Source organism: Ursus arctos, unplaced genomic scaffold (genome assembly GCF_023065955.2).
Source record: "Ursus arctos isolate Adak ecotype North America unplaced genomic scaffold, UrsArc2.0 scaffold_23, whole genome shotgun sequence".
In the NCBI taxonomy this organism is placed as follows: domain Eukaryota; kingdom Metazoa; phylum Chordata; class Mammalia; order Carnivora; family Ursidae; genus Ursus; species Ursus arctos.
This window is the reverse complement of record NW_026622908.1, coordinates 48447453-48502576: the sequence shown is the minus strand read 5'-3', so window position 1 is coordinate 48502576 and position 55124 is coordinate 48447453. Positions and strand designations below refer to the sequence as shown.

Below are 55124 nucleotides of genomic sequence, written 5' to 3'. Positions count from 1 at the left end.
AAATCACAAAAGTTACACAGGAGTGCATTTGAGGAGACTGTGACCAGGAGCTAAAATGACCAAGAAACAAAAGGGAGGGGCACGAGGTCAGTGTGCCCTGGAAATAGGGTGACCAGTGCTGCGCTCTGATGCCTAAGAGCAGAGCTGGGCTATTTGGGAGAAGGGGCAAGAAGCAAGGAGATCCCTGGGTGTGGAACAGCGGACAGGCCCAGCTGTGCTCTAGGGTGCAGGGAGACCTGTCTGGGGACTCTCCCCCACCTCCCTCTGCTCCTGGGGAGAAGAACCCCTGCACTGTCATGGCAGGGGTCAACTGGGAACCCTGACAACTCGCAGGAGAGTGTTTTCCTTTTGCCCCCACAAGCCACAGGCCGATGCGAACATGCACCCTACTAGGAGTAGCACGGTAGCATGTTGGATTCACTTCTTCAAACTACTCCCGTCCTCTCTCCCTGAGATTCTGCCCATGGCATCGGAAGGCCAGACCTCCTGGCCAGGGCTGGCAGCTGGGAAGGGCTGCACCATCACGGGCAGGTAGTCAGACGGCTCTGGGGAGTGTCATCTGAGCAGGCAGGCGGTAGGGAGCGTTGTAGCTGCGTCCCCTCTCTGTGTGCATGCATCATGGGTCTTGTCATGGAGAGGAGGGGGTGAGCCAGTTGCCCTCCCCTGCAGGCAGTAGGCCAAGTGTAACCCTTGGTGGGGGCAGGGCTATTGGGCACAAGGTAGAGAGAGAGAGAGGCAAGAGCCCTTCACAGATCTGTGATAGGAGGAGGGCCAAGAGCCAGGCCTTGGGAGGGGCTCCTCATGTCTGTCCCCTGAAGCTGTGGGTCCAGGCCACCTTTCATAAAAGAACTTCGCCCATCACACTCCATCCTCCACCAAACCCTGCCCACAGGAGGCCCCAGGGCAAGGGTGGGAAGCTGCCCTTCCCCACCAGCAGAGACCAGCAGGAACCTGGGGGCCAGACCAGAGTGGGAAGCTGCCCTTCCCTCCCCTCAGGTGGTGCTGTGGCCAAAGGTTTGGAGCCCCAGGCTGGTAGAAGATGCCCCACGAGCTGCCAGCAAGGCAATGATTAATTCAGCCTTGCGAGGATTTTAGGGTTCTGACCAGCCCAGGCTCTGCGAGGGAAGCAGACATGGGCCAGACAGACACCCATGGACTCCTGCTCTCCAAAGGTAGTCAGGGTCAGTGCATGAACAGCTGATAAAACTTTATGGGCCCTGTTCTCCCAAGGAGGGAGGTAGCATCGCTGTTCTCAAGGACCTGCTAACAGCCGTTCCCTAAGCAAACAGAGGCCATGGTTTCTGACCTCTCTGGGGAGAATACTTGAGCTAATAATTAATCAGATTATACACACATTGGCTTTCGTTGTCTTACTAAAATTGGGTAAAATCCACAGAACATAAAATGTACGGTCTTCACCATCTCTAAGCCCACAGCTCAGGGGCACTAAGTACATTCACGCTGTTGTGCAGCTGTCCTCACCATCTGTCTCCAGAACTTTCCATCTTCCCAAACTGAGACTCTGTCCCCCTGAGACACCAACCTCCACCCCCTCCCCTGACGCCTGCCATCCACTCTGTCCCTGTGAATCTGGAGACTCTAGGGACCTCATGTGGGTGGAATCCTACGTTATTTGTCTCTCTGTGTCTGGCCTATTTCACTCAGCATCATGTCCCAGGTCCATCCACGCTGTACCATGAATTTCCTTCCTTGTTAAGGCTGAGTAAAATTTCTGTGTCTTACTTTAAAGACAGCATAACCCTTTCTGTCCGTGGCTGTGTTGCCAGACTTCTTGATAAATCAGGTGCCCATCAGGGGAGTTTCTGAGCAGCAGGCTTCCCTGGGAAGGAGCCTCCTCTCTGGGTCCATGGGGGAAAGGAAAGGGGCATCTCCAGAGGAACTGTAGGCACAAAGGCACGGAGGGCTTAGTCTGGCTTCTGTGGGAGATGGAGCAGCAAAGGGCCTTGTTGGGGGAGGAGGCATCAGAAATGGGGCTGAGTGCCGGAGTTGCCTCAGTCCCCAGTCCGCGAGCCTCAGTTAGGACTGCCTTGGGCCACATGGAACAGGGCAGGAGTCTTCACCTAACAAGGGCTCTGGAGTTGGGCTCGGAGCTGGCCCCGGGGTCATGGTGTCATCCTGGTGTCAGGCTCCTTGTCTCCTGCTCCTCTGGCCTCGGTGAGTAGTCTCCACCCTCACATGCTCATTGTTCCTGGACCCCCTGGCCCTATGTCCACATCGGTGTAGGACAAAGGGCGAGGGAGGGCAAGAGCAAAAGGCTATGCTCACTCCATCTGTCCTCTTCAGCAGGGACGCTGTGGTTTCTCCTGAGCTCACCCGGCAGGCTTCCTCTTCTCGGTCATTGGCCAAGACTGTGCCCCATGGTCACCTCCTGGGAAATCAAGCCTTATAGGAAGGCACGTAACTAACCCTCACAAAGTGGGGCTTGTTGGTAAGGAAGAAGGGAAGAGTGGGTCTTGGGTCAGCAGCTGGCAGGGCCTGCCACATCTGGCTCCTTTTGGGACCCCTGGAAGCCCTGGGGGGGGGATTGTGTTGGAAGGAGAGCTGAGAGGGGTGGTTGAAGGTGTGGTGATGTGGGGGCTTTGGGGCTTCCTCTCAAGAGAAACATCATCCAAGGAGAGAGTGGCCAGCTAGCAGGGGAGTGGTGTGGATGCCAGCGTGCTGGCACAGTGAGGAAGTGGACTTAGAAGGAGCGTGCTCTGGGGGGCTGCAGACCGGGAGAGTGGGGGAGGCAAGGAAAGAGGGCAAGAGGGGAATTTTCAGCTACTGCCATGAGCATGGAGCTTCAGGCAGAGGGAGGGCTACCGAAGAGTTTCTTCAAGGAAAATGTTGCTCTGTGATGGGATAAACCCTTGGGTTGTTCCTCTGGAGAAGCTGAAGCACAGGGTAACATTGTGTTTCGAGACTTCCAGGGCTGAACGGATGGTTTCTGGGGTGTGTGTGAGGCCTGAGTCATGAGGCTGTTCAGATTAATGTGGATCCTATTAGGGGATTCTTGGAAAATTGGACCTAACTTAGATAATCCGCTGCACCTTGACCTGCAGTCATCCTGCACCTGGCCAGGGAACACCAGCACTGGGCCCACCAGCCGCTGGATCTGCATGCAAACCTCTCGGCACGAGTCACGGTGGTCCCTGGAACACACTCAAGGTCGAGGGGACTAGTGGGTCGGAATCATCATTTTTTTGGGAGAACAAACTTAGGACGGGAATGTCTTTTGTCATGGGACTTTTGCCTGGCACAACTGCCCAAACTCCCCTATGCTGAATGGGGCCCCAACGAGTAAGTGAACCACGGGAGTGAGCAAAAGTGACATGCCCAAATCCTGGTCTTGCCCTTGGCAGGATGGGGGGCATGCCCACTACCTCATTTTTCCCACTTCCCATGGCTCTTGTTGACATGGTCACTTCAGGGTGACTGTGGGAGGGGGCAGCCCCGGAAACCCTGGCAGTCCGCCATTCAGTGCTCAGGCCCCATTCTTTCTGTCTTGTTTAGGGCGCTGTCAGGGTCCATCACCCTGAGCCAAGGGGATGCGATGCACAGACAGAGCCGAGCTTACCCGCACTGGCTGTGCTCACCAAACTAAGGCTGCTTAGAAGACCCCTCATGAGGTCAAAAACTGAAAATAATGTTTTTAAAATATCTTTAGTGAGGAACACCTGGGTGCCGCAGTCGTTAAGCATCTGCCTTTGTTTGGTTCAGGTCACGATCCCAGGGTCCTGGGATCGAGCCCTGTGTGGAGCTCCCTGCTCAGCGGGGATCTGCTTCTCCCTCTGCCCCTCCGTCTGCTCACACGATCTCTCTCAATCAATCTCTCTCAAATAAATAAATAAATAAAATATTTAAAGGCAAAACCCAAAAAAATCTTTAGTAAGGTATAATTTATATACCACAAAATTCACCCACTTAAAGGATATAATCCAATGGTCCTGAGAACTCTTATTCATCGAGTTGTACAACCATCACCACAGTCAGTTCTAGAACATTCCGTCACTCCAGAAAGAAGCCCCTTACCCATTCATAGTCGCTCCCATTCTCCCCCAGGCCCTGGCCACCTCTAATCTCGTTTCATCTCTATGGACATTTCATATGAGTAGAATCATACAACACTTGTCATTCTGAGTCTGGCTTCTTTCACTGAGCACAGTGTTTTCAAGGTTCATCCACGTGTCAGAATTTCATCCCTTCGTGGCTGCCTCCCTCTACCGCATGGATGGACCACATTTTGTGTATCCATTCTTCAGTCGACATTGGTGTTCCTTGCACTTCTTGGCTATTATAAATCATGCCACTATGCACATTTGTGTAGAAGTTTTTGTGTGGTGGTTGTTTTCAATTCCCTTGGGAAGATACCTCAGGGGTATTGTACTAGGTTACACGGTAACACCACCATTTTGAGGAGCTGACGAGCTGATGTCCAAAATGGCTGCCCCACTGTACATTCCCACCAGCAACGTGTGAGAGTTCTAATTTTTCCACATCCTCACCAACACTTGTTATTGTCCATCCTTTTAATTAAACCATCCTACCAGATGTGAAGTGGTATCACATCATGGTTTTTTAAAATAGACTTTATTTTTTAGAGCACTTGTAGGTTTATAGAAAAACTTCACAGGAAGTATAGAGAATATATATATATATTCTCTCTCTCTCTCTCCATATATCTATATCTATATATAGCCCCTTGTTATTAACACCATGTATTCGTGGTACATTTGTTACAATTGATGAGCCAATATTGATACATTATTATTAACTGAAGTCCATAGTTTACAGTAGGGTTCTTTCTTGCTGTACATTCCATGGGTTTGGACAAAAGCATGACGTCATGTGTCTACCATGATAGTGTCATGCAGAGTAGCTTCACTGTCATAAAAATCCCCTAAGCTCCACTATTCATCCCTGCCTCCCCCCCAGCCCCTGGGAACCATTGATGCTTTTACTGTCTCCATAGTTTTCCCTTTTCCAGAATGTCACAGATTTGGAATCATATAATGCATAGACTTTTCGGACTGACTTCTTTCACCAGCAATATGCACTTAAGATTCCTCTGTGTCTTTTCATGGCTTGATAGCTCGTTTCTTTTTACCACTGATTAATACTCCATTGTGTGGCTGTCCCAAAGTTTGCTTATCCATTAACATATGGAAGAACATCCACTTCTGAGTTTGGCAATCATGAATAAAGCTGCTATAAACATCTGGGTGCAGTGTTTTGTGTGCATACAATCTTTCAACTCATTTAGGTAAATATCCCTGGTGAAGCGTCCAGATCTTTGACCACTTTTTAAGCAGGTTGTCTTCTTATTTGGGAGTCTTGGCAGTTCTTGTATGTTTGGGATAACATTCCTTTATCAGATATGTCTTTTGCAAATATTTTCTCCCAGTCTGTGGCTTGTCTTTTCATTCTCTTAACAATGTCTTTTGCAGAACAGAAGTTTTTAACCTTAATGAAGTCAAATGTATCAATTTTCTTTTTCATGGATCATGCCTTTGGTGTTGTATCTAAAACGCCATTGCCAAAGCCAATATCACCTAGATTTCCTCCTGTGTTCTCCTCTAAAAATGTTATTGTTTTCCATTTAACATTTAGGTCTATGTTCCATTTTTGAGTTAATTTTTGGGAAAGGTTAAAGTCTGTGTCTAGATTTTTTTCTTTCATGTAGATACCCAGTTGTTCCTGTACCATTTGTTGAAAAAAAAAAACTATCCTTTCTAGGAAAAATACATGAAGGGGATTAAGAGGTATAAACTTCCAGTTAGAAAATAAACTACACCCAAGGATGTAAAGTACAGCAAAAGGAAAATGGTCAATAATATTGCAATAACTTCTGTGATGACAGATGGTAACTAGACATACTGTAGTGAGCATTTCATAATGTATGTAAATGTTGAATCACTATGTTGTATATCTGAAATTAATATAATATTGCATGTCAATTATACATCAATAAAATAAGGTAAATATAAACCTTTTAACCAGAAAAAAAAAAGACTATCCTTTCTCCATTGAATTGCCTTTCCTCCTTTGTCAATGATAAGTTGACCATTTGTGTAGGTCTATATGTGGGCTCTCTGTTCTATTCCATTGATCTATTTCTCTAGCCTTTTGCCAATAACATGCTGTCCTGATTATTGTAGCTTTATAGTACGTCTCGAAGCATTTGTTCTGATGCAGTATTGTGTTGGTTATTCTGGGTCTTTTGCTTCTCTGTGTAAACTTTAGAATAAATTTGGCAATGTCACAAAATAACTTGTTGGGATTTTGATTGGGATTATATTGAGTCTATAGATCAATCTGGAGAGAATTGACAGCTTGATAATATTGAATCTTCCCATCCATAAACATGGAATACTATTCCATCGATTCGTATTTTTTATATCGTTCATCAGAGCTTTGTAGTTTTCCTCATACAGATCTTATACATATTTTGTTAAGTCATACCTAAGTATTTTACCTTTTTTGGTGCTAATGTGAATGACGATCTGTTTTAATTTCAAAGTCCAGTTGTTCATTGCTACTGCATAGGAAAGCAAGCAACTTTTGTATATTGACCTTGTAACCTGCCACCTCACAATATTGCTTATTAGTTTCAGGAGTTTTTAATTCTTTGGAATTTTCTACATAGACAATCATGTCATGTGTGGGGGAAAAAGAGTAAATTTCTTCCTTCCCAATCTGTATACCCTTATTACATTTTCTGGTCTTGTTGCATAGGCGCAGACTTCCTTTGTTGGTTAGGAGTGCTGAGAGGGAGTTTCCTTGTCTCGCTCCCAATCCTAGAAGGAAAGCTTCTAGTTTCCCCCCATTAAGTATGATGTTAGTGGTAGGGTTTTTAGCCGATCTTGTTTATTAAGTGAGGAAGTTCCCCTCTATTCCTAGTTTGCTGAGAGTTTTTCTCATGAATGGGTGTTGGGTTTTGTCAAATTTTTTCCTACGTCTACTGATATGATGATGTGATTTTTCTTCCTTAGCCTGTTGATGTGATAGACTACATTAATTGAACTTTGAATATTAAACAAACATTGCATACCTGGGATAAATCTCACTTGGTTGCGGTGTATAATTTATTTTACACATGTTGGATTCAATTTGCTAATATTTAGTTGAATATTTTTACATCTATGTCCATGAGAGATATTGTTCAATTTTGTCTATGTCTGGTCTTGGTATTAAGATAATGCTGGCTTCATAGAGTTAGGAAGTGTTCCCTCTGCTTCTATTTTCTGGAAGAGATAGTAGAGCTGTTATTTCTTCTTTATGTTTTTTTTAAGATTTTATTTTATTTATTTGACAGAGACAGACAGCGAGAGAGGGAACACAAGCAGGGTCAGAGGGAGAGAGAGAAGCTGGCTCCCTGCTGAGCAGGGAGCCTGACATGGGGCTCGATCCCAGAACCCTGGGATCATGACCTGAGCTGAAGGCAGACAATTAATGACTGAGCCACCCAGGCGCCCCGTTATTTCTTCTTTAGAATTCACCAGTGAACACATCTGGGCCCGGTACTTTCTGTTTTGGAACATTATTAATTTGTGATTCAATTTTTTTAGTAAATACAGACATATTCATATTATGTACTCCTTGTGCAAGTTTTGATATATTGTGTCTTTCAAGAAATTGATCTACTTTATCTAAAATGTCAAATTTGTGAACATAGAGTTGTTCATACTATTCCTTTATTACCCTTTTAATGTCCATGGCATCTGAAGTGATGGCCCCTTTTTCATTCTGATATTAATAATTTGTACCTTTGTACCTTGTCTCTTTTTTTAAAAGATTTATTTATTCATTTGAGAGAGAGAGAGAAAGAGCACGAGTGGGAAGGGCAGAGGGAGAGGGAATCCCAAGCAGACGCCGCACTGAGCACAGAGCCCGGTGTGGGGCTCGATCTCACAACTCTGAGATCACGACCTGAACCGAAACCAAAAGTTGGACGTTTAAATGACTGCACCACCCAGGCGCCCCTTATCTCTTTTTTTTTTTTCCTGGTTAGTCTTGCTAGAGGCTTATGAATTTTATTGAACTTTTCAAAGAACTAGATTTTCATTCTTTGATATTTTTTTCTACTAACTTCCTGCTTTCAGTTTCATTGATTTCTGACCTAATTTTTATTATTTCTTTTTTCTGCTTACTTTGGATCTAACTTGCCTTCCCCCTCCCCGCCCAGTTTCTCAGGGTAGCAGCTTATATTATTGATTTTAGAGCACTTTTCTTTTCTAATATATGCATGCAATACTATAATTTTCCTCTAAGCAGTGATTTAGATTAATCTTGCGAATTTTGATAAGTTGTTTTTTCATTTTCATTTAGATAACATTATTTTAAATTTTCTCGAGACTTCTTCATTGACCATTGTGTTATTTGGAAGTGTGTTGTTTAATCTCTAAATATTTGGGGATTTTCTAGATATCTTTCTGTTATTGAATGCTAGTGTAATTCCATTGTGATCTGAACAGACATTGTATGACTTTTATTCTTTTAAATCTGTTAGGATGTGTTTTATGGCCCAGAATGTGGTCTATCTTGGTGAATGTTTCATATGAGCTTGGGAAGAATGTGTGTTCTGCTGTCATCAGTTGACGTAGTCAATGGATGTCCATTATATCCTGTTGGTGGTGTTGAGTTCAACTATGTCCTTACTGATTTCCTGCCTGTGGGATCTGTCCATCTCTGAGAGAGGGGTATTGACGTTTCCAAACATAAAAGTGGATTCGTCTATTTCTCCTTAAAATTCTTTTTTTTTAAGATTTTATTTATTTATTTGACAGAGACAGACAGCCAGCGAGAGAGGGAACACAAGCAGGGGGAGTGGGAGAGGAAGAAGCAGGCTCATAGCGGAGGAGCCTGATGTGGGGCTCGATCCCAGAACGCCGGATCACGCCCTGAGCCGAAGGCAGACGCCCAACGACTGCGCCACCCAGGCGCCTCCATCCCTTTACTTTTAACCGATCTGTGTCTTTATATTTGATGTGGGTTTCTTGTGAACAACATACAGTTGGGACATGTTTTTTATCCACTCTGATAGTCTCTCTCTTTTAATTGGTATTTAGGTCACCCACAGTTAAAGCGATTATTGATATAGTTGAATTAGTATTTGTCATATTTGTAACCATTTGCTATTTGGTCCCTTTGTCTCACTTTCTTGTTCTTTTTTCCTTCCACTCTTTTTCTGCCTTTTCTCTGGTTTTGAGTATTTTACATTATTCTGGTTTTGCTCTTCCCTTAGCATATCAATTATACTTTTTTTGAGAGAGAGAGAGAGATAGAGCATAAGTGGGGTGGGAGGCACAGAGGAAGAGAGATGATCTTAAGCAGGCTCCAGGCCCAGTGTGGAGCCCAACACAGGGCTCGATCTCACAACCCTGAAAGTATGACCTGAGCAGAACTCAAGAGTCAGACACTTAACTAACCAAATCACCCAGGTGTCCAATTTATACTTCTTTTCTAAATGCTTTGGTGGTTGCCCTAGAAGTTGTGATGTGCCTACAATTACTTCAGGTCTGCTTTCGTATCATGCTGCACCGCTCCACAGGCAGTGCCAGTATTACAACAGGCCATTCCCAATTCTTCCCTCCCGCTCCTTAGGACATTACTGTCACACGTTTCCCTTACTCACAAGCTATATTCAACCAATACATTGCTATTATTATCTTGAACAAACTGATAGATCAGTTAAGTATAAGAAAAAGAAAATATTTTATTTTACCTTCATTTATGCCTTCAATAATCCTCTTCATTTATGTTGATCTGAATCTTGACCTATATTCTTTTTCTTCTCTCTGAGGAACTCCTATTAACATGTCTTGCAGGGCTGATCTTCCTGGTGACAAATTTCCACAATTTTTGTTTGTATGAGAAAGTTCTTATTTCTCCTTCACTTTAGTATAATGCCATTGGATACAGAATCCTAGGTAGGTGGATTTTTTTTTCTTCCAACAATTTAAATATCTCATTCCACTCTCTTCTTGCTTGCATGATTTCTAAGAAAGATCTGATGTAATTTGTATCTTTGTTCTTTGGTGGGCTTTCTTTCCCTCTGGTTTCTTTCAAAATTCTTCTTTGAGTGAGACAGGAAGGCTAGAGAGGACTGGGACTGAATATTTTCCTTCCCTCAGTGGGTTAGGATGTATTAAAATCCATATTGGAGACCCAGAGGGTAGACCATGTGAAAACACTGGAAGGAAACAACTGTCTTCAAGTCTGAGAGAAATGCGTTTGAAGAAACCAGCCCTGCTGACTCCTTGACCTGAGCTTGTAGCCTCTAGACCTTCTGAAGGCTACGAGACAAGACATCTACCTCTAAAATTCCCAGTGCACAAGAGTATAAAAGGGACAGAATCACTGCAATGAAAACGCTCATCACCTAGGCTGCCTGGCCAGCTCCTACTGGATGGGCACAGCAAGGACTCCCAGGTACACTAACTGGCTCTGGGATGTCAAGCCAACCTTGCACTACGGCGATAAATTCCACTTAGCCACGGTCTGTAATTCTTTTTATATGTTAATGATTCTGTTTTCTAGGAGTTTGTTGAAGATTTTCTGTGTCTATATTTATCAGGGATATTGGTCTTTAGTTTTCTTGTGATGTGTTTGCCTGGTTTAGTATCAGGGTAATATGGCCTCACAGAATGAGTTGGGAAAGTATTCTTCTCATTTCTATTTTTTGTAAGAGTTTGTGAAGGAGTCTTTGTAATGCTTTAAATGTTTGATAGAATCAACAGTGATGCCACTGGGTGTGGACTTTTCTTTGTGGGAATTTTTCTTTATTATCAATTCAATCTCTTCGCTTGTAAATTTATTCGGATTCTTTCTTTTGAGTCCATTTCAGTAGTTTGTGTCTTTGTAGGAATCTGTCCATTTTATTTTTTTTTTAAGATTTTATTTATTTATTCGACAGAGATAGAGACAGCCAGCGAGAGAGGGAACACAAGCAGGGGTAGTGGGAGAGGAAGAAGCAGGCTCCTAGCGGAAGAGCCTGATGTGGGGCTCGATCCCAGAATGCTGGGATCACGCCCTGAGCCGAAGGCAGACGCTTAACCGCTGTGCCACCCAGGAGCCCCTGGAATCTGTCCATTTTAGCCAAGTTATCTAATATTAGCACACAGAGGAGGGGGTCAGTTATAGGTCCATTTTTTCCTCATCTTTCCCACTCCTCCAGAAAAGGTTCTTTCTCTGAGGTCAAGACGTGAAGCGGAATGCTCAGAACAGGGAAGGAAGTATTCTGGCGAGGGAATGAGCACTCGAGAATGAGGCTTTTCGAAGGCAGGAGAACTAAGGGGAAGGGAACCCCCAAAGGAGGACTGGGTGATGCTGAAGGCACCAGAGAGACCTCATCAGCAGCTGCCATGAGGACAAATTGTGAGAGAGCATGAAATGCTCAAAGGTTTTCCTCAGCTTTCCCAGGTAGCAAAATCCCTGTGGGAGGGAACTTTGAGGGATTTCACGGTGCAGTCTAAATTACTTGGTAAAGATTTCAAGATTGTGCCTTTGGAAGAGGTCCTGCTCAGCAGCTAAACCTGGGGGTGACACAAATCCAGAATGAAAAGGCACAGTTTGCCACACCACTCCCCCATTTCCTTTCCTCGCCTGCTTACCCCTTTCTAAGAACGAAAGCCCTTGGCTTTCTCCACTCCCCAACCGCACCCCTCCACCTGCTCCCAACCTCCGCTCCTCATCCCCACGCTTCCACAGCTCGGCTCACAGCAGGGCTCCCTGATACTGGCTCCCATTATCAAAGCCTTTTCCAGGGTTGTTATCAGCAGCTGCTGAGAGTTTGTGGGGCACAGAGTCCACTTAAGGAGGGTCCATCTTAGGAGATGGGGATGACCTTGACATCCCAAAATCACAGGCCTCAGGGCCCTTCCTGTGCTGATTATGGCAGAACACACCAGAGCAGATGCACACCCTTCCTCCAACCCTGTGCTATCTCTGACTTGCCCCTCTCAGTTCCTCTGACAAAAGGAAAAGAGCATGCATCTCAAGGAAAAGCTCATGGTCAGAGTGTTAAGTACTGGAGAGAGGTAAGTGGAATCAGAACCGAAGTGGGTTTGGAAATCAGGATGTTCTCGGTGACCCAGAAAACAGAGCTGCCCAGAACTGGAGCGGTGGTGACCACCGACACCTAGAATGGGCAAGATAGAGGTATGACAGCCTCACTCGTCTCCACCCTCGCTGTTGGAGTGCCATTACCATGCCACTCTGCAGACGAGGAAACAGAGACACAGAGAGGTTAAGCAACTTGTTCAGAGTGACCCCGCTCTTGGGTGGTGGAGGCAGGATCAGATCCCGACGTTCTGGCTAGGAGACTGTGCTCTTGATGACGGCACCTTCTGCCTGATCATGGAAGGGAGACAGTGCCGCTGCAGAGAACTTGCTTTCAAGAAATCATCCTATGGAGAGGAAAAGTGAACGTGCATTTAGCAGAAACACAGCACCGGCCAATGTGGGACCCCTGTCTCTGTCTGGAGGAGTGAGGGCATGTGGAGCCTCTCAGGGTTGAAATGGGGTTCAGTGAGGGGTCCGTGAGGGGTGCACTGTGGCCCAGGGCCCTGCAACGCCCCCTGAGCTGAGAAGGGCCCACGTTCGGTCCACGGTCGAGCCCTGACACACTCACGTTTGTTGTCCATCTGTTGTTGCTTTGCTTCTGCAGAATCCCAGCCACGCCAGAGGAGCTAAGTCAGGAGCCAGCAGGTCAAGGGAGCTGGGACCTCATACGGAGCTCACGACAGTAGCACCCCCACCCCCAACCTCTCCTGGCAGCTGACGCCCAGCTCTGCTAAGTGTTTGTCCCCAGGACCCTGACTCCAAGGAGACCCAGTCCACTCCTCTGCTTTGTGGGCTGTTACCCTCACCATGGCCTGGAGTAAGGGTCTTGTCCACACTCTGGGCCCTGCCCCGGGTGAAGCTGCTTCAACACACAGGGCAGGTGCACTGCCCCTACCTTTCAGTGCTCTGTGGGGACAGTGAGATGTGTTCATGTTCACAAGAGTCCTTTCAAAGCACAAAGCATCCCCTGCCCCTGTGTGCTGGCAGCAGCCCCTCCAGGCTCTCTGCTCCCAACCCTGCCCTGTGTCCAGGGGCTGCCCAGTGTGGAGGGGACTCAAGTTAGAGGGGTGGGGCTCTGTCAGGAATTTGGGGAGTAGGAGAGAGGGAGGGTGCTGCCCTGGGGTAGATGTGAGTGTGGCTCAACAGAGCCACACCTCTGAAAGCCTGAGCCCTCCTCAGGCAGACATGTGGTCTACTTGCCTTAAACAGGGAAAAAAAAAAAAAATCAGGGAGAAATGGTCATCTCTGTGAGTCCCCTCCTCCTGGTGGAGGGGGCAGCCAGAATAGAGGCTCCCAGGACTCTGGGTTCTCTCCCCAAAGGGCAGCTCTCGAAGCTCCTGGTGGAAGCAGGACTGAACACAAGGATGGCTTATGGCCAGAAAGGCAGTGACAATTCCAGAACACCTGTTCTTGCAGACGGTTCCCGGAAATGCTTAGAGAGATACGGTGTTCCTTTTCTGCGGCTGCCGTAAAAGCTGCTGCAGACCTGTCATGAAAGAGCACACATGGACCCCTTCCCGTTCTGGAGGTCGGAGGTCCAAAATCAGCTTCACCGGGCTGAGTTCCATGGGTTGGCTGGGCCACACTCCCTCCAGAGGCTCTAGAGGACATGTCCTCACCTTGCCTTTTCAAGTTGCCTTTCCAGCTTCTAGTGCTGTGTTCCTTGTGCTCCTTGGCTCGTGGCCCTTCTTCCCACTTCAGGGCCAGCAGCCTAGCATCTTTACAGCCCGTCCGGATAATCCAGGACCATCTTCGCATCTCTAGAACCTGATTCCATCACATCTGCAAAGCCCCTTTTGGTGTACGAGGGGGCCTTCAAAGGTTCCAGAGATTAGGACCTGATATCTTTGGGGTCTATTATTGAGCTGACCACAGATACACTCACACAAACACAGCGTTAACATGGCCACGGAGACAGACAGACACACACACACACGGGCAGACACTGTCAGTAGAACCCACATTCATTTCGTCACACATGGTCCCACATCAGTCACACACACTCCTCACCTCCAAACCTCTTCCCATCAGCCTACTCAAGCCAGGTCTGGGAAGTCGCAGAGCTCTTCCCTGGCCGATGTGACAGCCTTGTTGCCCTGAGAATATCTTACAAGTCCCAGTGTCCCCTCTGCCTCAGAATCTAACGTCTGTCGAGGCCTTGAAGCTGAAGGTCTAACTCTGAGCCAGCCACTTCCTCCACACAGCCCCCCCTGCTCTGCAGTCACCTGCTCACAGCTCTGCCTCGCTGCCACACCCTGTGAGTTTTCAGAATACGGTAACGGGGAAAAGATTAGAAGAAAATCAAAGGTCGCCCAGCGAAACTCTTAAAGGGTGGTTGTGTGCGTGTGCCCCAGGGCCTGAGTTTGGGAGCTTGCGACGGTTGGACGGACATCTTCGTGCTGGCTGCCTGAGAGCACTTGGGCCTAGGGCATGGACGGGGCTGGACAACTCCCCTAGAACTTGGCTCCAGTCAACCTCGGGAGAGGTCGCCTTTCTGATCCCTGCATCTGCCCCTGAGCGCTAGTCCTAGGGGCCAGACTCCATGGACCAGCCAGAGGCCTTCTGCTCCAGGTGAGTGCTGGCTTTCAGGGTGGTCACTGCAGAGTGCTCTAAGGCCTCACTTCTCGCTGCTGACTCCCTAGGGCTTATCTACAACCCCCTTATCTACAACCTTCCCCCAACATCCCCCAGGCTCAGGATTCTGGGGACTCCCTCGGCACAGAGGGCATCCCGTGGGTCTGTTCCCAGGAAGGGCTCAGACTCAGCCCCTGGTGCCAGGCCCCCAGCCTGAGCCCCGCTAACAGGTGCAGTGAGACGAGTGTCATGGAACACAGTCGCTGAGGCCAGCTTGGCTCGAGGCTTCCAGGGAAGGAAAGGGAAGGGGGGAGAGGGAGAAAAGGGGAAAACGCAGGCCCTGGTAGTTACCTCATCTGAGGGTTTGGACCTGGCCTAGCCACGTGTGTGGGAGGAACAGAGCAGGAAGGCGCCCCCTAGCGCTTGGGCCAGCGGTGGCCAGTGCCCCCTTCACCACCCCACTTCCCCCCCTGGCGGCAAAGCCTTGGAGCAAAGCCCACCCACCCCCTCCACGACTTCCCTCCCCGCTGAGCGCTACCAAGCGGTGCCCTGCAGTCACCTGGAGAAACGGGGCTGCCTCTGAGCGCCCCGACGCCGGGGTCGGGTAAGGTGGGAGGCGGGGCAGGGCTGGGGTCGCCGACGCCACACACGCGTTGACCCCTACCCCCGCCCGCCCCCAGCACCGAGTCCCGCGCGGCTGCCGCGCGAGAGCTCCTCCTGGCCGCGCTCGAGGACCTGAGCCAGGAGCAGCTGAAGCGCTTCCGCCACAAGCTGCGGGATGCGCCCCTGGACGGCCGCAGCATCCCGTGGGGGCGGCTGGAGCGCGCGGACGCCGTGGACCTGGCGGAGCAGCTGACCCAGTTCTACGGGCCGGAGCCTGCGCTGGACGTGACCCGAAAGACCCTGAAGAGGGCGGACGTGCGCGACGTGGCGGCGCGACTCAAGGAGCAGCGTCTACAGCGTGAGCGCGGGGTCGCAGGTGGCGAGGGTCCCTGCCTCTCTGTTCGCTTCCGCCCGGGCAGGGTCTGAGCCTCGGGCCACCATCCTTCCCGCTTCCCCGTCCACAAATTCACTAGCCCCAGGGCTCGGATCCTGGACGCTCTTGAGTGTGGCCCCAAGTCCCTATTGCGGCCCCCGCCCCGCCCCTGCACGTTCTGCAGGGCCTCACCACTGGTCTCCCTTCCAGGGCTCGGCCCCAGCTCTTCGGCACTGCTCTCCGTGTCCGGTAGGTCTCTCTCAGTCCCAAGCACAGGCCCCAAGCTGTCGGGGCGGCGGGGGCGGGGGGGGGGGCGACCCTCAGGTTTGCAGCGCGAGAGGTTCCCGACAGCTGTTCCCGGGGAGGAGAGTGTGTGGGAAGGCTGGCTGGGGCGAGGAGCTGGGGTGTAGCTGGGGAAACACACCTGAGCCTAGTGTGTTGGGGAATGGCCCTTGTCCTCCCCCCGCCCCACGCACACCCCGTTCCCTCTACTCCCTCCGGCCCCTCTCCTGGCCCCCACCAGAGTACAAGAAGAAGTACAGAGAGCACGTCCTGCAGCAGCATGCCAAGGTGAAGGAGCGGAACGCCCGCTCGGTCAAGATCAACAAGCGCTTCACCAAATTGCTCATCGCGCGCGAGGGCGCTACGCTGGTGGACGAGGCTCCGGGGCTCGCGGAGGAGCAGGAGCCAGAGCGCGCTCGGCGCTCGGACACCCACACCTTCAACCGCCTGTTCGGCCGCGACGGAGAAGGTCAGCGGCCTCTGACCGTGGTGCTGCAGGGCCCGGCGGGCATCGGCAAAACCATGGCGGCTAAGAAAATCCTGTACGACTGGGCGGCAGGCAAGCTGTACCACGACCAGGTGGACTTCGCCTTCTTTTTGCCCTGCCGCGAGCTGCTGGAGCGACCGGGCACGTGCAGCCTGGCCGACCTGATCCTAGACCAGTGTCCCCACCGCAGCGCGCCGGTGCGGCAGATGCTCGCGCGCTCGGAGCGGCTGCTCTTCATCCTGGACGGCGCGGATGAGCTGCCGCCGCCGGGGCCCGGCGAGGCCGCGCCCTGCACAGACCCCTTCGAGGCGGCAGACGGCGCGCGGGTGCTGGGCAGCCTGATGAGCAAGACGCTGCTGCCCCATGCCCGCCTGCTGGTGACCGCGCGCGCCACCGCCCCCGGGAGGCTGCAGAGCCGCCTGTGCTCACCGCAGTGCGCGGAGGTGCGCGGCTTCTCGGACAAGGACAAGAAGAAGTACTTCCACAAGTTTTTTCGGGACGAACGGATGGCGGAGCGTGCCTACCGCTTCGTGAAGGAGAACGAGACGCTGTTTGCGCTGTGCTTCGTGCCCTTCGTGTGCTGGATCGTGTGTACTGTTCTGCGCCAGCAGCTCGAGCTCGGCCAGGACCTGTCGCGCACCTCCAAGACGACCACGTCTGTGTACCTGTTCTTCATCGCCAGCGTCCTGAGCTCGGCGCCTGCCGCCGATGGTCCCCAGATGCAGGGCGAGCTGCGCAAGCTGTGCCGCCTGGCCCGTGAAGGCACCCTCCGGCACAGGGCGCAGTTCGGGGAGAAGGATCTGGAACGACTGGCACTTCGCGGCTCTAAAGTCCAGACGCTGTTTCTCAGCAAGAAAGAGCTGCCGGGCGTGCTGGAGACGGAGGTCACCTACCAGTTCATGGACCAGAGCTTCCAGGAATTCTTCACCGCGCTGTCCTACCTTCTGGAGGATGAGCGGGATCTCGGGGCACCGGCTGACAGTGTAGGAGCGCTTCTGCGGGGGGACACCCAGCTGCGCTGCCACCTCACGCTCACCACGCGCTTCCTCTTCGGGCTGCTGAACACAGAGCGCATGCGCGACATCGAGCGCCACTTCGGCGGCGTGGTTTCAGAGCGCGTGAAGCAGGAGGTCCTGCGGTGGGTGCAGGAGCAGGGCCAGGGCCGCCCTAGGGCGGCAGCTGAGGGGACCGAAGAGACCGAGGAGCCAGAAGAGGAGGAGGGCGAGCTCAACTACCCGCTGGAGCTGCTCTACTGCCTGTACGAGACGCAGGAGGGCGCCTTTGTGCACCAGGCGCTGCGGGGCTTGCCTGAGCTGGAGCTGGAGCGAGTCCGCTTCAGCCGCATGGACCTGGTCGTCCTGAGCTACTGCGTAAGGTGCTGCCCTGCCGGGCAGGCACTGCGGCTGGTTAGCTGTGGACTGGTCCCCGCGCAAGAGAAGAAAAAGAAGAAGAGCCTGATGAAACGGCTGCATGGCAGCCTGAGTGGCAGCTCGTGAGTCTACGGGGCAAGATGGCCCTCGGTGGGGGGAATGTGTGTGCCCCTGCGTCGGTCTGGGTGGGGGAGCACGTCCACACCAGACGCCTACTCCCCCAGAGGAGGATCGCACCCCCTTGCAAGGCAGCCTCCCAATGTCCATCTGTCCATCTCCTTACCCAGGGTGCCCTTGCCATGCCAACGCCCATCTGTCCACATCCAAGGCAAAACCTCCTAGCAAACCTCCGTGCGGCTCTGGCCCAGCTTTCTAATAAGTTCTGGAATACACTATGCCTGCTGTGCCCTGAGCTTTGAACCTGCTGTTCCCTCCACCCAGAACACTCTGTTCGCTGCCTATCATCTGTGCTTTGCCAGGCTCCCCCAGCTGGCCTGGGACCCCTGTGGCCCCAGAAGTGCCCCATAGACTGCTGTATGCCATGACATCTACCCAGGTCTATCTCCTTCACCAGAACCTCAGCTCCTTTGGGACAAATTGTCTTAGCTCCAACCCAGACTTGACCCAGAGCTCAGCGTCTGTTGAGATAATGAACGTCAGGATATTGGCAGGGGCTGGGGCTGGGGACGCCCACTGCAGGTGCAAGGATAGACCCACCTCGGAATGTGAGTGACATGCCGCCCCACACGGGCTGGACTCATATAGACAGCTTCAGCGGGGAGGTGCACGGGCCCCAGCTCAGAGGTTTCACTCTGGGTTTGGAGTGAAGAGGGTGGAGGGGCCCTGGCTCAGTTTGGGGTTGAGGGCAGAGGCAGCTCTGACACCTCAGGACCACTGGAAAGAGGTAGGAACTGGAAGGGGACGGGTGGGCTTCACCTTGCTCTCTCTCCTAGCAGTTCACAAGCCACCATGAGAAAACCCCAGGCCTCTGCACTACGTTCACTCTTCGAGGCCATGACTGACCAACACTGTGGTCTGAACAGCCTGACGTGAGTGGCCATGCCCCCACCCCTCCCTTGGAAGGCATGCAAAGCAGGGACGGAGGAGTAGCCCCGTCTGGAAACGGCTGAGGGGACAGGCTGAGAACCTGTGGCCTCTGGTGTCCCGGGCTGGGGTCAACAGGCTGTGCCCACACAGGACGGAGGAGGAAGGAGGGGATGGGGACAGGGGTCCAAGACCAGCTTCGGTGTTAGTTAGGAAGGAGGGTTTGGCCCCAGTTTGAGTGGAAAGCATGGTGCAGCTAAGCATTCTGGGGGAGGGTTAAAGAAGACCGGAACATGCTTTCCTTCCAAAGAAAGGAAGCAAACAAACGAAGGAAGGCTGCTGGGTGCTGTTGGGGAGTGCTGGGCAGGCCCTCTGAACTCTTACAGGCGGTGGAGGGAAGTAGTGGGGCACAGGCTCTGAGCCCTTGGGCAAGTCAGTCTGTCTGAGCTTGTTTCTGCCCCTATGAAGTGGAGCCAGCCGACTCTGCCTCAGAGGGTTGGTGTGACAGTGGAGCCAGCAGACTCTGCCTCAGAGGGTTCGTGTGACAGTGGAGCCAGCAGACTCTGCCTCAGAGGGTTGGTGTGAGAGTTAATGTGGCAACACTGAGTACATGACCCATGACCTACCACCAAGCGGGCAGGAAGAAAGAGGAGCTGAGGAACTAGTGCTGGTGGCATGGTGACGTGGCCACGTAGCTGGGGGGGGATTCCAGCAACCTGGAGACAGACAGGGGGAGCCAGGAAGGCGATCGGCACATTTGGCCCATCGATTCTGCCCCTGACTGAATGTGTGAAGATGTTCGTCACGGCATTATTTATAATGGCCAAAAAGTAGAAACACTACAGCTGCTCAATTGTCGGGGACCGGCTAATTGAATAACCTATGGCCTACCTTAACTCGACGGACAAGGATATGCAATTAACCACGTGGACAGTAAGGTCTAAGGTAGTGCGCTGTGTCCTAAGGGAAAAGCGGAGTGCGGTCCAGCACTGGCATATATGGCCAAGGCTCCCCAGGCACACATGTGGCGACAAAGGGTGAAGGAAACTCTGTTCCTGCGGAGCCAACATATCGCCAGTGGGGACCTCAGCCACCCAAGGACGGGGCAGTTTGCAGAGCTGGGGTGTGGCAAGGCAGCCAAGGGGCCCGAACACAGACCCGTGTGCCTCTTGACCACAGGCTGTCCCGCTGCAAGCTGCCCGACTCTGTCTGCCAAGACCTCTCTGAGGCCCTGAGGGAGGCCCCCGCCCTGAGGGAGCTGGGCCTGCTCCACAACCAGCTCAGCGAGGCCGGCCTGCGCGTGCTCAGCGAAGGCCTGGCCTGGCCCCAGTGCCGGGTGCAGAAGCTCTGGTGAGGCCTGGCCTGGGAGACTAAGGAAGGGGCAAGGGCAGGGTCGTGGGCCAGGGGCGGGAGGGGGGAGTGTCCACTGCAGTCCTGAGTTCCCCTCCCCTCAGGGTGCAGCAGCCCGGCCTCCAGGAAGCACTTCATTACCTCATCAGCATGCTCAGGCAGAGCCCAGCGTTGACTACCCTGGATCTCAGTGACTGTCACCTGTCAGAGTCCATGGTAACCTACCTGTGTGCGGTCCTACAGCAACCAGGATGCCGCCTGCAGACCCTCAGGTGGAGGCAGGGGTGGGAGAGGTGCTGGGGACTCAGCCCCTCAACGGTGGGTTGGGCTGGGTGCCTGGGGACTTCCCCTGGACCCCTAAGTGGAACCCCTCCCGGGGCCCCCCGAGCGACCACACTCAAACCCAGCCCCTGGAGAGCCGTGCTCCAAAGCCCTGGCCCCAGCCCTTGGCTTCAGTCACTCTACCAGACCAAATGTCCATCTGTCATCTGGTGCCCATGGCAAGTCTGGGCCAGTGATCCCAACACCCTGTTACTCCCCCAAAGGCTCTGGCCCCCAGCCCCTAACCCCTTCCCCCAGTCTCTGATGGCCCTGCCTAACCACCTTTTGTCACTGCATGCCTTTAGCACAGCCCAGGCCAACAGCCCCATCACTGCCCCCACACTGCTGCCCTGTTACTGTCCCCCTAGCCTTGGCCTCAGCTTCCCCAACCTACTCCCACTTGTGTTCTGTGTGCACGACTACAGTCTGACTTCCATGGCGCTGAGCGAGCAGTCGCTGAAGGAGCTGCGGACAGTGAGGACGGCAAAGCCAGGTCTGGTCATCTCCCACCCAGCACTGGACAGTCACCCCAACCCTCCCACAGGATTCAGCAGTGCCCTCTGAGGCCCTGAAGGCCAGGGGAGGACTCTAGGCAGCCCTACGGAGTCGACTTCTTCATCCCAAGGGCAGGAAGGTGTTGCTCTCAGCTCTGGGCAGCTCTTTGGAGCCTGAGGAGCTGGGGGCAGGCAGGTGGGAGGCGAGGACACATGTGGTCCCTTACCTGGGGAAACTGAGAGCTCCCAGTCATCGAGCACCTACCCTGTGTTGGCCTTCACCTGGTGTGTTCAGTGCAGAGCGACCCCTTCACTGATCCCATCCCCATCTGCACTATGGGCCCCACAGACCCAACAACTCTGTCCCTGGTCACGGGAGAGCAAGCAGCGGCTGACCCCTGACCAAAGGTGGGCAGGTCACCATTCCTCCCCAGGAATTTGTGTCTTGGCATTGGGAGCGAAGCCATCCCTGAGGCTGTGTAGTCCCAGCCCAGAGGTGCCCATTCACCTTCTAGGTCTTCAGGGACGGAGACCAGGGGAGAGGGGAGATGGAGCAGCAGCTGGGACTCTGGCTGGGAGCCATGATGGCACGGGTGGTAGACAGCCTGCCCCCCACCCCATGCACTGATAATACATTCTCCTTTGGAGTCACTTCTGTTGATTTCTGTTGCACGTGGCCAAGCATCCTAACAAGTGCTTACAATCTTTCCTTTGGTCCCCAATCCACCTGTATGGGGTGGGGTTGTGTTCCCCATTTCCCAGATGAGGGAACTGAGGCTCAGGGTTATAGCCTGACTACAGGAAGCTCTGAGGCAAGACCTGGCTTTGATGAACAGGGCCAGCAGTGGACAGCTCCCGAATCCTAAGGTCTCTGCTCTACACTGCAGGGCTTGACCAGCTCCTGAGACCTCAGTCCAGGTGGATGAGAACCATGGGAGTCAGTGCCTTCACTTCTCGGGGGAAACTCCCTTCCATAATCACCTTTCAAGTCCAGCCATTCATTCCACAAAACAGACAAACCTCCCCTCCTGAAACCTGGCAGGAAGACAGACAATAAACATGTATAGACAGGGGCCAACCAGTGCTCTGGGGGAGCATGAAGTAGGGCAAATGAGGGAGGACAATGGAGCCAAGCGAGGCTTTCCTGTTACAAGTCAGGGGTCTGTGGAAGTCTGAGGACAGGGCATTTGAAAACAGAAGGATGTGAGGCATCAAGCCCCGAGAATATCTCGAAGAAAGTGTTCCAGGTAAAGCAACAGCCAAGTACAAAGGCCATGAAGAGGAGTGTCTTAGCCAGCTCGTCTGCCATGACAAAAATACCATAAACTGGGGGGCTTATCAAACACAGGAATTTATTTCTCACAGTGCCGGAGGCTGGGACGTCCAAGACGCCAGTCAATCTGGTGTCTGGTGAGGACCCTCTTCCTGGTTGCAGAGGGCTGTCCTCTTGCTGTTTCTTCACATGGTGGAAAGAGCAGGCTAGCCCTCAGGACTTTTCTTGTAAGGCCTCTAATCCCACTCTTGACAGCTCTTGACCTAATTACCCCCCAAAGGCCCCACTTCCAAACATGGTCACACTGGTGGATTTGGGGGCACACATTCAGTCCACAGCATGCTTGGACTGTTACAGAAGTCGCAAGGAATCTAGAGTGGCAGCAGCAGACTGGGGGAGGGGGTCAGGGTGGGGTCAGGGATGCTGGCTGGCCTGTCCTCCAGGTGAGGTGCGCACCACTGGAGGCTTCTTTTTTTTTCTTTTTCTTTTTTTTTTTTAAGATTTTATTTATTTATTTGACAGAGACAGGCAGCGAGAGAGGGAACACAAGCAGGGGGAGTGGGAGAGGAAGAAGCAGGCTTCCCGCCGAGCAGGGAGCCCCATGCGGGGCTCGATCCCAGGACCCTGGGATCACGGCCTGAGCGGAAGGCAGATGCTTAACGACTGAGCCACCCAGGTGCCCCCACCACTGCAGGCTTCTGAGCAGAAGGCACAGTCTGCCCCATCACTCTCCGGGTGTCTGCGGCTCGGTGTTAACAAGGACCATAGAGGGCAGAGCAGAAGCAGAGTGTGGACTGTGTTTATCCAAGAAGACAGCTTGGTCTTGGAGCTTGCAGTGGGGACGGTGAGAGCTGGCAAGTGCAGTACAACAGGACCTTTGGTTGGAAGTGTGGGGGGGGGGGGGACAGAGGGGGCCTGAGCAGCTGGACCAAGGTGGAGTCTCCAGCACCTGTACTGGGGGAGTTGCAAGAAGAGCTGGTTTCCAGGGACACGTTGAATCTGAGTGTCTCTGGCGGGGCCCAGTGGTCAGAGCACAGACATGTGGGTCAGGCCAGGGCCAGAGAGGCAAGGAGACAGGCCCAGGGCCCAGCCCTGGAGCATCCAGGTGGACAGGTGGGGGAAACGAAACGGAGTCTGAGAGCAGAGGCTGGGGAGAGCCAGAAGGTGGGGCCAGAGCAAAGGGAGGGACTTCTCCTGGGGGCTCACGGAGGGAGAGACACAGGAAGCCGAGACCGGACCGGGGCAACCGTGCACCAAAGGCCCCTGCCCCTCTCCTATCCATCCCTGGACGCATCCCTGAGGTCAGAGTTCAAACTGTGCTCCTCACGCAGTTTCCTGCGAGCGCCACCCGCGCACCAGTAGCACCGGGTCTGCACACGGAGCCACGCACCCGGTCGCCTGCCCAGCTGCCCCGCCCTGCGCGGCCCTGGGGGCGGGGACCGCAAGGCCTTCCGGCCACGGGGCAGCGGCAGGCTACTTCCCGCTTCGGCCTGGAGGGGCGACGCTGAGCGGGCTGGAGCCTGGGGACCTACAGGGCTGCGGTGAGCCCCAGAGACCCTCCCCAGCCTGCCTCCCGGAGCTCCGGCTCCTTCCCCGCCCCCGCCCCGGGCCGCTTGCCTCCGCAGCCCCCCCCCCCCCCGCCCCGGAACCGCGCTCCCGCACACACACCACCCCTCCCCCAAGCCAGCCTTCTTGAGGGCTACTGTCCGCAAGACTGAGGCCTCCTCACGCCCCACTAACAGGTCGGGGCTCGTGGGGGTGCGGCTTGGAAAGAGCTGGAAGGACTCGAATTGAGACCCTAAGGTGGGGGTTGGGGGACCCAGCTGGGTCTCCGGAGATCAGTATTAGGAGTTTGGGGATCTCTTAGGGTTGAAAGTGCTTCCTGGGGCAGCTCAAAAGTGAGGTCTCTGGAAAATCGGGGCTGCCCAGGTGGTCCACACCCGCCCCCCAGCTGTCGGAGGCATCGGCCAAGTGGGGGGGGGGGACGGACTTTGGGCTTTACAGTCCAGAGAGGGAGGCCTGGCCAATTGTGGGAGCCACCGACTCCCCCTTTTCCAGGCCGCTCTGCTGAGCAAGACTTTCCATGGAGAATGCCAGTGAGGACCCCACCATATTCACTGCCCATTCTCTGCCCAGTGACCCCCGGCTCTTGGCCACCGTGACCAACACATACTTGGGCACACGTGTGTATCATGACACACTGCATGTGAGTGGCGTGTACAATGGGGCTTCCGGGGACACACACCGGGCCATTCTGCCGAATCCCCTCAATGTCCAGCTGGAGGTCCCTGCAGAGACAGGAGATCAGCTGACCAAGACCTTTGTCCTGGACACTAACACAGGTAACCCACCACTGTCCCTGCTCCCCCCACTCGAGCCATTGTTCCAGGTGAGTGGGGGAAACCAACAGCAGTCCCATCCTGCCACCTCCTAACTCAGGATGTCTGACTCACAAAGAAAAGGAGGGCTTCAGCGCCGCAGGCCTCCTGCACTGGTGCAAGCTTGGGGTCCTCTGTGCAACTGTAGCTCTCCAGACAGGGCAGCAGGGGCTCAGAGGGCGGATCCACCTCCCTGAGCGGCCAGCAGCTTTGTAACTGTCCTCGATGGCCCTAAGTGGGGCACGCAAGTTGCCCTGACCCACCCCCACCCCCTCCACCCATTTCCAGGCTCCTTTCTGCACACCCTAGAGGGCCCTGGCTTCCAGGCCTCCCAGCGCATCTACGCCCACCGCACGCTGCCTCACGTCATGGCTTTCAGTGTGTCTATCACCCGTGTGGCCGTGGGGACCTGGCCCATCACGGTGCTCCTGCGGTCGAACTTCTCCCCAGAAAGCCCAGACCTGGACCTGCATCTGGGTCCCGACTTCCAAGGAGCCCGGTGAGGAGGGGGTCGGGGCTGGCCAGGTAGACCAAGGAGGAAGCTGGTCCCTTAGACATGGCCACACTCTTGCAGGTACCTTTATGGCCACACACTAACCCCGGAGCAACCTGGGGGGTCCCAGCAGGAGGTGCACATGCTGTGGACACCAGTGCCCCCAGCCCTGACCCTTGGGGAAAGTGAGGAAGACCAGACCTGGGAGTTCCTGACCGTCGTAGGTGGCAGCCGGGCTGAGGCCCAGGCCTGCCTCGTTGAGGCCCTGCAGCTGCTGGCCAGGGGCACTCTGTACACCGTCCATGCCCAGGCCTGGGCCCAGCTCTGGGCTGGCTGTGGCCTGGATGTGGTGGGGCCCCTACCCCTACGCCAGGCCTTGCGTGGCGCCCTCTACTATCTGCTCAGTGCCCTGCCACAGCCTGGGGCCCCAGGATACACCTGCCACGGCCTCAGCCCTGGGGGCCTGTCCAATGGGAGCCGAGAGGAATGCTACTGGGGCCACGTCTTCTGGGACCAGGTATGCACCATTCCACCCCCAGCACACAGCAGCCACAGATGGGGCAGCACGCGGGCACAGAGGATGCCGTGGCTAAGGGCACAGGCACGGCTGCTATCTCTGCCCTACCTGGGTTGGGGGCTGTGATTGGGGAAACACAGAGGCCATGGCAGGAGGGAAGGCTTCCTGGAGGAGGTGGGATCTCAGCCAAAGAATGTATAGGAGTTTGGCGGAAAAGAGTGATTCAGGCAAAGGGACCAGAGGGTATAAACAGCAGAGCTGAGAGGGTGTTTGGCATCTGCGGGGGCAAAAGGGTACCTCACCGAGAAGAAGAGCAGTTGTAGGGGGGCTTTAAGAGCCGTGGAGACTTGAACTGGAGAGTGACACCGACAGAGGTGTACTGTGGGAGGACCCTTGTGGCTGCTGAGGGGAGCATGGGTGGAGGAGAGTGAGGCCTCGGAGAGGAGTGGGAACCAGGAGAGGCTGGGACTTGGTGTCCATTGAGTGTGGGAGGGGTCTGGGGTGCTACCCCCTCTTCATCAGATGCCTCCAGAAGCCAGTGCTGTGGCCCACTCTGGTGAGGCTGAGTCCTTCCCTCTAGGTCAGGCAGCTCATGACCAATGGTTTCCGTGCGCAGCTTCCAGCCCGCGCTCCTGGGGGGACCCCGATGCCTGCTGGGGAGGTGAAGCACTGGGCTGGGGACCAGACCCGAGGAGCATCTAGTCTGGAGACTGAGCCGTGGGATGGGCAGGTGTGGAGGGCCCAGGAGGGGCCCAGGGTGGGCAGCAGAGAAGAAGCTAGAAGGAGACAGAGGGGCCCTCAGGGAGGCAGCATGAGCAGTGCTGGCTCTGGCCAAAGCAGAATGTGGGCAGGCAGGAGAGAGAGAAGGGTGTGAGAGCTCCTGAACGAGGGGCCCTTCTTTGCCCTCAGGATCTCTGGCTGTTCCCAAATATCCTGATGTTCCACCCGGAGGCCGCCCGGGCCCTCCTGGAGTACCGTGTCCGGACGCTGGGTGGGGCCCTAGACAATGCCCGGACGCTGGGTTACCAGGTGAGGGGACCCACATCCCTCCTAGGCCTGTACCCATCACCTCAGGCTCCTCTCTGGCTGGCGCTGGGATTCCTGGATTCTTACGGGGGCTCAGCAGCATCCCCCAGCCTGCGCTGTACAGGTAGGAACCACAGCCTGGCTAGGGCCCAGCTGGAGTCCCCTCGCTACCCTGGCCCAGGCTCGACACACAGTGGAAGCTGGACAGAAGCTGTCTGGGCTATGATGGGGACACGCGGTGGGCACTCAGAGCCTGCAGGCCCCCGTGAGGGCACCCAGACACTTGGTGCCCCTACCTCTGTCCTCCATGGCTGACGGCTGAGGGCGTTGGGAAATGGATGGGCTATCCCTGTGCCCCAACCCCGTAATAGTCAGGTCTGCTCCGTGCCCTCCACCCTCTCAGGGAGCCAAGTTTGCCTGGGAGAGTGCAGGCTCTGGTCTGGAGGTCTGCCCTGAGGACATTTATGGGACCCAGGAGATTCATATAAACGGAGCTGTGCTGTTGGCCTTCCAGCTGTACTACTACACCACCCAGGTGAGGTGTCGCCATGCCCACCAGGTACGACCACCCACCTAACGCGGCCGTGCTCCCCTGCCCCCCACCGTGACTTCCTGTCTGGGGCCATGCCTTCACTCTGGGCACTCAGGAGGGTGGGCACTGACAAGAAATGCAGTAACCGATGAGAACTGCAGCCACTGGTGGCATCATCCCCGTCCCACCCTCTCCTGCTCCACCAGGACTTACAGCTCTTCCGAGAGGCTGGTGGCTGGGACGTGGTCAGGGCTGTGGCTGAGTTTTGGTGCAGCCGTGTGGAGTGGAGCCCTGAGGAGGAAAACTACCACCTGAAGGGTAAGGGCATGAGGAGAGCGGGATGGTCATGGGGAGGGTTGGTCAGAGGGGAGGGCCGGTGGTAGAAGGGAGAGGCATGGACCTTTGTGGCAGGGAGAGTAGGTGGCCACGAGTTGGTGGGGCAGGTGGGCGCCCCTCAGTTCAGCATGGGATCTCTGGCACCTGATGTTGCCAGCCCCACACTGGCTACTGGCGTCAGGGACGGGTCCCTAAGACCCTGCACTGAGCACCGCCTTGTACTCGTGTGCCCAGGAGTCATGCCCCCCGACGAATACCATTCAGGGGTCAACAACTCCGTCTACACCAACGTCCTGGTCCAGAACAGGTCAGACCCAAGACCCCTGCCCGAACTGCCACCATGCAAAGGGCTGGCAGGGCCGGCTGGGGCTAGAGTCCCCCTCTCCCTGCCTCCACCCCTAGCCTGCGCTTTGCTGCTACCCTGGCCCAGGAACTGGGTCAGCCCGTCCCCAGCGAGTGGCTGGCAGTGGCTGATAAGATCAAGGTTCCCTTTGACCCGAGGCGGAACTTCCACCCTGAGTTTGATGGGTACCAGCCTGGTGAGTGTCCTCGGAGCTGCCTCAGGGCCCCTTCACCCCTCCCACAGGACCTGTGTCCACCCTGGATGTCCCCTACCTGACAGAGCAGCTCCCCCCTTCCGGCTCCCCCCCCCCCGTCAGCAGCACCTGTCCCTCCCCAGGAGAGGAGGTGAAGCAGGCAGATGTTGTGCTCCTGGGGTACCCCATCCCTTTCCACCTGAGTCCTCACATCCGCAGGAAGAACCTGGAGATTTATGAGGCTGTGACATCCCCAAAGGGCCCTGCCATGACCTGGGTGAGGAAACTGCAGTGGTGTTGGGGGGTGGTCCTCACAGCAGCCCCAGCCCTGCCCCACTAGTCTCAGTCTCCCCTCCCCATGCAGTGGGCTTTGCCCCAGCATGTCCTCTGACCTCTGACCCCAGAGCATGTTTGCCGTGGGCTGGATGGAGCTGAAGGACCCCTGGCGGGCGCGGGACCTCCTAGAGAGAAGCTTTGCCAACATAGCTGAACCCTTCAAGGTAGCCTGGACTCGGTGTCAACTCTCATGCTGACCACACCTGCCTCCTGCTCTGGCCCCTGAGTGGTCGGAGTGGGAGCCCCGCCTCAGGGAGAGTCACAGCAGGGTCAGGTCCCTGGTGACTCCTGCCTGACCTCGGGCCCTGCCCTTGGGAGCAGGGGCAGCAGCCTCATGGGGGCCCATATCCTGGGAGTCCGGGCACCAACCGACTTGCCATGTGCAGGTGTGGACAGAGAATGCAGATGGGTCGGGCGCTGTGAACTTCCTGACAGGCATGGGGGGCTTCCTGCAAGCGGCACTGTTTGGATTCACAGGGTTCAGGTGAGGATAGGTCTGGCGGAGAGCAATCACATGCCCCCCACTTCCTGCTCTCATGCACATCTCCCCTCCCCCCAGGATCACCAGGGCTGGCGTGACCTTCGACCCCATGTGTCTGGCAGGGGTCTCTGGAGTGTGCATCTGTGGCGTCTCTTACCAGGGGAACAAGCTGGACTTCTCCTTCTCCGAGGGCTCTGTGACAATTGAGGTCAAAGCCCAGGCAGGACCCTGGGCACCCCTGCTGGAGGCTGAGCTGTGGCCGACACACACTCGACTCCCCCTGCTCCCAGGTAGGCAACAACCCCCAGACTCACCCAGGGGTCCAGAGCAGGTGAACCCCCAGGGTAACCCCTTAGGTATGTGCCCCCACTCCAGATGCCCCCCTCTCCCTGCAGGGCACAAAGTCTGCTTTCCCTCCTCAGCCGGACGGATACAAAGGTCTCTCCTGTAGGCAGCAAGTTCTGCTCCAAGAGTTTCCCAGGAGAATTTTTGGAAGACATTAGACACCTGCCACAGAACCCACAGGACCCCCTGCGGGACACTGTTGGGTCCTCCAGCCACACCAGTGTCCTCACCCTGGCGCTGTCTTGGGCACTGCACCTGAACAGCCAGGGCTTCAGGGATGTCTCCTGGGTCCTCCCATCTGGCCTCCCTCTCTGGGTACCACCAGCTGGCTGCATCCACCCGTCCTCAGCACCCTCCTGGCCTGCTGATCCCCTCCCCCTTGCCCACGCTCCATCTAGCAGCTGGGCTCACAGGCTCCAGGGAAAGCCTGAGTTCATTGGCCCAAAGTTCAGGACGGCCTGCCTCTACCTGAGCCCCTCCGCAGCCTAACCCTCCATGGACAGCAGCTTGCCCATGGCTTCACACTCAGTCACATCTGTGCCTGCCTTTCTGGGCTGACGCCTGCACCTGCACCCTTCCCCGGGACACCCCAGGGGGCCAGGATGGGGCTCCCGCTCTGCTGAGAGGGCAGACACAGGTGCAAGCCTCCGTGTGCAGGAGGCAGGGGTGGGGGGCGTGAGGCAGCCGTTGGTCCGCGGCGGAATTCCTTGGCACGCTCAGTTGCAGACCAGAAAGGAGCTGTGTGTCACACTTCACACACAAATGAAGTCAGGCATGGCCGAATCCGGGTGTGCTCAGCACCCTCAGTCCGTGGCTCCTCCAGCCTCTCTGGGCCACTTCAGGGAGGTTGGACGGTCCCCGTCACAGGCCTTTCCTCAGCCAAGAAGAGAGGGTGGCGGGGTGGGATGGTACCTGCTGCCAAGATTTTGGTGAGAGCCATGCCAGTCTGCCTGCGGAATAAAAGTTCTACGCTGGGAGAAGTCTGGGTGCCGTAAGGAGCTGGTGGTCTCCTTCCTTCTGAAAGTGAGGGCCGCCTACCACATGGGGTCAGGTCGGGAAGGGCAGCACTGTGTGCATACAGAGCGAGCAGGTGGGCCTGCCACTCTCCTTCACTCTGGCAAACCCCTCTTCTCTCTCTGGGGTTGGTGGAGAGTTAGTCTGAGTTCTTCAAGAAGCAGACAGCAGGCACACAAGCTGCGATGGACGAGGCCACGTGAGGGGTGGGGAAGGAGGGTGGCTGGAGGCGTCAGGGATCCTAAGGCTAGCCTCTGGGTCACCCTGGGGAGCAGCGCATGGGAAGAAGTATGGCCTCCAACGGAGTCACAGGGACAGAAGGAGTTCAGCATGGATGTCAGTGCTGGTCCCCAAGAGCGTGTGACCTCAGAGACTGGAGCCAGCCCCTTGGTAGGGCATGTCCGGGTGCCCCCAGGCTCTCCCTCAACTGCTGACTGTGTGGCAAAGGCTGAGGCAAATCTGCTAGAGCAGCTCATGGTGGCTGGGGGCTATCCCAGTAGAGCAGATGCTTATTTTTGCAGCCCTGGAGCCAGATGTGGGCACAGACATCAGGTGGGGCGGTAGGTGGCCCTGTACTCACCAGACTGATAGAGCCTGATGCTTCCTGCATATACATGCCACATAGGTGTGCCTCCATCTGTACACGTAGTGAGGTGACCCTCCCAGGAGACCGTGGCAGGGTGGCAGTACACGTGTGCTGGCATGGTTGGTCAGAGGCCCATGGCAGCCAACTGCCTGGACTTGATCAGGGTCCCTCAGCCTGCCCAGGAGACAGCCTGGGATAGGGAGGGCTGCTGGTAACCTTCCCCATGCCTGTCTTGACCACACACTCTGTGTCCTCGGCACCTGGGCACAGGCCAATCTCTGTTCCCCTCACCAAATGTGGGGACCAGCAGACCATCCCGTGCCTGGGGACACGCACCTGGTCACACACAAGCTGATCCCCATTCCCAACCCGTGCATCCAGCACAGGTTGCTCCCTTCTTGGGCCAAACCTGGAGCTCCATCCTGGTCCAAGCCCTGGCACACTGCCCTTATCCTGGATCCAGCCTGGGACCAGCACCCAGCAGGGGCCAGTGCACCATCACCATCCCCAGGCCCCAGGCAGCACACACCCCTACCTGCGGGGGCTGGCTGGGAGCAGCACACACTCCAGCGTAGGGCTGGCACGCTGTTGACCTGTGGCCAGACACGATCTCCACTAGCACACTGTGGAGACAACTAGGCCCGCTGTCGGCTATCACAGAAGAGGGGGCTAGTGAGGCTCCAAGCACACAGCTAGACAAACCCCCACACCCAGCCCAGGCAGATGGGGAAGCAAAGGGGGCTCCCTGGGTGGGGTGCTCAAAACCCGGAACCGCCCTGTGGTTAAGGCCCCTGCAGTTAGCCTGCCCTGTCATTGGACCAGCCGCAGGGAGGCCTAAGGGACCTCATCCCCAGCCACACAGGGTGTGTGCATGTGTTTAGCAAAGCCCTCTTTGCCAGGCTCTGCTGGTTTCCAGGAAGGGGGAGAGTGCTGCCCAAGGGAGGCAGAAGGGTACAAGGACGTACCGAGCACCAAGGATGCTCAGAAAGTGTCCTCACCCCCCAGTTTTCACCCTCTGCCCAACTGCATGTAGGCGTGTGAGGTGTACATGCATCAGTGGTAGAAGGGTCAGGCCTGTGTGTGCGTGTGTCTTTGTGTCCAGCCTCGCTGACCCAGGAGGGAGGGAACCCACTGTGGGGACTAAAATTTCTCAAAACTAAAGGAATGCAGGAGTCACAGGGACAGAAGGAGCCTGGCACTCACTGACCCACCGACAGAAACATGCAGGGTGAGGACAAGCGATGTCCTCCTTGGGGCTCCCACTTAACACAAGTGCACACACAGATGGGGAAGGGCACACATGTTCTGGAAGAGAGGCCACTAAACCACAGTGTCCTGCAGGGCACCGGAGATCAAAAGCCTGAGTTCCCAAACTCTGTTCTAAAATACTCCGGCGTCCCCACCCCAGAACCCACAAGCCACCCAGTGCCTGAGTGAAGGCGACAGTCGGGGCACGGCCCAGCAGACAGGACGGGTCAACCTACCATCCTGCTGGGGTCAGTCCAGGGGGATTTAGTCTGGGTGGTTCCTCTCAGGAAGAAACCCTCCCCCACCCCAGCAAAAAGCCCAGGAGGCACTTTCTGGAACCAGGTGCTTTTAATTGTGAAACCAAGGCTGAGTGAGTCTGGTGAGGGAGGAGGGAGGGCCCAGCCTGGGCACAAGGAGTTAGGGGAGCGGGGACTATCAAGGTTGGAGTTGAGACCACTGCGGTCCAAACGAGGCATCTTCAGGGTCAGCATGAGGTGCCCAGGCTGGGGTGGGAGGGGTGGGCATCACGCCCTGGGGTGGAGTCAGGGTTCCAGGGGCTCAAGGCGGAGTCCCTGGAGCAGTGCCCTGGGGCCGGTCCTGGGGTCAGGGTCCGTGGGTCAGGATGCGGACAAGACCCAGCCTGTCAGTCATAGTCCGAGTCGTCGAACTTGGTGCTGAAGAAAGCAGCAGAGTCCTTGGCCAGCCGGGACAGGTGCAGCGCGCCGGTCACCACCAGCGCCAGGAGCAGCAGAGGCGGTACCAATGCCCACATCGTGGCCAGGATGTTGTAGCACTTGGCTTTGGAGCCCAAACGCCGGGCTGCCTCCAGGTCTCCAGCCACCTTCTGGTCTCGGGCCTGTGGGCCAGTGGTAGGGCCACGTCTCTACGGGACCTGGGGGCCCTGCCTCCTCCCACTCCAGCTGTGGACCCAGAGGCCGTCCTGGGCCAGCATCGGCCCTAAGGACCCTCTGTGGGTGGAGAGGGCTGGGGTGCTGAGAACCCCGAGGAGCTGAAGCTGAGGGGCTGGGCACAGGAGCCCCCTAGCATGTGAAGAGCCCTTTGATGAGAGCCCCCCTTGGGTGACCCCCCCAACTCCGTGCTCTTCTGGATGGACGGACACCCCCAAGGACAGCCCCCTCCCTTTCTGAGCAGCACCCCTGCCTGAATGGAGAAGCCCTCGCGAGGCGAAGAGCTTGTCCACGCCTGGCCAACGCAGTGGCCTCGGCAGCGGCGCGGCCCCTTAGAGCGCCCCTCCCGCCAGAGCCTCTCAGGACAAGCCGCCCCCTCCGGAGAGACCCCGGCCGCCCACCTTGATGGAGTAGGAGAGACCCCGCCCGCCCATCTTGATGGAGTAGGAGAGACCCCGCCCGCCCACCTTGATGGAGTAGGAGAGACCCCGCCCGCCCACCTTGATGGAGTAGGAGAGACCCCGGCAGCCCACCTTGATGGAGTAGGCGAGACCCCGCCCGCCCACCTTGATGGAGTAGGAGAGACCCCGCCCGCACACCTTGATGGAGTAGGAGAGACCCCGCCCGCCCACCTTGATGGAGTAGGAGAGACCCCGCCCGCCCACCTTGATGGAGTAGGAGAGACCCCGCCCGCCCATCTTGATGGAGTAGGAGAGACCCCGCCCGCCCATCTTGATGGAGTAGGAGAGACCCCGCCCGCCCACCTTGATGGAGTAGGAGAGACCCCGCCCGCCCACCTTGATGGAGTAGGAGAGACCCCGCCCGCCCACCTTGATGGAGTAGGAGAGACCCCGCCCGCCCACCTTGATGGAGTAGGAGAGACCCCGCCCGCCCATCTTGATGGAGTAGGAGAGACCCCGCCCGCCCATCTTGATGGAGTAGGAGAGACCCCGCCCGCCCATCTTGATGGAGTAGGAGAGACCCCGCCCGCCCACCTTGATGGAGTAGGAGAGACCCCGCCCGCACACCTTGATGGAGTAGGAGAGACCCCGCCCGCCCACCTTGATGGAGTAGGAGAGACCCCGCCCGCCCACCTTGATGGAGTAGGAGAGACCCCGGCAGCCCACCTTGATGGAGTAGGCCAGCGCCAGGAAGCCGAGGCAGCACGGGTTCAGGTACAGCGTGCTGAACACCGACCAGATCAAGTGGTCTCGAGGCGGGGGTCTCGGCGCCCCCAGAGCGAGGGCCGTGTGGGTGGCGCCGTCTGCCTTGCGGGGCGTCGGGGCCCGGGGGTCCTCGCGGGGGTACGACGTGTCCATGGGTTCCAGCGCCGTCTCCTCCTCGCTCGGGCTCCCGCTTCGAGGGTGGGCGCCCAGGGCCGCTTATAGCCCGGCCGCCCCCCTCCCGCAGCCCGGCCCGGCGCCGCCCGCTAAATATAACGACAAATTACAGCCCGGCGCTGCGGAGAGCGCGGCCCCGCCCCGCCGCCCCCCGCCCCCCGCCCCCCGCCGCGCGAGCCCCTCCCCCGCCCCGGGAGCCCCCGAGGGCAGGCGGCTGGGGCCGGGGGAAGGGGCGTGCGCTGACGGCAGACTACCCACCCGAGCCCCGCCCCGCGGCCAAAAGGAATCGGAGGGGCCACCTCTGGGCTGTGGGTGGGGGCGTGTCGCCTCAGCTGCGGAGAAGGGCTGGAGACCCCCCCCAGGCTTGGGCTCTATCCCCGGAACCCAGAGTGTGGGCTCTGGCCGGACCGCCTCCGCCCACCAGCGTCCGGCCTTGGCACTGCAGGAGTCCCTGCCCTGTGCTGGCGGGAGGGGGCCAGCCACAGCAGGATGCACACGGGGCTGTGGCACCCTAGGGGTTAGCGGGAGGAGACCCCAGCCCCCGCTGTGCCATTGCCCTGAGGTGCTGCAGTGAGCTCTCCGAGATCCTCCCTCACGGGCTGACCGCTGCTTCCCAGCCTCCTTGGCTGGTTACTCCTGCCCTCCCGAATCCTCGGAGGTTTGGAAGGATGAGCTCAGGGCTCTGTTTTGGGTTCCCTCTGTAGGGTCCTGCAACCCCTTGGCTGTAAATGCCACGTCTGTGCCAATAACTGACATTTACAACAAAGGGCCAGGCTTCACTGCTGAACCCCAGACTCATACTTCAGTGCCTCCTCTGGCAGAAGGGCTCCGGCGTCTCCAACCTAACTTTTCCACAAGAGACCTCAGGTTCCTGTCCCCCAACCTCCTGTCTTCATCAGTTGGGGTTGTTATAAAAAGTACCATAAATTGGGTGGCTCGTAAACAGTAAAAATTTATTTCTCACACATCTGGAAGCAGGAAGTCAGATCAGGGAGCCAGCGTGGACAGGTTCTGGTGAGACCCTCTTCCTGGTTGCATATGGCTAACTCCCCACTGTGCGCTCACATATTGGAAGGGTCTAGGGAGCTCTATGGGTCTCTTTGATAAGAACACTAATTCTATATGAGGCTCCACCCTCATGACCCAATTACCTCCCAAAGCCCCCACTTCTTACTACCATCACTGTGGGCATTAAGATTTCAAGATACAAATTTTGGAGGACACAAACCAGGGGCCCCACTGAGAGTTTGACTTGGGCCTGCCATATTCCTCAGATCCGTTGTGTCCCACCAGAAAGAGCGGCCAGGACGATGCTTTGCCCGTTGAGATATTGTGATACTGTGATTTATATTAAGAAAGATGTATCTCTCCATCCTTGTTTCTGGCACAGAACCCCTAAGCCCTTGGCATCTCTGCTGTGATCCAGGAGGCTTTTGTTATGTGAATGAGGTGACTTTGGGACCCTCGTCTAAGGATGAGGGCTGGCTGCCAGGAGAGCCAACCAAGGGACCACAGGGTTGGTTCTGTCCCACCCTCTGACCTCTGGGGATGGCAGCGGGGCTGAAGGTTGAGTTCAATCGCCAGAGGCCAATGAGTTAGTCAGTCATGGCTAAGTAACGAAGCCTCCATAAAACCCAAAGGACAAGGTTTTGAGAACTTCTAGGTTGGGGAACACGTGGACATCCGGGGAGAGTGGTGTGCCTGGAGCAGCCGTGGACATTTCCCCAGACCTCACCCTGGGCATCTCTTCCATCTGGCGATTCCTGACTTGGATCCTTTTGTAATCAGCTGGTGATCTAGTGAGTAAAATGTTCCCCTGAGTTCTGGGAGCCGCTCTGTCAAATGAATAGAACCAAGAAGTCATGGGAACCTCTGATTTACAGCCGCTTGGTCAGAAGCCCAGGTGACAGCCCCGACTTGCGACTGGCACCTGCAGTGGTGATGCTAGCTATAGAGACAGTCTTGTAAAACTGAACCCTTAACCTATGGGATCTGATATTATCTCTGGGTCGATGGTGTCAAAATGGGTTGAATTCTTGAACACCCTTCTGGTATCCAACATTTGCTTAGTGTTGTCTGGGCAGTCCCTCACACATTGGAATTGGGTTGTTAAGCTTAAAAATAAAACTGCCAGTTATTTTACCAGAAAACGGGTTTATTTGGGAATAGCAGAAAATTACAATTCTGGAAAGCAAGCCATGGCAAAATCATAGACAAATCACAAAACAGAGAAAATAAAAACTCTTTTATAAATGGGGGTGGGGGTGTAGAGTTGGGAGGGCTGTTGTAAACTAGAAGTCCATTGGAAGGAACTGGGAGCAGCAAGTGTAGTGACTTCTCATTGGCCGGGCTGTGCTCTCATTGGCATGGCTGTGCTCTTATTGGCCGGGCTGTGCTCTCATTGGCAGGGCTGTGCTCTCATTGGCAGGGCTGTGCTCTTATTGGCTGGGTTCTGCTCTCATTGGCTGGGCTGTGCTCTTATTGGCCGGGCGGTGCTCTCATTGGCTGGGTTCTGCTCTCATTGGCTGGGCTGTCTGGATGAGAGGAACCCCCCTTCCTCCTGAGGTCTCCCTGAGGCCCAGGCTTCTTCCCTCTGGGAGCGCAGAGAGAACCAGGAGGGAGCGGTGGGCGAGAGGGCTCCCCCTGCTGGGCTCCACAGCGCGTTACTTAGTCCACAGGGTCCAGGAACCGAATTCACATATTGAGCTGGGCCCTGAGTCCATCAGTCCCCTAAGACACCTAGGGCTTCTGGCTGCGGGTCAATTAGGGCCGCCATGGAGAAGGCATCCCAGCGCTGCAGGGGCGGCAGGACACGGACAGCGGGAGGGGGGATCCCAGGCTGGACGGAGGCCTGAGGGTGCAGCCATACAACCCCGCACCCAGACGGAGATGGCAGGTCACCTCCAGGATTTTGTGATCCACTCTGAGCGCGGCCAGGATTAAAACGGAGCCCCGTAAACCATGGATCACATCAAGTCCATAGGTCAGAAGTCACCATGTCTCAGAACACATCCCTTGGCGAGGACTGCGGCACACGGTACCGTCACCCGCGCACCCAAGGGGATGCCTCTGTCATCAGCCACGTGGCGGAACGCTGCTCAAGGGCGAGCTCCTGCCCCTCGCTCTCCCCGGCACAAGCGGGGACAGCGCGTCGGTGGTCAAGATGACCCACGGTGGGAGTGGCCCCCCACAGACACTGCCGAGCGCAGCCCGTCAGGACTTTGGGGCCAGTGTGGGGCCTGCAGGTGGCCATCCCCGCCCCTCACTGACCTCACCCCACACCGGGCACCAGGGCCAGCTTCTCTCCCACGTGTGCACGTCGGCTGGGTCCGTCGGGACAGCCTTCTGGGTCACTGCGTCCACAGGACGACAGAACCACACAGGTGCTTCCACGGCAGGATTTAACAGAAGACTGGGTGACAGGGGACACGTGACTGGGGGGAACCCAGAGGTGGTCACTGCAGGAAGCAGCTGACACCCTGTGACGGGAACCCAGGGAGGGGGCTGGAAAGGTGGGAACCTGGAAACCTGGGCCAGAGACCCAGACCTGAGGCTGGTTTGGGGGCGTTGACTCAACTGGGCCTCCGGGGGGAAGGCAAGAGCTCCTAACAGGCCAGGCCAGGCCTGGGCCATCTGCGCCCCACACCCTGCTCCACGCAGGCCAGGACTGCAGGCAGCAAGAGGATGGATGACTGGAGCCTTGACTCTTAGAAAGAGCTATGTCCTGGCTGCTAAGCTGACCTGACCCTCTCCGGAGAAGGGGGCACAGAAGGAGGAGCCACAGAACCACACCTCTGTGACCTGATGGGGGCAGGAGGGGGCGAGGAAAGGTGGGGTGCACAAACGTGCTGGCCTTGGGCTCCCAGCTGCTGCCACATGGCCTGGAGCCTCCTTCTCCCCCCACAGCTGGCTCCTCACGTCACAGAGCCCCCAGCCTTCTTATTCCCGGGGACCCTTGAGAGATGCTGGAGGCTCCTTCCGGGACAGGCAACACAGGCTGCTGGGTCCTGACCTACAAGCACAAAACACTCCTCCCTCCGCCCCTGCCCCCCCAGCATGGACTTCAGAACCAGGAAAGGTCAACAGATTCCAGAAAGGAGGCCTGTGACCCCTGTGGGCAGTGAGGGCCTGCCGCAGGCTTGGGCCTGGGGTGGGGGCAAGGGTGGGGAGACTCCCGTGCCAGGAAAAGTCCTCAGGGCCCACCCTCACCCATGAAGGAGGAGGTGGAGGAGTTGAGACAGGAAGCCTTGCTGAGACTACAAGCCCCCCCCCTCAGCCCGCCCCCCCCCCGCCCCACTCTGGTGTAACCTGACACCCAGCAGTTGGTTCCGCCCCCCTAGTCCCCAGCCAATTCCCAATTTCCCCGAACACCAAAAAAGGAATCTTTGGAGAAATCGAAACTACTGGGACAGGGAGGGCCCAGAGCACGGTGGGTCGGTCGGGCATCCACGTCCACACCACAGGTGCTCCGTCTCCCACCATGAGCCGCGGCTGCCAGCCCTTCTTCCCTGGTGCCCACACCGGCGTCCCCCCGACCTACGAGATGCTGAAGGAGGAGCACGAGGTGGCTGTACTCGGGGCGCCCCAGAGCTCGGCTCCCGGGACGACCACCGTGGTCACCATCCGCAGCGAGACGGCCGTGCCCGACCACATCGTCTGGTCCCTGTTCAACACCATCTTCATGAACTGGTGCTGCCTGGGCTTCGTGGCCTTCGCCTACTCCGTGAAGGTGGGTGCGTGTGGGGAGGGACTCTCCCAGAAGGTGCGGTGAGCCTGCGGAGGTCCGCCTGCCCAGAGGGCACGTGGGGTGTGGGGAGCCTGCGTGTGTGTCTGTGTGGTTGCAGTGAGGCTGCAGGAGGGGGCCTGGGGAGGGCCATGAGCAGCCTTTGTCCCCAGGATTCCAAGGACTTCCCCTACTGACCAATGCTAGAAATTACACCCTCAGATGCACTTGTGGCTCCAAGGTTCTCCCAGAAAGAACAGGAACTCACAGGACACTGACTCCCGGTGGGGTGGGAGGCCAGTGAAGGGGCCAAAGCAGAGGGACGACAAGCCCTGGGGTCTCCAGGAGAGGCTGAGAGTCTGAGGAAGGACACGGAGGCCCCAGGAGAGAGGGGCCCACGGGGCACCGTCCCGCTCAGGCTCCAGGGAATGGGGAGGGTGGGTCCCCAATCTGGGTGAAGGGCAGGTGGAGCCTTCTCTGGGCAGGGACCAGCCGGGGCTGGGCGGGGGGGCCCTGAGTCCCTGGCTCTCACCAGGACCTGGTCCTGATCCCACGCTCTATCTCTTCTCCCCAGTCTAGGGACCGGAAGATGGTGGGTGACATGACTGGGGCCCGGACTTATGCCTCCACCGCCAAGTGCCTGAACGTCTGGGCCCTGGTCCTGGGCCTCCTTCTGACCATCACGTTCATCATTTTCTTTGTCGCCGGATCACTGATGATTTCCCAAACAATATCAGAGGTCATTAAACAGTATGGAGGACCCTAGCAGCTGCCCGTGGCCGGAGGCGGTTACCTCTGTCACGGTACTTCATGGACGTGTCAGTCTACCACGGAAGTCAATAAAGCTCTTGTGTGTGAGGGTGCGGCGTTTCACCTGCGGAGGGGCCCTGCTGAGATGCCCCAGCCTGCTCCTGAGCCCATGTCCCCCATTGGCCACCTGTACCCTGCTCTGTGTTACGTGCGTGGTGGGTGGGCTTGCCTGTATCTGGCCTCCAGCTGCGGAAACACGTGGACGAGGGTTTGAGGCAGAGGTCTGAGCTCTGACCAAATGGGTTCATTTGGAGAAGGGTGGCACTGGGTCCAGAACGTTCTTCGCTTCCAAGGAGCCCAATGGCTGGGGAGCATAGCAGGGCACCTGAAACAGGGGGTCCACAGTCCTCCTCTGGAGCTATGTAGTCCCAGTTTTCCCTGCTCATCAAGTAGGGGTGAACCCTTGCCCTGACTGGAAATCAGCATCCTTACCTCCTTTTGTCATGGCTTCCATGTTGTGGACACTGTGGATACCCCAAGGCAGACCCTGCCCCCAACCAGCCAGACAGGTGAGGTGTGAGGTGGGATGGTAATACTTCTCCCTCCCTCCCCTGTGCACTGGGACCCCAGCTGTGGTTCACCCACACCCCTATCCCTCCGCCAAAGCACATCGTCCTAACTCGGGGATGCACCAGGGGCTTGGGATACCCTGGGTGGAAGAGGGAAGCTGGCGGGTCCGCCCCTCGGGGTCGGGGAAGGACTTGCTCCAGGCCTTGAAGGGGTTCATCGGGTCAAAAGAGGGGGGTCACCCCGATTCCTGGACCTGCAGCGCTCAGGAAGGGATCCGAGGGCTGTGGCCAGGGGCTGCCAGACCGTCTTCTGCCGAGGAACACATCCGTCCTCCCTACCCTCTTTCCCCACTCTGGACCCAACCTGAGCATCCCAGGAGTCCTGCCCGTTCGTGTTCCCCCTGGGATCACTCCACACACAGCCAGAAGAGAATATTCTTTCCCAAGTGCTTTTTGGAAAAGCCCTGGATGCGGAACCTCCCACCAGCGCGGGCCGGCTCATCTCCCCCTCCCCACACCCAGCTGGCCCAACCCTCTCAGCCCCGCCCACCTCCAGGACACCCAGGACGCCTTGGCCACAAGGGAGCCAGGGCCTGTAGTGGGGCTCTGAGGACCAAGGTTGTTCACAGCGCCCCTGCTGCCCCTGGAGCCCTGCTGTCAGCAGCCTGGACCTTTCAGTGACCTGCGCTTGGCCCGCCTGATGCCTCAGCCCTCACCTGTGATTTGCAAAAGCTGGACATCAAAGGCTGTTTGTTTACTGCAAGAGAGGGTCGCCCACCTAGCAGGACCCTACCCCCAAGTCACCGCAGCTCGCAGCTCTGCTCGCAGCTCGGTGGGGTTATGCCTGCTGTGACCCTCTTCCTGAGCTGCGGGAACGTGAGACCCGCCCTACGAGGCTGCCCCTGCTTGTGGGGGGAGAGTGCACGGGGCGGGAGCTCATCTTCGAGCAGCTTTTCACCACGTGACTGATGTAGACCTCCCGGTCCGTGCACGGGTAACAATAAAATGTGCGCAAGGCCTCGCCAAGGGACGTGTTTCGCCTAATCATTGCTTACGTTTACTATCATTTATATAGTCGAGATGGAGAGCGAGAGCGGAGGGGTGGGGCAAAGGGAGAGGGAGAAGCAGGCTCCCCGCTGAGCAGGGAGCCTGATGCGGGGCTGGATCCCACGACCCTGGCGGAGCTGAAGGCAGACGCCCAACTGACTGAGCCACCGAGGCGCCGCTATCATTTCTTCAATTTAAAGGTTATATGATTTAATTGGGATAGACTGGTGATGGGTAGTAAGGAGGGCACGTATTGCACGGAGCAGTGGGTGTTATACGCAAACAATGAATCATGGAACTTTACATCAAAAACCAGGGATGTGTTGTATGGTGACTAACATAACATAATAAAAAATTATTATAAAAAATAAATGTTATTGAAGGAAAAGAGATTAGGGAAAGAGAAGGAGACATATTTTTTTTAAAATGTTGTTCCCCTCTTGCAATGATGTTGGAAGCAGATAATTACCTATATTTGTTAATTCAAAAGTGTTTCTACCATTTAACTCAGTGACTCATTAAATGACCACCTGCATCATTGAAAAAAGAAAGGTTATATGATTTAATTTTTTAATCATGTAAAATTTGCAAAACACAAAATTTTCCATTTTACCCATGGCAAGTGTACAATTTATGTGGCTTTTCGTATTTTTGGTGTGTGTGGCTGTCACCTCCTGTAGCTCTGAATGTTTTCCCCACTGCAAGACACCAGGTACCCATGAAGCAGAAACCACATTTCCTTAACCCTGCCCCCTTGAACAGCCTACCTGCCCCCCCAGTTTAGTTGGATTTCCCTTTCGTCAGGCATTTCATGTAAATAGACCCCACCGGTAGGTGGCCTTCTCCTTTGTCTTGCTCCCCTTAACTCCTGTTCATGTGGCTCGTTGCAGCATGGGTCAGAACTGCAACCCTTTCTGTGGCTGATTGGTATTGTATTGTAAGGATGCCACATATTTTGCTTATTCATTCATCAATTTATGGACATTTGGGTGTTTCCAATTTTCCAATTTAGTGGCTCTTACGAATAATGTTGTTGGAAACATTTGTGCGCAAGTCTTTGTGTGGACACGTTTTTATTCTCTAAAGTGCTCCGAGGAGTTTGTTTATTTATTTATTTATTTATTTATTTTAGAGAGAAGAGAGAGGGAGGGCGCATGAGCAGGGGGAGGTGTGCTAAGCTGTGCTAAGCACAGAGCCTGACGTGGGACTTGATCTCAGGACCCTGAGACTGTGACCTGAGCTGAAATCAAGAGTTGGTCGCTTGACTGACTGAGCCACGCAGGATCCCCACGTGTAACTTTCTTTTTTTTTTTTTAGATTTTTTAAAGATTTTTTTATTTATTTATGTGACAGAGAGACAGCCAGCGAGAGAGGGAACACAGCAGGGGAGTGGGAGAGGAAGAAGCAGGCTCACAGCGGAGGGGCCCGATGCGGGACTCGATCCCGGTACGCGGGGATCACGCCCTGAGCCAGATGCTTTAACGACTGCGCTACCCAGGCGCCCCCCCCGACGTGTAACTTTCTGAGGACCTGCCACACTATTTCCACCAGCATCGTGCGAGAGTTTCTACTTCTCCTTATTCTCACCGACACGTATTTTTCCCTTAACAAAATTAGAGCTGTTCCATTGTCAGTGGTGTGTCGTTGCGGTCTGGTGCGGGTTTCCTTGGTAAATGATGCTGCCAGAGCCTTCTCATCGCCTGCTGGTTGTCCCTGTGTCTGCAGAACGTCGGTCAAGTCTTTGTTCTTTTACTCATCTGGCTGTTTGTCTCATTGTGGTCAACTCGTGTTCTGAATACAGTCCCTTGTCAGGTACGGGAATCGCAAGAACGCTCTCCTCTTTTGTAGGTTGCCTTCTCACTTCCTGGACAGTGTCCTGTGAGGTGCAAACACTTTTATTTGCCAAAGCGCAATTTCTCTGTTCTCTTGTTATATTTATGCTTACGTCATGTTTAAGAAACCCTAACCCTAACCCAAGGTCACAAAGATTTATACTTACATTTCTAACGGTTCTGTAGTTCATTTTGAGTTTATTTTTGTGTCGTTTGTAGGCTAGTTTCCATGTGGGTCTCTGTTATCTCGGCGCCACGCCCTGAAGCGTGTTGGCACCGTTGTTGAAAATCAATCCACCGTCGGTGCACAGGGTTATGACTGGACTCTAAATTCTGTTCTGTTGGTCTGCATGTCTGTCCTCGAGCCACTGCCACCCTGTCTTGATTTCTGTAGCTTCGTAGTAAGTTTTGGAAATCAGGAAGTGTGAGACTTTAACTTTGTTCTGTCTTTGGGAGATTGTTTTGGCCTCACAGTTCCGTGTGAATTTTAGGATCAGCTTGTCCATTTCTGGAAAAAAAAAATTGCAGTAGGAATTTTGATAGTGATTGCACTGAAACTGTAGATAAATTTAGTCAGTAATGCCATCTTAATCATATTAAGAGTTCAGGTCTGTGCACACAGGATGGATTTCAGTTATTCATGCTTCTCTAATTCCTTTCAGGAATGTTTTGTAGTTTTCAGCATATAAGTCTTGCATCTACTTGGTTAAATTTCTTACCAAGTACTTTTTTTTATGATACTATTATAAATGGAATTGTTTTCTTAGTTATATCATAGGGTTGCTCATTGCTACTGATTTTTGTGTATTCATTTTGTCACCTGCAATTTTGCTAATCTCTCTAATATTTTTCAGTGATTTTGTCAAGATTTTCTGTTACAAGGTAGTGATAGTTTTACTTTTTCCTTTCCAATCTGGATGCCCCCCCTTTCATTTTCTTGCCTTGTTTTCCTGATTGGAAACCTTAGTACAATGTCGGACGCATGACATCCTCGTGGATGGAACAAGCAGGCATCCTTGTCTTGTTCCTGATCTCAGGGGGAAGATTTCAGTCTTTCCCCATTGGGCATAATGTCAGCTGTGACTTGTCCATAGATGTCCTTTATCAGGTTGAGGAATTTCCCTTCTATCTCTAGGTTTATGTGTGTTTTTATCATGAATGTTTGTTGGATTTTGTCAAATACTGTTTCTGTAGTTATTGAGATGAGCACATGTGTTTTTTCTTCATTCTATTAATATGGAGTATTATATTGATTGAGTTTTTAAACTGAAGTATAGTTGACACCCAATGTCAGATTAACCTCAAGTGTACAACGCAGTGGTTCAGTGAGTATGTGTGCTTGCTGTGCTCACCATGAATGCTGCTACCTCCTGTCACCATACACACCACACTAGTACGATGTCATCGGCGGTATGCCTGTCATCCTGTGACTCATCCATCCCAGAAGTGGAACCCTGGACCCCCCACTACCTTCAGGCATCGTGCTCATCCCCGCCCCCACCCCACCCTGCCCCTGCCTCCGCTGCGACAACCATGAGTTTGTTCTCTGCATTTATGGGTCTAATTCTGCTTTTTATTCATTTGTTTTGTTTTTTAGATTCCACATATGAGTGAAACCATACAGTATTTGTCTTCTTCTGATTTATTTCATTTAGCATAATACCCTGTAGTCACCCATGTTGTCACAGATGGCAAGATTTAATTTTTTCATGGCTGTGTAATGTTCCATCATATACATACCACATCTTCTTTGTCCATTCATCTATCGAGGGACACTTAGACTGCTTCCTACCTTGGCTATTGTCAGTCGTGCTGCAGTGAACACAGGGGTGCATATATCTTTTTGAATTAATATTTTCCGTTTCTCTGGGTAAATACCCAGTGGAATCCCCGTGGGATTACTGGATCATATGGTATTTCTTTTTAAATGTTGTAAGGAACATAATACTTGTGTTTGATCTCTTAAACCGCCCTCATATCTGTGGGACAAATCCCACTTGGTCATGGCGTATAATCTCTCTGATATGTTGCTGAATTCAGATTGCTAGCAATTTGTTGGGTATTTTTTCATCTATATTCATAAGGGATATATTGGTCTGTGGTGTTTTGTTCCTTAGTGTCTTTGTCGGACTTTGGTGTCAGGGTGACGCTGGCCTCATACAGTGAGTTAAGAAGTGTTCCCTCCTCTTTAAACTTTGGAAGAGTTTGAGACAGATTGCAGGCTGCCACCCAGCTAGGAAGTGAGGGCTGAAGCCAGAGTAAGTTAAAATGCCACAAACCACTGTACTGAGATTTCACTACTTGTTTCTTGAATAAGCATTCCTCTGATTTCTGTCAACTTTTACTAGTTTTCCAGAGTATGAAAATATTGACTCAGATCATTTTTCCCAGTTTATTTGCTGCAGTGGTGGAAGGATGGGCTTTCGGGATTTCCCGTCCCACCACTTTTCTATATGACGATAATGGTTGTTCCGCACAGGCACAGAAATTCCGGGTAGTTGGCACCTGACTTTTGTACATTGTCAGGAGCGAGACACAACACCGGAACGCTCTACACCATGGTAAATGTGTGAGATACACGGGTGCCTCCCGGGTTCAAAATTGAATAGCTAAGGTTTGTGCATGTCAGTGTAGGTAAATGCCAGCTAAAATGTGTAAAAGCAATCATATGGGGGTCGAGAATGACTAAGCAACAAAAAGAATGACAGATGACAAAATGGCAGGAGGTCACTGTATAGGGTATACGGAAGCGAGGTTCTGAATGGAGTCCTGGCCCAAATCAGACTCTCAGTGGGGCCCCTGACCCCTCCCAGGGGCCATTTTCCACTCCTCAGACCAATAATGGGAACAGAAATAAATGGTGGTTGGCTCATTCTCACACTGGATCAGTGGCCTTCTGGGTAAGAGCCATTGTGGTGGAACCAGCCAGGGGGAACATAGGCCACACCAGGTGACCCTGGGGCAGACCTGCCCACTATGAGCAGGGTTGTACCAGACCCCCAAGTCAGAGCTTCAAGTGGGCCCAGCACCAGTGCCCTAGAGGATGGAGGTGGAACATTCCAGATCAAACAGACAGTTTGCTCTACCCGTGTCATCCATCACTACTGTCCCACACCTGTCCCTCTGCTCCTGCCTGGGCTCTAGGGGCAAGCACAAAGATGTTAAGATGTTGATCCCCAAATATGATGCACCTTCTGTAGCTGACATATGTCCTGTAGCAGAAATGTGTTGGAGCCAGCTCCTACCAACTTGTAAGAGCAGATTTTTAAATACCAAGGAATTTTTTGTGCTGATTATGAAACACAGCTGTTGTTAAAATTAAATCATATAGGAAAAAGTTGGGTACTCCAAAGTCCATCGCCCCATAAAATCCATGAATAAACTGTCAAAATCAATTTTTTTAATTGTGGTGAAGTATATACAACATAAAATGTACCTTATTTTGAGTTCTAAATTTTAACCGTATTTAAGTATACAACTAAGTTTCTTTAACTGTAAGCCAATTATCTAAACTGTGGGTGAACATGGGAGGAAGGATAATAGAATCAGCAGAAACAGACACTCTGTGAGCTTTATCTCCTACCCTTCTACATTTTGGTATTTTTCTGCTTCCCACTCATCAGCCGGTGCTCAGGAGAGCTGGAGCACCTGGAACGCATCCCGCCCCCAGCACCAGTCTGAGAGCCTCACCTCCACCCAGGATCCAGAGGAATCTTTCAGCCGTCAGCTCTAGGAGCTCAGGGGAGAAGAGCAAGCTCGTGCTAAGGCCACATGGTGTGCAGGGTTAAAATGTTTCCACAGCGTCCAATTACATCAGCTCACCTGGAGCACAGGGGAGAGAATCTAGGAGCCAGCTTCATATCGAGGCCCAAACGAAATGAGAAATACCTCAAATTTTAGCTGTCTGAGCCCCCTTCCGCACCCTGAGAAGATGCAGGTAAAATGTGCCTGTGCTCTCCTTGTAGATGGAAACGTGAAGAAGCCCAGACGTTCTCTTTCTCCAAATTACTGCTCAGTGCCTGTGGATCCTCGTCCCCAGGGGGTCCTTCTTCAGACTGGGTCCAAATCCCATCAGGCGTGCGGCTGAAACTCCTCCAGCCCTTCACAGTTGGATTAATTCAAATGTGGACCCTCGCTTCTTTCACACTTGGCCAGAAGCACTGCGTCCACTACCACCATACAAGCCCTGTCTGCACTGAATGCAGCCCGGCTTGGCGCTAGTCCTGCCCACGAGCACTGTTCCCTGGTCCTCAGTCCGGGCACTCAAGGGTTGGGCCCTGCAGGCATGAGCGTGGGGTTGAGAGCAGAGCCTGGGAGGCTGCTGTGGTGCCTGGAGTCTTCCCATGCTTGTCCCTTAGGCCTTTTTCAGGTCCACGCCGGTCCTGTCCAAGGCATGCAGGGTCCGCCAGCTGCTCCTGCCCCAGCCTCAGTCGGGGGCCTGAGTGTGTCCCACACTTTGGCTGTGCAGTGAACTGTTCCCTAAACTCAGCCATTCCTCAGAAGTTGTCCTGTGGGCCTCAGTGGCCCTGGAAACATCTCAGAAACCATGTGGTTTCTCTGTTGATTGGGGATTAGTTGGTCTATGTACTAGTCAGTGTTGACAGACAGGAAAAAGGAAAAATATTTATCAAACCAATTTATAAGCCGAAGTCTAAAATGTCACATACTATAACTCTTTGTCTTTAGGAAACCCTCCTTGTGGGCCGCCTGGGTGGCTCAGTTGGTTAAGTGACTGCCTTCTGCTCAGGTCATGATCCCGGAGTCCCGGCATTGAGTCCTGCATCAGGCTCCCGGCTCAGCAGGGAGTCTGCTTCTCCCTCTGACCTCCTCCCCTCTCATGCTCCCTCTCACTCTCTCTTCTCTCTCTCAAATAAATAAAAAATAAAATCTTAAAAAAGAAGAAAAGAGAAACCCTTCTTGTTAGCCCTCATCATGTTATTTTTGACTGATTCTCCACCATACTTCCAGAGTATAAGTCTCGGTCAACATGGAGGACAGAGTGGTCTTGAGTAGGTGGTCTTGACACCATCCAAGTGGAGGTTCCACTGGTAGGAGGCAAATGACATTAGCAGAGAGCATCCTCCAAGAAGCAGACAGCACATCTTACAGGATGCCAGTCAGTGCTCAGGGTCCCCCAGGGGCCCAAGGACACACTTTCCCAATATATGTCAGCAGAAAATGAATTAAGAAAATTCGAATTCATGTAGACTGAGTATGAATAGCAGGTGCATAAAATGCAAAGAAAAAAGATAAGGTGCAGTTGGGCAGGTAAGAAGGTTTAAAGTTTTTAAGGTGCTTTCATTGCCAGGAAATACTTACATAACTAACATATATTGGTGTCATCTGTAGGTTAAGCATTTGAAGTACAGGAAAAGTGGGCACACAAATAATAATAAAATGAAAGTGGAATGATGAATTGTGTATTCATTTTTTTAAAGATTTTATTTATTTATTCGACAGAGATAGAGACAGCCAGTGAGAGAGGGAACACAAGTGGGGGGAGTGGGAGAGGAAGAAGCAGGCTCCTAGCGGAGGAGCCTGATGTGGGGCTCGATCCCATAACGCCGGGATCACGCCCTGAGCCGAAGGCAGACGCTTAACCGCTGTGCCACCCAGGCGCCCCGATGAATTGTGTATTCAAACAAAGTAAGAAAGAGTGCTAAAGAGAAGCACAGTAAGTCAAAGAAAGTCAAACAATAACATGTCAAACTTATATGAATTGAATTCATTGAATGCTAGAATTGATTAAAAATAAAAACCTTTATTCTCTTGTGAGACACGTATTTTGAGATAAGGATAGAAAAGACGGAATTTTATAAGATGGCAATGATACGCCAGGGAACATTAACCAAAAGTTTGCTGGACACTTATAGTAATACTGGACAACATAAACTTTAAGGGGAAAAGCACCACCAATGGGATATTTCATGATGGGAAAAAACCCACTGCCAGACATATCATATTCAAAGTGCAAAGATATGGAAAAAAGCCAGAGTTAAAAACCAATACCTAAACCAATACACCTTATCTATAGAAAATCAAAGAATTGCACCAAACATCAGCTCTGAAACCATGCTAGAAAGAAGTGGGGTGAAGTATTTACAATGTTGAAAGAAGAAAAAACCCATTTACCTGGAATTCCACATAAAGTGAAATTATCCCTTGAAAGTGAGATGAAATGCATTTTCTCAAACAAAAACAAGGAATTTGTTTGTCAGCAGACCTACCCTGTAAGAAACGTTAGAAGAAAATTTTCAGGCAGAAATAAAACTACATAGGGACGCCTGGGTGGCTCCGTTGGTTAAGCATGTGCCTTTGGCTCGGGTCATGGAATCGAGCCCCGCATCTGGCTCCTTGCTCAGCAGGGAGGCTGCTTCTCCCTGGGCCTGCCGCTCCTTCTGCTTGAGCCCTCTCTCTCTCTCTCTCTCTGACAAATAAATAAATAAAATCTTTTAAAAAAGAAATAAAACTCTATAGGTTAGAAACTTTAATCTCCATAAAGAAAGTGCATCAGAGAAGAAATAAATGAAGGTAAATTGTTTAACATCGTGGCTGCTTGAGGCAATAGAGAGTATTTGGGGCAAACGATAAGCTAACCAGAAAGCTTAAGAGGAAAAGCTGGGGGGTGAGATGTCCATAGGAGACTTTGAAAATTTCCAACCACTTTAAAATGGGCAAAGTACATGAGTCAACATTTCTCCCAAGCAGATGCACAAATGGCCAGCAAGCACATGAAAAGACATTCAGCATCATTGATCACTAAGGAAATGCAAATCAAAACCACAATGAGATACCACCTCATACCCCTTACGATGGCTTTTACTAATAAGACAGAACATAGCAGGTGTTGATGAGGGTGTGGAAAACCGAGAACTCTCACACCTGGCTGGTGGGAGTATAAAGTGGTGCAGCCGCCATTTACCCGAACGTAGAGTCACCACGGGACCCAGCAGTTCCAATTCTACGTGTTTACCCAAGAAGAGTGAAAACATGTCCACCCGGAAGCTTAGACACAGTGGTAATGGCAGCATGATTCCTGCCCAAAGAGAGGACCCAAAGGTGGAGACAACCCAAATGCCAGCAACAGATGAAGGGATAAACACATCATGGTACATTTACCCAGTAGAGTATTATTCAACATGAAAAAAAGAACAAAGTCCTGACACATGCTACAACTTGGCTGACCTTCAAACACATCACGCTCAGTGAAAGGAGGTCATATATTGTGTGATTTCTTTCATGTGGTGCACCCAGAACAAGCAACTCCGTGGAGGCCTTTCTAGCAGGTTAGTGGTTATCAGAAGATGGGAGAAAAGGGGAGTGGAGGCTGGTTACTTAATGGGTACAAGGTGTTTTTCTGGAGTTGAAGACGAAGGTTTGAAACTAGAGAGAGGTGGTGGTCGCACAACACCGCGAATGCGCATTTGTACGTACACAATAGGTGTGGCATACAAATACAGTGGAGGCGTTTACGCCAGTGAATTGTACACTTTTGAATGGTTATTGTATGTTATGTGAATTCCATCTCAATTTAAAAATTAAAACAAACAAACAAACCAAAAAACCAAAACACCAGAATCTCCGACATCTTCCTGGGATTCCAGAAGCTAGGCACATGTGTAGGGTGGTGTTCATGCTCAGGAAAGACATGGCAGAGTCCTGTGCTCTCACCTGTGTGCAAGCAGGAAGCAAAGGTGCAGGCAGACTTATCTGCCTGATGGTCGCTGCTGGCAGGCCCCAGCACGTCCCCAGAGCCCCTGGGTAAAGACGGGGGACTTACTGGTCTCAGAAGTTTGAGAAATCTCTGTTCAAACACCAGCTCACCACAGATTTCATCGGGCAAGTCTGTGGCCACAAAGGACAAAGCAAATAGACTTAACAGAGTTACTTCAGAGAATAGTACCAACAGCAGCAGTAACAACAAAAAGCGGAAAACAGTCCCCCCGGAGAAGGGGTGAATTTAGTTTCCCAAGTTGCTACATTATATTATCTTAAAAGTCCAATTTTTGTGAAAAATTTAAAAAATAATAAAAGTCCAATTTTCTTTTCTTTTTTAAAAAAAGATCTTATTTGTTTGAGAGAGAGTGAGAGAGATCACAGAGGGAGAGGGAGAAGTGGACTCCCCACTGAGCAAGGAGCCCGATGTAGGGCTCGATCCCAGGACCCTGAGATCATGAAGGCAGACATTTAACTGACTGAGCCACCCAGGAGCCCAACAGTCCAATTTTCAGCAAAGCATCACAATAAATGCAAACAAACGAGAAACTATGACTCATAAACTGAAAAAAAAGGAGTCAAGAGAAACTGTCTCCGAGGAACCCCAGATATTGTAATTGCTAGAAAAAGACTTTTTTTTAAAGATTTTATTTATTTATGTGACAGAGAGAGCCAGCGAGAGAGGGAACACAGGCAGGGGGAGTGGGAGAGGAAGAAGGAGGCTCCCAGCAGAGGACCCTGATGTGGGGCTCGATCCCAGGACTCTGGGATCCTGCCCTGAGCCGAAGGCAGATGCTTAATGACTGAGCCACCCAGGCGCCCCTAGAAAAAGACTTTAAATCAGCTATCTGAAATCTGTTCAAAGACCTAAAAGAACCACATTCAACAAAGCAAAGTATGAGAAGGAACTCTCACCAAATAGAAAATGTCAATAAAGAGATATAAGTCATCAAAACAGAACAAAATAGAAATTACAGAGTGGAAAATTACCTCCCAAAATGAAATTTCACAGAAGAGGTCAGCAGCGTATTTGAGGCAGCAGAAGAGAGCCAGTGAATGTGAAGTCAGTGGAGGTTATCCAGCCTGAGAAACAGAACAAAAAAAGAAGAAAAATAAAGTTAGCCTCAAAGGCCTGTAGGGTTCCATAAAGCATATTAGCACATGCATGATAGGCAACCCCAAAGGAGAGGAGTGATCGAAGAGGGGCAGAAATTATATGTGAAGAAATAAGGACTGAAAACTTGCCAGATGTGGTGAAAAACATATCCCGCAAGTGCAACAACTGCACAGAAGATGAGTGCAAAGTGATCCAGGCTGGACGCGCTACAACCAAACTGCCGGAAGTAAAATCGCTCTAGAGAGGAGCAACTCATCGTGTACAAGGAACCCCCAGGAAGATCAGAACTGATGTCCCTCAGAGCAATGGAGACCAGCAGGAAGTGCCATGACATATCACAATCGAGAATTCTATATCCAGCCAAAAAAGCCACACACTTGAAGGAGAATTCAGACAGTCCCAGATAAACAAAACCAGAAATCATTCTAGACTAGCAGAACTGGCCTATAAAAATACTAAAAGGAGGGGTGCCTGCGTGGCTCTGTCGGTTAAGCGTGGTCATGATCCCGGGGTCCTGGGATCAAGTCCCACATTGGGCTCCTTGCTCGGCAGGGAGCCTTCTTCTTCGTCTCCCTCTGCCCCTCCTCCCCATGCTCTCTCTCTCTCTCAAATAAATAAATAAATAAATAATATTTTTAAATTTTTTTTTAATTAAAAATACTAAAAGGAGTTCTTTAGGCTGAAATTAAAGAACAGTAGACAGTGACTCAGATTCACAGGAAGAAGCATCCATAGAAGTAACTATATTTGGAAATATAAAAAACAGTATAAATGCATTTTTGTTTGTAACTTTTTTTCTGATTTAAAAGGCACCTGCATTAAGAAGCATTATAAATCTGGTATTTGTATCGGATATTATTATATGCAAGGAATAAAGATTTATGTGTGATAAAAAATGTCACAAAAGATGAAGGGGTGAATGGAGCTACACAGGGGTAAAGGTTTTGGATATTACTGAAATTAGGTTGGGTTATTTAAAGCTAGTTTATTAAAAGTTAAAATGCTAATCTTAATCCCCACAGCAACCACTTTTTGTAAGAAAGTAACTTCCAAAAAAAAAAGTAAAATAAATGAAAAGGAAATTAAAATACAAATGATCTATTTCATACAGGGAAGGCAATTTTTGAAGAATAGAGAAAACAGAAAATAAGACATAAGACATTTAGGAAAAATGGCAAATCAAAGCCACCTTTATTAACGATCATATGAAATGTAAAAGGGGAAAACACTCAGTCAAAAGACAGAAAGGTTGAAGGGGTTAGTAAAAGAAAAACATGACCCAAATAAAGACCGTCTACACGAAACCTTCAGGTTCAACGACATGCCTCGGTTGGCAAGTTACACACTGTGCAGACAGTACTCAGAAGAGGACTGCACCGGTGACACTGATTGTCAGCACAGACATTAAGGTAGTTATCACGAAGTATAATGGAGGGTATTTTTTTAAGGCTTTATGTATGTATTTATTTATTTATTTATTGAGAGAGAGAGAGAGCGCGAAAGGGGAGAGGGGCAGAGGGAGAGAGAGAATCTCAGACTCCACGCCGAGGTTGGAGACCAGTGTGGGACACAGTCCCAGGACCCCAAGATCACGACCTGAGCCGAAATCAAGAGTTGGGCGCTTCACCAACTGAGCCAGCCAGGCGCGCCGATGGAGGGCATTTTATAACTAAAGAGGGACCAATTCATGAACCGGATAAAAAAATTATAAACCACAGTGCGAGTTAGTATACTTTAGAGATGGCACGGCCGCCATCGTGCGTGGTAGAGCTCAAGGAGGGCTGCTGCTTGTTGTCCCCTAACTGGGTGTCCCTGAGAAGGGTGAGGATGGAGGGGAGCAGCGATCAAGTCAGCACCAGATGCCATGGCCGGTAACTGGCACATTTCCCATTTTACAGACTTACGGGTAAAGAACTGAGTTCTACGCATCTCTTGCCTCACAGATACCTCAAAACATGACACAAGACCACATATGTTTCTACACATACTAAAACCGTGGTACAGGCTCGCAGAGACACTCCTCATCCCCTTCAGTGTTCCAGAGATGCCTGACATCAATAAGAAATGTCACTTCTCAGACACACAAGGCGGGACTTTCACCACCCTGACCAGCCTCAGGCCACAGGCCTCACAGAGCGCCATAATGAGTCCCTCAAAGGAGCCCAAGTTGAATGAAATGAAAGAAGTCATATTTCAGTCATAGTCAGATATCAGGTGTGAATTGTGATCAGGAGTCTCATTCCAGGGGCGCCTGGGTGGCTCAGTCGTTAAGCGTCTGCCTTCAGCTCAGGGCGTGATCCCGGCGTTCTGGGATCGAGCCCCACATCGGGCCCCTCCGCTGGGAGCCTGCTTCTTCCTCTCCCACTCCCCCTGCTGTGTTCCCTCTCTCGCTGTCTCTCTCTCTCTCTGTCAAATAAATAAATAAAATCTTTAAAAAAAAAGAGTCTCATTTCATTTTTTGATGTTTGCTAATAGCTTGAAGCCACACCCTTCTCCCCCTTTTCTGCCCCACGTCAAGCTGATGGGAAAGCCTGGGTGTTTTCTCCTTTGGCCCTGGAGGGGAGTTCAAACCATGCATGGCAAATCATGCCCCCGCCCCGGGCCCTGAGCCACCATAAAAATCTCAGCAGCCTCCTTGCTCTGCTCTCTCAAGCCGTTGATGGACCTGGGAGGGATCACCTTGCTCTCCCTATAGTGCATCACTGTGTGAGAAATAGACCTCGTCTCAACCTCTTGACTGATGTGTGGCCTCATCACATTCAACATTTGAATCAAAAGTTTTGGGTGGTTGGGGGAACATTCTCGTCCTGTGGGGTGGTCTCACAACAAGTACAAACCAACTCAACATAAGAACACACATTCTTCTTACAGGCACATGACATATTCTCCAGGTGGGACACATGTTAGGCCATAAAACAATTCTCGATAAATGCAAACAGGTTGAAATCGTACAAAATATATTATCTGACCACAATGAAATACAATTAGAATTTCGTGACAGAAGGAAAACAGGGAAATTCCCTGCATAACCAGAAAACGAAAGAATAAGTCACAAGATAG

General features: G+C 53.3%; 4 protein-coding genes and 1 long non-coding RNA gene across 13 annotated transcripts; 3 read left to right on the top strand and 2 right to left on the bottom strand.

Moving 5' to 3' along the window:
• Nucleotides 1-14365: 14365 nt before the first annotated feature.
• On the top strand, nucleotides 14366-22580 carry NLRP6 (NLR family pyrin domain containing 6). The gene is made up of 8 exons (XM_026490366.4): nucleotides 14366-14634; nucleotides 15318-15598; nucleotides 15824-15862; nucleotides 16137-17874; nucleotides 18709-18801; nucleotides 19976-20146; nucleotides 20251-20418; nucleotides 20893-22580. The coding sequence occupies exons 1-8, from the start codon at nucleotides 14606-14608 to the stop codon at nucleotides 21029-21031; spliced, it is 2658 nt and encodes an 885-aa protein (XP_026346151.3). The 5' UTR covers nucleotides 14366-14605; the 3' UTR covers nucleotides 21032-22580.
• Nucleotides 22581-23455: 875 nt separating this feature from the next.
• PGGHG (protein-glucosylgalactosylhydroxylysine glucosidase) lies at nucleotides 23456-30209 on the top strand. Of its 9 annotated transcripts, none has more exons than XM_057317334.1 (14): nucleotides 23460-23775; nucleotides 24371-24576; nucleotides 24901-25111; nucleotides 25187-25622; nucleotides 26532-26651; nucleotides 27052-27183; nucleotides 27387-27498; nucleotides 27751-27823; nucleotides 27919-28055; nucleotides 28196-28329; nucleotides 28457-28552; nucleotides 28775-28872; nucleotides 28948-29159; nucleotides 29265-30209. In XM_057317334.1, exons 3-14 carry the CDS (start codon nucleotides 24981-24983, stop codon nucleotides 29318-29320), a joined length of 1737 nt encoding a protein of 578 aa, XP_057173317.1. In that variant the 5' UTR covers nucleotides 23460-23775; nucleotides 24371-24576; nucleotides 24901-24980; the 3' UTR covers nucleotides 29321-30209. The 9 variants fall into 9 exon arrangements, with proteins under 9 accessions (XP_057173316.1, XP_057173320.1, XP_057173319.1 ...); XM_057317329.1 differs by having other exon boundaries at nucleotides 24293-24576; XM_057317337.1 differs by lacking the exon at nucleotides 28457-28552 and having other exon boundaries at nucleotides 23457-23775.
• Nucleotides 30210-32397: 2188 nt separating this feature from the next.
• IFITM5 (interferon induced transmembrane protein 5) lies at nucleotides 32398-34383 on the bottom strand. The gene is made up of 2 exons (XM_026490427.3): nucleotides 34098-34383; nucleotides 32398-32918 (listed from the first exon to the last, which is right to left on the bottom strand). Exons 1-2 carry the CDS (start codon nucleotides 34287-34289, stop codon nucleotides 32706-32708), a joined length of 405 nt encoding a protein of 134 aa, XP_026346212.1. The 5' UTR covers nucleotides 34290-34383; the 3' UTR covers nucleotides 32398-32705.
• Nucleotides 34384-38691: 4308 nt separating this feature from the next.
• LOC113248775 (interferon-induced transmembrane protein 3-like) lies at nucleotides 38692-41378 on the top strand. The gene is made up of 2 exons (XM_026490361.4): nucleotides 38692-39039; nucleotides 39608-41378. Exons 1-2 carry the CDS (start codon nucleotides 38791-38793, stop codon nucleotides 39797-39799), a joined length of 441 nt encoding a protein of 146 aa, XP_026346146.1. The 5' UTR covers nucleotides 38692-38790; the 3' UTR covers nucleotides 39800-41378.
• A 5240-nt stretch (nucleotides 41379-46618) lies between these two features.
• LOC130544648 (uncharacterized) lies at nucleotides 46619-52655 on the bottom strand. The gene is made up of 2 exons (XR_008961075.1): nucleotides 51938-52655; nucleotides 46619-49459 (listed from the first exon to the last, which is right to left on the bottom strand). It is a non-coding gene; the product is annotated as an uncharacterized LOC130544648 (long non-coding RNA).
• Nucleotides 52656-55124: the final 2469 nt, after the last annotated feature.

Bases quoted from the DNA above. Each gene is read 5' to 3' on its own strand.
- NLRP6 (XM_026490366.4), top strand. From the start codon at position 14,606: ATGGACCAGCCAGAGGCCTTCTGCTCCAG. The intron at 15,863-16,136 runs GTAGGTCTCTCT...GGCCCCCACCAG, and splicing joins GGCACTGCTCTCCGTGTCCG to AGTACAAGAAGAAGTACAGA. The intron at 17,875-18,708 runs GTGAGTCTACGG...CTCTCCTAGCAG, and splicing joins GGCAGCCTGAGTGGCAGCTC to TTCACAAGCCACCATGAGAA.
- PGGHG (XM_057317329.1), top strand. From the start codon at position 24,318: ATGGAGAATGCCAGTGAGGACCCCACCATATTCACTGCCCATTCTCTG. The intron at 28,330-28,456 runs GTGAGGAAACTG...CTCTGACCCCAG, and splicing joins AGGGCCCTGCCATGACCTGG to AGCATGTTTGCCGTGGGCTG. The intron at 28,873-28,947 runs GTGAGGATAGGT...CCCTCCCCCCAG, and splicing joins TTTGGATTCACAGGGTTCAG to GATCACCAGGGCTGGCGTGA.
- IFITM5 (XM_026490427.3), bottom strand. From the start codon at position 34,289: ATGGACACGTCGTACCCCCGCGAGGACCCCCGGGCCCCGACGCCCCGC. The intron at 32,919-34,097 runs GTGGGCTGCCGG...ACTGGCCCACAG, and splicing joins CGCTGGCCTACTCCATCAAG to GCCCGAGACCAGAAGGTGGC.
- LOC113248775 (XM_026490361.4), top strand. From the start codon at position 38,791: ATGAGCCGCGGCTGCCAGCCCTTCTTCCCTGGTGCCCACACCGGCGTC. The intron at 39,040-39,607 runs GTGGGTGCGTGT...TCTTCTCCCCAG, and splicing joins CCTTCGCCTACTCCGTGAAG to TCTAGGGACCGGAAGATGGT.